At 40.2% G+C, this 62,225-nt stretch overlaps 1 protein-coding gene and 3 pseudogenes across 1 annotated transcript; 1 reads left to right on the top strand and 3 right to left on the bottom strand.

The window, feature by feature from the left end:
- Window positions 1-15,839: 15,839 nt before the first annotated feature.
- LOC143569945 (UDP-glycosyltransferase 91D2 pseudogene) lies at window positions 15,840-16,670 on the bottom strand (annotated as a pseudogene).
- Window positions 16,671-26,320: 9,650 nt separating this feature from the next.
- LOC143569943 (uncharacterized) lies at window positions 26,321-40,102 on the top strand. The gene is made up of 5 exons (XM_077055728.1): window positions 26,321-26,810; window positions 37,518-37,808; window positions 38,025-38,311; window positions 38,378-38,461; window positions 39,374-40,102. The coding sequence occupies exons 1-5, from the start codon at window positions 26,321-26,323 to the stop codon at window positions 40,100-40,102; spliced, it is 1,881 nt and encodes a 626-aa protein (XP_076911843.1).
- Window positions 40,103-41,609: 1,507 nt separating this feature from the next.
- On the bottom strand, window positions 41,610-42,158 carry LOC143569942 (UDP-glycosyltransferase 91D2 pseudogene; annotated as a pseudogene).
- A 12,221-nt stretch (window positions 42,159-54,379) lies between these two features.
- LOC143569941 (UDP-glycosyltransferase 91D2-like) lies at window positions 54,380-56,003 on the bottom strand (annotated as a pseudogene).
- Window positions 56,004-62,225: the final 6,222 nt, after the last annotated feature.

Below are 62,225 nucleotides of genomic sequence, written 5' to 3'. Positions count from 1 at the left end.
TAATCACTGTCATTGATGTAAATCAAACGTCGTTTCGACCCGTTTCGTGCCCTCGGTCTTTCGAAACCTCAACACCCGATTTTTAAACCTGTTATTACGTGGTTGTAATCAACTTGATCGTCTAGATCGTCTTAAAAACATGTTTTACGAGATCCGCAATCTCCAAATTGACCGAAATCACTTCGTATTGAACGTCTAACTGTTGCCGATTCATATTCAGGCGAACTTACAGTTTAGGCGAAGTTATCCTTAACTTCGCCTGAGGTTTAACTTCGCCTGACAATTAATTATGTAACAGTATATGAGGCGAAGTTGTGGTTAGGCGAAGTTATCATTAACTTCGCCTGGCCCTTTTTACTTAACATTTATCAGGCGAAGTTCAAGTTGAGGCGAAGTTGTTCCCAACTTCGCCCCACCTCTAACTTCGCCTATACAGAATAAATCATAACTTCGCTCATGGTAACAGGCAAACTTGTGATTTGCCTTGACGATTCTCTAACTTAGACTGTTTTGGTTGCAGAAATAGCTGCTGTAGCTGGAGCAGGTGGTGCAGGTGGTGATGAAGGTGGAGACAACAACCGACAGTTTTTCCCGGGGCATAACATGTACATCACTTTGGACCCGGATGTGAGCGGTGTAGATGATTTCCGCGAGATCATCACGTTTCTACTCCGCTCGCGTATATTCCACGCGATTACCACAACACTACCGATATCTTTGCCAAACATTGAGGATTTCTGGCAGACAGTGGAATATGACTGTCGAGTCGAGCCCCCGGTTATGCGTGCAACGGTTAACAATCAGATAGTTCAGTTCTCGTCTGAACAGATCAGGGTGGCTTTACAGTTTGGGGATGAAACGCGAGACGATCCTACAGACTTTGTAGCTCCATTCCGAGATGGGGCGTTTCTGAGGATGGGATATTCTGGTCCTTTGGGGGATACTCAGAGACGCAAGGGGTTCTTGCTAGACCAGTGGCGCTTTCTCATGCACGTGATGATCGTGTGTATGTCGGGGAGAAAGGCTGGTACAGATGGAATGGGCGCGACCATGCAGTCGGCGATGACTGCACTGACTTACAATAAGCGTTACAGCTTTAGTCAGATGGTATTCTACGAGATAGATCGTCAGAGACGAGCGGTGGCGCGTGAGAGATTTCTTATGTATCCAAGATTCCAACAAATGATCTTGAATCATGTTGCTCCCACGTTACCTCAGCGCCGCCCAATTAGATATGTGGAAAGTGTAAGCAAGAGGATCTTCGCTCAGTGTAGATCATCGAGTGCAAGAAGCAAACCTGAGCTCCGTCCTCAACATACTCCATTATTCGGGTACTTAATCAACCCAGAGTATGTTCCAGCTCGAGGGGACGAGTTTCGGGATCCTCAACCACAACAGGCTGGAGCACCTCAACCACCTGAGGTACAACAAGCTATACCTGCTACTCCTGTTGTGTCACCGGAGGAAAATGTAGACCTTGATGAAGCGTTTGGCGGTCAAGGATTTTTTGATATGGAGCGTGTTGATCCTGAAGAAAATGTACAGGTCTCGGTAGGCCGGGTTTCTAGTGTGAATGTGGCTAGGGCAGCTCCGACGGTGGCTGATTCTGATTCGTCAGATGATGATGTGGCTGAAGCAAGACGGATTTTAGTAACACAAGAAAGGGTTCAAGGGAAGAGAAAGAGAGACGATGATGACAGTGATTCAGATTTTGAAGAAGATTTACATCAGTTGGTTCGTATATCGAGAAGGGAACGGACAGGTGCAGGTTCGGGAGCTGGTGAGAGCTCAAGGGTGGTACGTTTCACTCCACCCGCACTGTCCGGTATGACCATGGTTCCGACATCATTACCAGTTACAAGGCCAAGCGCCACGGACGTTCCCGTGGTGGCTACCTCATCCTCATTCGGCCTACCACCCACTACATTCCAACTCTCGACTCCGGAGATTGTGTCCTTGCCATCTCCAACTCTTACTCCATTGGAGGTCGTCGCAAGATTTATTGAGTCGACAGTTGTAGCTACTGCAGGGTTGTCAGTTACGATACCACCTGCGGTTACGTTTACGCCTACTTCTGAGGTCCCGGTTACATTGGAAATCCCTCCTCAGTACACTCAAGATATATCACATCTGAGGTTTGATTTCGATGCAACCTTATCCGACTCGGAACGAATAGCAGCGCTTGAAAGGGTCGTGGCAGAACAATCAAAGGTAAATCTTATCCAGACCCATGCTATTCAGCGCCTCGTTGCAGAGAATCAGATACAGTCGTCCCTGCTGATCGAACATGGAAAAATAATTGATGCTTTGAAACAGTTCTTGGCATCTCAGGGGGAGACGAGCTGTAAGGGTGATGAGCTGAGGACTAAGAAGCGTAATGATCGAGACGATGATCCCAATGCATCGAAAGGTGCAGGTGGAGAGTTGCCAAGAACTGAACAAGCTCTTGGGACTTCCACATCTCAGGGGGAGTCAACGAGTGCAGCTGGCGGTTCAGGGGGTGATGATGTGGTGGTTGTGGATGTTGAGGAGGTGTTAGATGATGTTATAGGTGATGAGGATGTGTTACCGATGGAGGAGATAGAGAAGATAGGGGCTGAGATTGTCATTGATAGTGAGATTGAAGAAGGAGAGATTGTAGAGGAGAACGTTGAGCACGAGATTCAGGAAGTTGATAAGGCAGATATGGGTCAAGATATGGGAAGCGATGAGACGGAATGGGAGGAGCAGCCAAGATGGAAAGAAGGCTACGCTCAGTGGTTCGTAAAGACTAAGAAACCGGCGGTCCCTACTATGTTCAAGAAAAGTTACAACATCAGGGGTTATGCTGAATCGAAAAAGGGGATTATATGCTGGTTATATGATGAGCAGTTGAGGCTCTTTGTGATTAAAAGGTATGATGGGGTTCAGTATTTCAAGAGGCTGTTGAGATCGTTGAATACATTGCCTGAGTGTGAAGTGAAGGACTTAGCCAGATTGGGGTTGATAAACAGGAGTGATGATAACATGGCTAGGGTCATTGGAAAGATTGTTTGGAAGGAAAGTATAAAGGAGAAAAAGTTCGAGCTGTTGAAACCACAGAAAGGAAAACTTATTGAAGATAAAGATAGAGGAATGAGAGCAGATGGCAAGCCTTGGATGATCATGAAGTATAAGCTGATCCGGTGTCTAAAAGAAGTACCGATGAAACAAATGCCCAAGGATGTGCTCAAGGATTTGAAGTGGTGGTACGTTGATTGTGAAACAACTGAAGCAGTAATGGAGGATGAGGATGAACAAGAGCTGCTGAGAGTGTATGATCCAATGCACTTGTTGAATTTGTCTCAAGCTGATCTGCAGGTGCTAAACGAGAAAAAGATATTTTATATTCCTGCTTGGAAAGAAGAAGCGAAGAAATATCAAAGAGTTGTTTCGGTTTGTGTACGAGAAGGAGTTCATGCTTGAAGATGAAAGATACAAGATTGTTGAAGATTACAAGACACGTGCTTGAAGATAGAGATATGAAGCTACTGCCAAGGGGGAGTCTGTTGGTACATGATGTCAGTAGTTCAGTGTCAAGTGTCTGTAATCGAGTTAGTTGGATTTGTATTTGGTATTAAGCGAAGTTAGCTCACAAGTTCGCTGATATAGGCGAACTTGTGGAATAAGCGAAGTTAGGGACAACTTCGCCTAAACATGTTAGGCGAAGTTGTCGACTGTTAAATAGTCTAGGTTACGGCAGAATAGTGATATAGTTTTAAGTTTTCAGTTTACGAGTTATTCAGTTTGTGTAATCGGTGATCAGTGAATCACGTGTTTCCAGTTGCAATACAACGTGTCTTTATTTATTGTAACGTATGTTTGATCGTGTTAACGTGTATCGTCTTCTACGCTCGTATCGTCTTACGTAGGGATTCCGCACCTACGTAGAACGAGATATTCCGTGTAGATCCGGCTGGGAACCTACACATTACAAAAGAACGAGACGAAAGTCTCGTTTAGTATTTACTTGTTTATATGTTTTACAAAAAGATTATATTTTAATATTCACACAAAATTATCCGAGCCATCGGATTCTTGAGCCTCTTCGTCTTTTAAGCTCTAATCTTGGTTACCTGCAAAATGTTATTAAAATACGTCAGCAACGAATGCTGGTGAATATGCTGACGCTAAAAATATTTTCTTTACTTAACTACCCCTCGAGACCACGTAAGCCTCGGCCCATCTTGGCTTAGAAATAATTAAGTTAAATAATCATTATAAACTCGAGTCTCTATCGCTAGGTCACCTCAGCAAAACACCGCAACGTTCCAACATACTTAGGTACCATAAATATACACAAGGTCATTCTCACTCGGAAATACTTTGGTCCGGCCCATCGTGGCTGGAGGTCGTGACCAGGCGTGGTGCGATGTGCCCACCGCATACCACATATGTAAGGATCCAGACAAACGTATACCACAGCCTGAGGGCTAGGTTTATACTCTTATTTAAAATGTTTTTAGAGACACGTAGCCTCATGTAAAGTTTTACACATAACACGTTTGTTTGTTTGAAAATAAGTTTATAAAAGTGGGGCGTATTCTCCTTTTCAATAGGATCGGCTTCCAACACCGTCCGTAGATCTCTTCTTGCTATCTCGCACCTATAGTACGAGTATAACCTTTGTTAGTCGGATACACGATCCGGCTTAAGACCTTTAGTCTTATTTATCTCGATGAACCTTTAGTTCATAATCTCTTTTTTACTTTAAAACCTTTAGTTTTAATAGTAATTTATAAACCTTTAGTTTATTCAAAACCCGACGTTTCCTCTTCTTTAAGAAACGTATTCTTTTCTTTTATTATTTAAGTATACACATTAAACTTAAATAATATTTATAACAAAGAGTTATATATATATATATAATCACACATATATATACTTTTATATTCCTTTCTTTTCTTTTCTTTGTTATTTATTTTCCTTTTATAATCATCGAGTATAATTCCGACTTAGGGCATTAAGCCTTCATAATATTTTATTATTATTTTGGTCGGGCATCATGCCTACCTTGCTTGGCTTAGAAATACTCTAGACACTTGGCCAGCACTTCGACGCCGCTTAATCAACACTCCTTCCTTGCAAAACTCTTATTCCTCACTTGGCACGCTTTTCGAGACACCAACACTCTTTGGCACGCATTTCAAGGAAATCGTCGGGATGTTAGGACAGCACCTCCTTCTTGTTTGGAATGTCATCGGAAAGCGGTACGTATAACGAGATGATGGGTACGGAAAACGAGGTAACGGGGCACGGTTTTCGAGATAGATCGATGGCACGCTTTACGAGGTTAGTGAGAGAGTAGTGAGAGAGTAATGTGTGTGTATTGGTATGAGAATGGCTTGAACCCGTAGCTGCTATTTATAGGGCTGAAATTGGGTCCCATCGCGGTACGCGATGGGTTCCCTGGCTGGCCCGTCGCATACCGCGACCTAGGCCTGCCCAGTCATACCCTAGACCTGCCACGTGACAACACGTGGCAGGCGCCGAGCAGTGGTAGTTGGGATGTTACAACTTCTCACTCCCGCTATTTACAATAATATTTATCATTCATAACATTTATGCTTCGAAAAATGTTAATTTAATAAAACTTCAATCATGATACATACATTGGCTGAAATTTTAAGTTTGAACTTCATTATGTTTGTATGTTCATCAAGTTTGTTTTATATAAAAAATAAACATAATATTGTTTGGGTATATCTCATGCCAATTAGTACCTATAATAATTCAATTGAATAAATCTTTAATCCGTAAACAATATATATAATGTGTGTGTTATACAAATTCATTAACTTTCTTTGCTAGTGTCTCACCCCGATCGACGGTGGTTTAACGCATGGGCATAACGCGATTGTTCATTGCACATGTGACACTATTAAATGGTGTCAATATTTATTATCATTAATTTTTTTTAAAGCAAGTACACAACAGTAATTTGAAATAAAATAACAACTAAGACATGCAAGTATTTAATTTAAAATATCCTAATGGTTTACTAATGTTACCAATATCGATTAAGCATGAATATCAACACCTGTAGCATGTATAAAAATAATGTCAACAAAAAATATCTTAAATTTTGAAATATGAAAATGCATATCATAAGTGAAAAATATGTACAATTCACATGCCATAAGTGCACAATCTAAACGTATATGAAAATGCATATAAATAAACGAGGACCCGTTCTCTTGGTGTAAAACCAAATTACATGGGTAAAATGAAAATGTGGACCTGCTCTCTATGGTACAAAGCCAAATTACTTGTGTAAATTGACAGTTGACATTTGCTAATAGACGTATCCAACACAAGAACACATGAGCATAACAAACACATAAAAAGGATAGCATAACATATAGCATGAATATGACACATAAAGACATGACTCAATTATGTTGAAAATTGTTACAAAACATGAAATAAAACTTGGGTTTGATAATAGGTATACATACTACCCTAAGAGTATAAAAGTGAAAAATGGGTATGAACACTCACATGAATTAGATTCGTTTCGAGTAGTTGGTTAAGTGAGTTGATCGGTAACGCGAAAAATCTCAACGGATTATCCTAGAATAAAAGTATGCTTGAAATAAATGATTAAATATATAATATATTTATATTTATATATGGCCATTATAATCATTATATTATAATAGATCAAAATATTAATTATACCTTATTATATATTAGTTTGGTAATTGTTGATGGGCCATATTACCCTTACTAACTAAAGGGTGTAACATCGTGAAAATTTCGAGTTCAAAACATAAACTTTCCAAAGTCTAGGGACTAAAAATGCCAAATTCCAAACCTTAGGGTTTAAAGTGAAAATTCTGTTTTCTTGTCCTCTCGCGATACGCGACGGGACAAAAGACAAGCCCATCGCGTACCGCGATGGGGCTTGGTCAACAGCTTCTGTAAAGGGTCAACAACGATACGCGATCGCTGTTGAATCAACGTCATCGCCGAGATAATTTTAGTTTGGGTATTTTAAGTGGTACTCTGTGTATAAATGATTTATATTAATTAAAAGGATTCAAAATAATAATAATATGCAAGAAACATATCATTATTTGAAATAAATTAATACAATAATAAAAAATGGACAGAATCATGCCTAAAGAGTCTAGAACTCGTGTCCCAGACTGGTTCAACGTCTTAACAAATTTGCACCAGCCACTTACACCGGTGTCTCACTAAATAAAATTATGAATTAGAAAATACATATACCGTTCAAATTGATGTTTAAGAATGAGAAAAAAATAATGAAAACGATGAAGGTGAGACTCGAACCAAATTCTGGGACCGGTTCAAGTCCAACCTCTTTTGTGACAACCAACTGGACCACCTTAAACATTTGTCATGGCCCGGTTCAGAAAATTTATAACAACAATTTATGAAGGACCCTAAATGGTTATAAACTCCAAATCGAAAAATCCTCAAATTGAAGGTCGACTGACATATATCATTCGTAATTGATTGAGGGCATTTGTTATTCGTATTGAAAAGAGTACAAGCCCTTATTCAATTACTTGGAATGAGCTCAAACTGAAGGAGAATGATGATCGAGCGTTTCAGCATGTTGGGCAAAACACGAATTGAGAATTGGGAGCTTCTGGGTACAAATTAACAGGTGAGGTATTTATGGTGTTCATGAGTCCCATAGTCAAAACGGTTTTAAACTCAATTAACCGAGTTATGACCTGATTTTTAGCCGCTTGACTCGTGATTATACGCATAAAGGCTGCGAGAATGATTGGCAAAAAAGTTGGTAAGGATGAGATGATTAACAGCTGCTAATGGAGGTCGATTAACAGCTGATTAACAACAGTTGGGGGGGGGGGGGGTTGGTGACAGGGCGAAGAGAGTGAGAGGGAAAACAATTTGGAATAAGTTGCAATAGAGTTTATAACATATCAACAGTTGAAATAAATGTAAGAGTAAAGTGTTAAAATTGTTCCTGAGGTTTTGACAGTTTCGCGATTTTTGTCCAAAAATGTTTTTTTCTCACAATTGAACCATTCATGTTTTCCTTTTATTGTCATTTTCATCCAAATTACTAACACCGTTAGTTTTAACTTATTAAGTTAGGGACAATTTTGTCCTTTTACTTATTTGTTTATTTTATTACCTTTAAAATTTTGGAATTGAATTTACGATTTGACATAATTTACTATAAAACGATTACAATAAAGTGGCAGGTAAACGGGCAACAAGCTACGCCACAACCCCCTTTTGAATAGCAAAGCCAATCCTGCTATTCAATCTTGCTAGAAGCTGAAGAGGTTCCGTGTACGACGCGCTGAACCCTACTCAAAAATTTCACAGCCTCTGGGGCCAGAAAACCAAATGTATCAAAGGCAAATTGTAGAAAGACATGTTGATTATCTAAACAAGCTTTCTCGTGTTTAACAACTTTGCCCGATTCAGCCTTCAACGCGGCCTGACCCACAACAAACCCACGGTCCCTGAGCCCAACAAGAGGAGACACTCCTGTAAGATCCACACAGGCGTGTTTCCCCCCTGCCCACCCGAACACAAGAATATCAGTTGTCGTAAAGTATACCTCCTTCAAGAGGATCCGTGAGAAAGTTAACAGGGCCCTCCTTTTTAGCAGAAATCCCTGCCCGTTTAAGAACATCACACAAAACATCCCTAACCAAATCATGTCTGTATTTAAAGCCAGACAATTCTTTGCAATGCACCGCATGGTCACCAATACAAGTTCTAAAAACAAATTAAATTATTTAATCCCAAACCAATGTCCCAAATACCCATTCACCAATCTCGATGATCTGAGGTTCAACACATTTTCGTTCCAGATAAGAGGGTTCATGGTTTAATGCCCGATTAACGGCAGTGGTTGATTGAGTTTAAGCCAGCTACTTTGGCAGCCGGTGGTGGAGGCGAGTTTAAGCGGTGGCCGGTTTATGATGGTGGTTTCAGGTGTTTGACGTAAGAGAAGATGAAACAATTCATTCTGCCAATTAGGCCATCTGTCCAAGAGGATTGAGCCTATGATTAAATGAAGTAGTTCGATCCTAACTTGAAGAACACAAATCACACAATTAGAAGCACAAATTAAAGTTCAAAATTAGAGAGTCTTAGGAAAGACTTTTCAAGCACAATGGATTAAGAGCATGTTTGAGATTGAGTTTGAAAAATGCTTATTTTTTGAAAAGTCAGGATTTAAGGCTTTTAAAAAACTGTTTTTTAACCTTTTCTAGAAGCTAAAATAAAAATATTTTTTTTTGTGATTGCCAAACACCATTTAACTTATTGGCTTTTTGAAAAAGCCAATAAGCCAATAAAATGTTTTCAAACTCAATCCCAAACATGCTCTAAAGAAAGTAAAAATAATAAATATACTGAAAAGACGATTTTATCCTCGACTTAACAACGCAAAACTAACAAAGTTAGCAATTTGGACGAAATTGGCAACAAGTGGGAAACCTAAATGGTCCAATTACAAAAAAGAAAAAATTTGGACGAAAGTTGCAAAACTAATTAAACCTCAGGGACGATTTTGGCACTTCACTTTAAGTGTAATTAAGGGTTAAAAGTATACAAGCTCATAACTTTTAGTAATCGTTTACGTGAAAAACTTTAAACATATGGTTCGAAATTTGACGAATGTCACAACTAGCATTTTGTATGTTCAGGCTTTGAAGGTTTAATAAAATCAATGGCAAACAAGCATGTTTTACGGTTTAAGTTATGTTATGATGTATTCAAATAATAAAGTATATTGTTGCGAACTAAAACATTAGTTATTTATATCTTTTTTTAATGCACTGATACAAATTTTAAAGGTATTTTCTTGACTTTCGGTTTATTTAATTAGTGTTAAAAACTAAAACCCTTCATAAAATACAAATGAAATGTTTATTTTAAAATTGTTGTAAACACTAGTGTACAACGACTGTGTATTAACAGTGTTTGATAGGTTTATTGTTTATTTCATATCGATTATCTATTAAATATTGCATTTTCTTGAATTAACTGTATAGTACACAAGTCCCAAACTAGTTTATATTTTATAAAAAGAACGTATTTTATTGTACTGTACTTATAACCAATGGTAAATCTAAAAAATGGCGGGTAGGGGGAAGAGAGAGAGAGATTTTAGAAGTCATTTGTCTATTGTTATATGATAATTTTTTTGGTTTGGTATGGATCGGTTCCCGTTATATAACAAAATATAATCAAACTAAATTTCATAATAGGCCATCGAAATCCAAATGCCACGACGGAGATGGATTTGGCTTGAAATCTCACAGATTTGGCACGAACCAAAATGTCACGGCGGAGATGAATTTGACTTGAAATCTCAAGAGTCAATTGATCATTATGAGAATTTTCAAAATTTTGACATAAATTAGGAATTTCTCTCCTCTCTTGCCATATTTTAGGAATTTTTCCTTATTTTATCTATCTTCTTGTTTTTGACTTTTTTTTGCTTATTCTCACAAAAACAAAGACACAAATGCCAAATGAGGAATTTTAAGGGTATTCTAGGGACACCCACCTTTTTGTTGAAAAAAAAAAGAAAATTCCTTAAATAGTCCATTTATATATATAGAGAAAAAAAAGGCCAAAAAATTCTCAAAATTTTCTAAATGACCCAACTAATTTGTATTAACGTGACACATAGGAAATATAATCGACGAGATTGAAGAACCAAATAAAAGTTAACAAGTGGCAAGATTCTGACAAGTCCGACTGTATTTTTGAAAATCTTGGGGTGTTGTTCCAAATTTTTTCTTTAAATCTTTTGGTAAAAAGCAGCCTCTCCAGATGGTTTTTGTATGTTTCTTACCTGGTCTGTACAATTGTGATTATCCCTAACTTCTGCATCTTCATCTACATCATCTTCCATTGGAACAAACTACAATATTATCAAATTCAATTGTAGGTTTCGGGTCTAATAACTGACCGTAGGGGTTTCTTAGGTTGGTTTGGAGCTATAACCGGGTGATGCATGCGCGGTGGAAAGTGGCGATTCCGAGTGATGGTTCACGTGAGGGAATAAATTCTTGTTCCAGTGGAAAGTGGCTGTTCCGGTGGAAAGTGACGGTTTCGAATTCTTTTTACTTGAGTGGTTGAGTTAATTTGTTGATTATAAAAGAACGAGTAGTATGGCTTCAAGATTTTTATAATATCTTCATCATAGATCCTATCTATTTTGAGTGTAAATATGTATAAAAGAAAACGTGGTGGTCTAAGGGATTAGTGGTGCTAAGGGATTGGTGATGCTAGTTATCAGCCGTCAAGAGAGCATGGACAAGGGTTTATTGTTAGATGGAAGATGGAGATGAAGGTGAAGAAGATGAAGATGAAAAAGTTAAGGATAATCACAATTGTACGGACCGGGTAATAAACATAAAAAAAACCGTTTAGAGAGACTGCTTTTTATAAAAGATTTAAAAACAAATTTGGACGACACCCCTAAGATTTTTAAAAAAATAGTCGGACTTGTCAGAATCTTGCTACTTGTCAACTTTTAAATAGTTCCTCAATCTCATAAGTTATATTTCCTATGTATCGCATTAGTAAAATTAATTGGGTTATTTTGATAAAGAGGAATTCTTTTGCCTTTTTTTTCTCTATTCAAAAGGATCATTTATAGAAAATTTTCTCAAAAAAAAAAACCTACACGTTTAACATCGTATAACTGTTTTTTTACGATTGAATTACTGTTGTACCTTTTATTCGAACTGTCTAGTCCTCTATATATCTATGATTAAAGCAATAAACAGTGACTACACTGTAGTACCTGTCTCTCTCACTGACTACACTGTACTTGGTATTCAGAAATTTGTCCACTAGGTACGAGAAACATGGCTTGTTTTTTTTTTTTTTTTTTTTTTGTCTTTTTTTCAAATGTTCATTAAGTTTGGTTTTTTTAACAGTTAAAATTTTTCATTCCCAAAAATACCCCAAAAGTTCATTAATTTGGCAGGAAATTTTGACAACAATTTCTTCCATTTTCTTATTTTTCTTCCTCGTTCATGGGGCGATTGCAAAATTTAATGAAGGGCAATCAAGGTTTTAACGCGTTATAATACTAAAACTTATTCTAACGTGGGTGACTGCACCCAATAAAGCAACTGTATGTTCGCCCATACCTATAAGAGCTCATCCCCTAAAATTATGTGAGAGATTTGTAAATTATAAGATGAGGTTATAAGTGTAAATTAGAGGATGAAAAGAGAAAATATAGTGATTTTTAATAAACTTGAGGAAACTTGGTTTGCCCATTTTTAGTTTTTAATATTTGTTGATATTGGTTGTGAATAAATGATAGAAAAACTGTGAATCTTTAATAATAAATGGATAAAATAATATTATTTAATTGAACATAAGAGGAAAATATATTGTTTTTTAATGTAATTATAGAGATGGTGATGATGGACGACTGAGAATGCTTAGACTAATAGAGAAAATAATTTGCAAAAAAAACGCGGAAGAGGGGGGGGGGGTTCTCAAAATAGCCCAAATTAGAAAAGAGAAATCCAAATTAATATATTTTATTTTAAAATTCCAAAAAATCCTTCCAAATATTGTGTGATCTAACTGTTATTAAGTTGTTCTCGTCTTTCCCGTCCAAGTTCGCACCAAATCCATCTTCCACTTCCTACTTTTGAAATATTCTCTATTATGCTTTATTTTTAGGGATATTGGTTTTTAATACTCCCAAGTTTCACCAATTGAATGATAACACTCTCAACTTTCACTTTGGTACTTACTACTCCCAACTTTGACCTTATTTGTTATAGGCACTTTCGAACTTAACGGACCGTAACTCCGTTAACTTTCTTGCCGACATGGCATTTTTAACACACGTGGCATGCTTACGTGGAAATTAAATATCTCTTAAAAGAAACTAATTCTATATATATACCACCACCTAATTTCACCACCACTTCATCACCAACACCAGCCCTCCACCACTGATAGCCACCGCCACTATCGGACTCCACCACCGGCCGCCTCCAGCACAGACGGCCTTTTACCTGCCTGTAGGTACACAAATTTCAGATCTTCATTAACCCCATTGTCCACCTCCAGCCTCCCCTATTTCTTCCTTCACTCATACAACCTATCAACTAACGGAGCCAGTATAGGTGTCGAGACGGAGGATGATGAGTTCGAGTTGAGTTTTCTTTGACGATTCTGGTCGATTTGAAAGGTTTGGTGGTGCTGGATTGCAGTGGCGGACAATTATTCGATCACCATGGTGGTTGTTGAGGTTTGAGTGACACAAAGATGATGTCTAGAAATGATGGAGAATGAGTTAAATGGTGGAACTTAATGATGATATGATGGATTTGAGGGTTAGGGTTTTGAATTTTGAAATTGGGGATTTGAAATCATGAACATAACTTGGATTTGATGATGTTTTAAGAAACGACAATCTTATGGCCCCTATATTTGATAACCTAGAATTAGGAAATGAAGAAGAATGAGGAGGTGGGTGGTGGTGGTTGCAAGTGGATGGTTAGGATAGGGGATGAAGAAGAAGGGTGAGGTGGGACCAAATTATGTTATTCTTGGTGGTGAGATGAAATTAGGATTTTTTTTTAAATTTTTAAAGGGTGTATTTTCCATATAGGCATGCCAACTCACCATGAAATGTCCACATCAGCATTTCCACTAACGACGTTAGTCGTCTGTTAACGAGTGAGTGACAGAAACAAATAAGGTGAAAGTTGGGAGTGATGGATAACAAATCGAAAGTTGGGAGTGATATCAACCAACGAGTGAAAGTTGGGAGTATTAAAAACCAATTTCATTTACGTATTATATTAGTATAATCAATTTCATTTACGTTATAAATATAAGTATTATATTAGTATAATCAATTTCATTTACGTTTTGTTTTATTTATAACATTTGAAATATAAAGTTTTATAAAATTTATATTTTTGCGACGTGCATATTTTTATCTACGTATCGACATAAATTTTGTTCAAAATCAAGTTGGGTCAAGCTTTTATAGAACGTTTTGACATATATTTGACTCAACTCGGTTTTGTATAAAGTTTATGTCGGCACGTAGATAAAAATAAGTACGCCTCAACAACATATTCGAAATTTTATAAAACTTTATATTTCAAAAGTTGTAAAAGAAAACATATATATAAATGAAATTAATTATATAATATTATACTTATATAATATTAAAATAACACTTAAAAATAGAATATTTTAGAAGTTGGACGAGGAGGAGAGATTTGGTGCAAACTTGGATGAGGAAGGCAAGTTTGGTGCAAATTTAGACGGGGAAGATAAGAACAATTTAAAAACAGTCAGATCCGACGAGTTTTGATGTTTCCTCAAAAATGGACGGAGCTGACGAGTTCTCTTCATATTTGTTTGGACTTGTCAATTTCTTCATGTGACACCCTTTTAGTGAACAATGGAACTCATCAAAATGCTTTCCAAAATGTTGTCCATTCAAATTTCACATGATATTTATGAAAATTTTAAAATTTAAGGACGTTTTTCTAGTTCTCTTCTTAGAAAAAGACCCCCTCTAACCTTGATAAGTTTTCTCTCTTGTTTAACTTGAACTTACAAGATTTAATGACAGGAATGATTAAATGTATTTTAAATGAGTTATAATAGTTTTTTAATAGTCGGTTTTCATAAAAATATACACTTTAGTTTATAAAAATTATTAATAGGTTTCTAATTATATACTATATATAATTAAAAAGTTTGATGTCACAAATATTTTTTTAGAATATTTTATTAGTTTAGTTTTGCTTTTTTGAAAATCATTTTAACACTTAACCAATTATGATATTTTGGTGTGTTGGTTTTTGTAAAGTTTCTTAATGCTTTGGAATTTAGAAAAGTCATGCAAGTTCAAGCCACACATGAAGCCAAATTTTTTGGTATTTATTGTTAGTTGTCGTGTAGAACTCCATTCTTCATACATATTTTTTTGGTTTCTTTTTCGTGTTTTTAGTTATTTTATGTGTTTTTATTGTTTAAATATATTGATCGATATATATAAGAGTTTTTGGTGCCGCAAATACGTATTTGGGCTTGGGCCTCTTTACGAAACTTTATTGGTGCAACACCTTTTTTATTTGTTTTAGTTTTGGCATGTAACAAACGTAAAAAAATCGATCAAATGCCAATTTTGTTTTGTTTTATATTTTTTTCTGCTTTGTTTTATTTACGATACCTTAAAAAATGTGTCGGAAACTAACCGAATTCGTGTAGTCTCACCGCGTTTGTTTTAGTTCAAATATCGTAATGAACGTAACGAAAACCAACTGAATGTTGTTTTGTATTTTTAGTTCTGATATTGTAACAAAAGTGATATATGGAAACCGGACGAATTTGTGTAGACTGAACGCCTCAACGTTTGGGATCGACAATAGTCGGGTTTTACCAACGCTCAAGTTTTACCAACCGACGTTACCCCATTGGCCCGCCTCAATTTTTCTAATTTTTTTGTTTTATTTTGATTTTAGTTACGGTACAATAACGCACGTAACTGAAACCGACCGAATTTGTGTCAACTTACCGCTTCAATGCTTGGATATAACCACCACTCGGTTTTACTGACTTCCTCGACGCGTTCAAATAATTAATAACAAAGAAAACAGACATAGAATCTAATTGACAAAAGCATGAATCTACAAAACACATAGCGAATCAACTTAACAAACTTGTTATTTCATACACGCAAAATAAAAGACTTGAAGTCATTGAAGACAACATTCGATCATGTAAACAAACCCAACGCCTCCTAAACTTCCTACGCTTAAGTTTCATGTAAACCAACCCAACGGCTCCTAAACTTCAAACTTCTTTTCCAGACAGTTTACGAAATCATCCACATATCTTTTCTGAAGTTTAGTGTCGCCGAATATGTGACTCAACTCCATCGCATTCGCCTTGTAGATCTTCCCTTGGTCATCGACAATAACCGACCTCACTAATCTGGCCACCGAGTCCTTGGTAAAGGACCCGTCTTCCTCATGTCTTGGTACCTCGATTCCCACTTGTTTATCCACCATTATGCGAGCATTTAGACCTTGGGCCAACAAAAACGGTAGCATTATTAGAGGTTGACCGAACATTAGCCCTTCCACAATTGAACTCCAACCATAGTGAGTCAAGAAACCACCCACGGACACATGGCTCAGTATCTTTAGCTGAGGTACCCAACTCGTCCACACCACCTCACGGTCTCTAGTTCGTTCCAAGAACCCGTCTGGCAGCTCCACCGAGTCAGACTCGGTGGAACCTACGGGTTTTCTGAGAGCCCAAAAGAATGGCAAACCGGAGAGCTTGAGACCCAAAGCTAACTCAGCCAGGTCTGTTTTGCTCACGGTAACCTCACTTCCTAAAGCCACGTACACCACATGACCTTTTTGTTGACCATCGAGCCACTTCTTGACTGTCACCCACGTGTCATCTTTCTCATTGTTGGGTGTAACTTGGGGTGGCATTAATCCCACGGGTACCACTGGCAAGTGGTTTAGCTCCTCAAAAAGGGTTAGCCACTGGGGTTCGAATTCATAACAGTGTCTTATAAGTATACAATCTGACCCCTTCAAAATCATCCCCACACGATGTGCATCTGAAACCTTCCCATCAGAATTATGTGACTGTTCGCACATCATCCATTGGACATCATACTTCCGGAAGCATAGTTTGCATGGAAATGGAATCCACTTCGGTGGTTGAAGAAACACCAGTCGAACCCCGACCGATTACTGGTAACCTAGGGGTTGGAGAGCTGTTTCCCACGAGGGGTTAGACCCTTGGAAGATGGTTCTTCTGATTACCTGCAAAACAGACACCGTGAGCTCGTCACTGAGAAGGGGGGGGTTCCTCCTTGTGACCACCCTCCGGCGTGAGAATCAGACTAGATTGCTCTTTAAATATAAAAGTATATTAAGAGATTGCTAGAGCAGATATCAGGTATATATGATAATATGATGAGATGAGATGGTCATACCATTTGGGGTATTTATAGCCGAAGGTAGGTTTCCAAGGGGTTTAGCCGGCCCAACACGCTACCAACTGTAACCTATGCACGTGCCCTGCCTGTGAGTGGTGGATAGGTAGCGGCTGACACAGAGCAGGCGTGTCGTGCACTCTTCCTCTTCTGCCAACAACAGGCTAGGCACGTGGTATGGCAGGAGTTGGTGGGTAGGCGGCGGCTATTGGTCACAGTGCTGTGGCGTGCTGTCTGCCATGCTGCTGTCAGTGAGCTGTCGCATTCTTGGTCAGATCTTTTGTCTGTACCTCGTCAGGTATCACACAAAAGATCCTCCATCATACGGACTGGCTCATTTAGGCGGGAGTTTTCCCCCTCCCGCCTTTGCTCATTCCTTCAGGTGACACTGGGGAGAGTTAAGTGCCTAGTGCGTGTAGCCATGCTGCGCGGGTGGCCTTCACTCATGGCTTGTATCCGAGGCTGCGGGAACAGGCGGAGTCCTTCACCATGGGAGGCATTTCCTGCGGGACCAGCTTGCATACTGCGCGTAAGGACGTCACTTCTCTGAGCATGGTTGGTCCTGCGGATCCAGTTGGTCTCTGCGCAGACGTCCCTGTTTAAGGTGAGTCTTGCGGGTCCAACTGGGCTCTGCTGGGACCTACCTCTTCAAGTCCCCCCAGTCCAATGTTCTTCTCATGCGTGTTTAATAAAGTGAGGTGAACTTTTGGACTTAAAAGGGGTTTTGAAAAGGGTTTTGTAAGGTTTTCCATGGGAAGTCCTTGTCACTTGCAGAAATGCCCGAGTTTCCTGCTTGGTCTTTGGGTATGATGCGGGTAGGTCTGTAACCTCCTCGCAAGTCAGGAGCATTGAGTCCCAGTTGTGGATTCTCCATGAGGTTTTGGTAGTTTTGAACATAGTGATCAATTATGTTAAAACCACCAATTCCATCCTGGAGCTTTAAACAACGTAGTTCTCGACGTTCCCGCTATGCGGGGATGTTATTTCCTTTTCCGCAAGCATTGCCCAGAAGATCCTTCTTGGTTTCAATTCCCAGCGGAGCGCTAGGTATGTGAAGGGTTTTGCCTTAACACTGTACCTGCGCTCGTCTTACGGTTACTTTACTTCCAAGGTATTCCTGGCGTCAATTCCCTGCGGGTGCTAGGTATGTGAAGGGTTTTGCCTTTACACTGTACCCGCACCTGTCTTATAGTTACTTGGTTGCCGAGGTACTTGGCTTCAATTCCCTGCGGGTGCTAGGTATGTGAAGGGTTTTGCCTTAACACTGTACCCGCATCCGTCTTATGGTTACTTGTTCGCCAAGGTTTTCTTGGCTTCAATTCCCTGCGGGTGCTAGGTATGTGAAGGGTTTTGCCTTTACACTGTACCCGCATCCGTCTTATGGTTACTTGTTCGCCAAGGTAAGGGGGTATTTTCCCGCTTCTTTTTAAATTTTGAATTTTGAAATTCGAAAGGTTGGTGGAAAGATAGGAACAGTCCAAACCTCTGAAACGTCGCGCGACGGTTTCTTCTGACTGTCAGGACGTGCAGGAAGTTATGGTGACGTGACATTATATGGTCATTCCAGACGCTTTTTCAGGCGCGTGGGCGCGATTTTTCGGGCGCGTGGCTGCGAAATTACTGGCACACGTCCTGTCAACAGCTGTTGCCAGTCTGCTTTTTGCCACGTGTCATAGTTTCATTGCACCTTCGATTTCTCTCTCCTTCGCATTAAATTCACCGCATTAATTGCGATTAGTATATAAAGGGGGAGAGGGTTATTTGCAATTCACACTTTTCACTTTCATCTCTTAAGTAATTTCCGGTGAATTTTTCTGTTCAGTAAAGCATTACCCTGAAATCTCTTTTCATCTTTCTTCCACTATGCCTTCTCATGATGCTGATGACCAGAAGACTGCTGGCGAATGCCAGTGCTCTCTTCCTGTCGATCTGTACCAGTATATCGTCAGGAAGTTCATGCTCGCGTCTCTCGAGCCTGAGTTTCCTGAACCCCACCATACTGTGTACGATGCCCCTAGTGGCAAGATCGGGGTTTATGCTGCATTCTTTGTCTACGGAAACCTTAGGTTTCCGTTGACAAAGTTTGTGTACCGTGTTCTGGAGAGGCACGGTGTGCACCTGACAGAGGTGCACCCCATGGCCATTGCCAAGGTCCGGCACTTTGAGTGGGTGTGCCGGATACTGGGCCTTGAGCCCCTCGTTGACCGTCTGATGACCTTCTACACTTGGAGGTGCATCCAGGGGTGGTACACTCTTACAACCCGTATCAAGGGTTTAAAGATTTGTACCACCGAGCGGAGTCTTCGCTCGTGGAGAAGAGAGTTCTTCTTCATATCCGCTCGCGCCATCCCCATCGCCATGAAGTTCAAGAATGGCCAGGCGCTTCCGAACCTTCCCGCCCTCAACTACGAGGAGGCGGAATGGTTCTCGAAGATATCCCGGGTCCATTTCCCGGTTTTCCGTTTTCCGGAGTCGGCGATGGTGATGCTGGGGATGAGCCGGGTGTGGAAGGCGGCGAATGCGGATAAGGTTCCGATCGTCCTTGAATATGGTTCGAACTCTGTCCCTTATGGTACGTCTTGTTTCATTTTGCTGACTTCGATTTTTTCTAACTTTCTTGTTGATTTCAGAGGGGAACGATCTTCAGTCGCTCCTGAACCCGCGGGAGGAAGATGGTCCCGCGCGGATGGGTACTCGTGCTCTGGACGAGAACGAGTTGCCCATCTTAGAGCAGACCGCGGGTCGGTTCGTGGAGGTTTACCCGCCAGGCCAAGAGATCCTGAGCCACCGACGGCCAGGTAAGCCTATCTTCTACCCTGAACCTCTCAATGCTGTGCCTGCTGCTGGAGTTGACATTTCTTCTTCTGAGGAATCCGCAGAAGGTCCTCCACTGGTGCGGAAGAAAAAGGCTGCCGTCGGGAAAGGCAAGGAGAAGGTGGCCTCTACGGCCGACCCGGTAGTCCTATCTGACTCGGAGTCAGATAGTGCAGAGGTGGCGGGGGAGCCCGGTGGTGAGGAGACCACCGCTCCGGAGGCTGTAGCGACGACGACGGTTACCGGTGTCAAGAGGCCGGCTCCATCGGGTTCGCCCCCGCTCGTCCGTACGTTCAAGCTCAAGAAACCCCGTAAGTGCCCCCATAATTCTTGTCTAGATTTGTTGTTTCAAATAAATTTTTCTAACACTTTTGCTTGTGCAGGTGTGGATGTTGACGCATTCCAGGGTGGAGTTGGAGCAAGTATTCCTCCGCCAATGAGGGAAGGCTCGGTCAGCCTTCCCGAGGCGTCGACCCAGGCGTCTGCGCCTGCTTCCGTTGGTTCCAGCCTTCCTAAGGCTGTTCCAGCTGAGAAGGTGTCTCCGCCGGCCGTGAGTGCAATTTTTACAGCATCTTTCACGGAGCCGGCGGTTACTGTTGCTGAGGAGGCGACGCCAACAATGGCTACCACAGCGGCTGCCACTATACCTGCGCCACCGGCAGCGACGGCCGGACCATCAGGTACGCGCCGGGCTTCCCGCCGATCTATGCCACCTTCCCGTCTGCCTGACCTGTTGGATGGATTTCCTTTAGGTTCAGGTGATGGGTTTGGCGGCTATCGGCCTGTTATTGACCCTACAGGTACGTAGGGTTCTTTTTCCTTTGTATATTTTTGTCATCTTTTCCTAACTGCCTTTGTTTCTTTTGCAGTGTCGGATTCCAATGAAGTGTATGTTCCAAGATGGAACATACGCCGAGGAACAACCCTTCGCACCCCTGTGGAGTGCGTGGATTGGGCTCGCCACGCTGCTCCTCATGGTGCGTTGGGGGAAGCCATGGCTAGCTACCAGGAGGGTAGGCTAACCAATGAGCTTCGGGTTCTCCAGGCCCGGACGCAGCCCCGCATCGAGCTGCTTTGTCGTGAAAACGACAAGTTAAAAGCAGCTCGCGCCAAAGATGTATCTGAAGCGCGGGCTCTTCGGGAGGAGAACCGGCAGTTGGCCGCTGCCGCAGCCGAGAAGGAGAAGGCATTCAAGGCCCTCGAGGTTGAAGTCCAGGCGCGACTCGAGGCCCGCTCCAAGGCTGCCCAAGCTGTGAATGAACAGCTTCGGCTGGCCAAGGAGACTGCGCGAAACTCAACTGAGAGGGCTGCCAAGGCTGAAGCTGTTGCTGAGCCGCTTCGCGAAGAGAATGAGCAGCTTAAATGCAAATTAAAGGCTCTTCAGCATGCTCATGACGCCTTGGCAATGGAAGATGCCAAGAAGCTGCAGGAGATCCTTGACCAGAGGGGGGTGCTTGACCGCACTGAAAGGAAACTCAAAAGCGTCGAAGAGGCTGCCGCCAAGGAAGTTCAACTTGCCAACCTTGATAAGAGCGGAGCCGAACGTGCTTACAAAGAAAGTCAAGCTACCCTCCAATGGCTGCTTCGAGAAGCGTTGCCTCAGGTATCTTTAACTTTTTCTTTACGCTTTCTGCTCGTAATTAGAAAATGTTCTAACTTGTATTCTCTTGTAGGTTGTGCGTCGGGTCCTTTCGGAGACCTCTTATGACGATGCGATGAGCACAGCCCTCAACGCTTCTCATGAGGATGGGGAGAAGACTGGCTTCCTGCTTGGTCTAGGGTTTGCTGAGAGAGGCTTTCCGCCCTCCAACTTCCCTTTATTCAATGTTAATACTGAAGCTGCTTATGACCAAGCTGTGAACCAGTACGCTGCCTTCCCGCATCCAGTGGTGGAGAAGGTGAACGAAGCTGCTGCTGCTGATGATGGGCTAAACATCCTTAAGGCTTTCCTTGGGCAGCCGCGCTCTGACGGTGCTGGTCCAAGCGGAGGTGGCCCTGAAGCCTGATCCTGAAGATCCCTTCCCACTGCTAGGATAGACTTAGCTTTGTATAGATTTCTTTTAGGCGGGTAGTTACCCGGCCACTGTTGTAATATATCATTGAAATATACGATTGTTATTCCTTTCATTGGATTCTTTGCTTTATAAACTTATGACTTGCATACTTAGTTTAAAATAGCAATTTTCCAAGTGTTTAGAATAAGAACCTTCGAACGTGGTTGATAGTGGGTTAAAGTTTCGCTTCCTCCTTCGTGATTGTGCGGGTAGAACCGTCACTTGCACTTGGTAGGATGGCTAAACTTTAACTTTTATCTAACCTGCGTGTAGGTTTTTCTTACTTTTTGAGGATAAGTTAACCTTTGAACGTGGTTGATAATAGGTGTGAAGTTTTGCTTCCTCTTTCGTGATAGCGCGGGTAGAACCGTCACTTGCACTTGGTAGGATGGCAAAACTTTTACCCATACCTGACCTGCGTGTAGGTTTTTCTTACCTTTTTAAGAATTTTGTTTTGAACCGTTCGACGCGCGGCTGTCGATAGGTTAGTGTTCATCTTCCTTTCATGATTCGTGCGGATAGACCGGCACTTTCATTTAATGGAATAATTGAACTCCTTCAACTGACCTGCGTGAAGGTTTGCCACGTTATTGGGTTCGTGCGGGTAAGACCGCCTTCCCATGCAACGACTTCACGTAATGTGAATGCCGTCACCAGTGTTGGATAGTTTTAACCGTTCGACGCGCGGTTGTTGATAGGTTAGTGTTCATCTTCCTTTCATGATTCGTGCGGATAGACCGGCACTTTCATTTAATGGAATAATTGAACTCCTTCAACTGACCTGCGTGAAGGTTTGCCTGTTGAGGATAAGTTAACCTTTGAACGTGGCTGATAATAGGTGTGAAGTTTTGCTTCCTCTTTCGTGATTGTGCGGGTAGACCCGTCACTTGCACTTAGTAGGATGGCATAACTTTACCCATATCTGACCTGCGTATAGGTTTACCTTTTCCTCTTAAGAACTTTGAACTGTCCCACGCGCGGTTGTTGATAGGTTGGTGCAGTTCCCTCGAATGATTCATGCGGATAGGCCAGCACTTTCATATGGTAACTTTTTTCTCCTTCAACTGACCTGCGTGAAGGTTTATCATGCTTTTTGGGTTCGTGCGGGTAGGACCGCCTTCCCATGCAATGACGTTTTTTGTAATTATGCGGTGAAAACCGGCATATTAGTGTGTACAAAAGTATAAATGTAAATCATCAGCTTCGACGTTTGAAAGAGAATCATTTCCATTAGAAGTGGCTCTTGGCCTTTTCTGTACAAATTGGAATTGATTACATGCAAACTGTGTAATTGAACTCCCTTCCATGTTGGGACAGGAGTGCCATCGAGCCGACACGCACCTGTTTCGGGATCTCGTTCTTTATGCAGCATGTAGTCTCCATATTGAAGCTGATTTTTTATTCATGTTTACCCCAGCCATGGTTCCACACGCACCTGCCTGCTTAGCTTTTATTTCGCCACGAGGTGTGCGAGCGTCCCATCTCTGACGAATGTTTCGACCATGTCTTTTACGTCTATGCATTCTTCAGTGTTGTGGCCTTTTGTTCTGTGATAGTCACAGTACTTGCTCCGATCAGCATCGTGACGATGTCGGATTACTGGAGGCTTTGGCCATGGGAGCTCTTCAGTAGCAAATATGTCAGTGACGCTTTTGGTAAGTGGCGTCCATCTGGAGTTCCGGTGCAGCTTTACATTATCCCTTTCACCCAATCGATGCTGTAAGCCGGATGAGGTGTCAAAGTTTACCCTTGACTGCCAAATGCCTTGCTTCCGTTTTTTGTTCAATCGGGCGGTGAGGATGTTGTCCTCTCTCGTCCTCTGGGTGTACAGGTTTGTGCTCTGCGGAAGGTCTCTACCCAGTTGCTTCTCCGTTTCCGCATAGCGTTTAGCTGCTGTCATGATGCCATCCCATGTGGATGGCATTCCATCTTTACCCGTTAGGGTGCGGATAAGCTCTGGGTCCTGCGCGCCCTGGATGAAGGCTGCGCGAACAAGATCCTCGCTGATATTGCCCAAACTTAACTTCTTTGAGTTGAAGCGAGTGATGAAGTTTGGTAGAGATTCATCTTCTTCCCGTATGCATTTGAGGATTGTCCATTGCTCCTCGGTATACTTTCGCTGCTGGCTGAAGTGTTGGCTAAACTTCTGCTGGAAGTCTGCCCAGTCGTAAATGTGGTTAACCGGTAAACGATCAAACCAAACCCTAGCAGCCCCCACCAGCGTCATTTGAAACATGTAACACCACGTGGGTTCCGTCCAGTTGCTGACGGTTGCCCCTGCTATGAACCTGTTCAAATGGTCGTCTGGGTCGGACATACCATCATAAGTGCCTATGTTGGGCATTTGTTTGGCACTTTTTGGGGCAATTGCTTCCGCAATGTCCCTTGCAAATTTGGACGTTCCCGCATTTGCAACGTTCGGTCTGTACGTTTTGGAGAAGTCTCGTGGACTTCCACCTGTGCTTTTTGGTTTGAAGGCTTGTCCAAAATGCCTTCTCGGTTGGGAATCCGTTTCCTTACGCTTCCCTTTTGCCCTATGGCGAGGGTTCGCGTCGGAGTCGGATTCCTCCGAGTCATTGTCCAAGTATTCTTCGAATTCGTCGGCCTGTTGGACGGAACGCAAGCGTTCGTCCAACTCAGCTTGGAATTCCTTTTGTCGTGCCTCCGCCCATGCCTTAACTTCCTCGAGAGTTTGGCGGGGGAGTCTTGTTCGTTTTTTAAACTGGGTATCGGTGAATCCCAGTGGGCGATTATTTACTGCACTTGCCCCAGCTTGGGTAACTGGGGTAGTGTTCGTAAAATTTACTTCACTTGCCCCGGCTTGGGTAACCGGGGTAGTGTTTGTAAAAACTGTGTTGCCGGTATTCCCTCCAGTAGCTGGGGTTGTGGTTACCGGAGTCTCTTTAACCATCTTTCTAGAAGTTTGAAAAAACTGGAGAAAAATGAAGTTCTAGCTTTATGCACGGATGGCGCCAATGAAGAAACACCAGTCGAACCCCGACCGATTACTGGTAACCTAGGGGTTGGAGAGCTGTTTCCCACGAGGGGTTAGACCCTTGGAAGATGGTTCTTCTGATTACCTGCAAAACAGACACCGTGAGCTCGTCACTGAGAAGGGGGGGTTCCTCCTTGTGACCACCCTCCGGCGTGAGAATCAGACTAGATTGCTCTTTAAATATAAAAGTATATTAAGAGATTGCTAGAGCAGATATCAGGTATATATGATAATATGATGAGATGAGATGGTCATACCATTTGGGGTATTTATAGCCGAAGGTAGGTTTCCAAGGGGTTTAGCCGGCCCAACACGCTACCAACTGTAACCTATGCACGTGCCCTGTTTGTGAGTGGTGGATAGGTAGCGGCTGACACAGAGCAGGCGTGTCGTGCACTCTTCCTCTTCTGCCAACAACAGGCTAGGCACGTGGTATGGCAGGAGTTGGTGGGTAGGCGGCGGCTATTGGTCACAGTGCTGTGGCGTGCTGTCTGCCATGCTGCTGTCAGTGAGCTGTCGCATTCTTGGTCAGATCTTTTGTCTGTACCTCGTCAGGTATCACACAAAAGATCCTCCATCATACGGACTGGCTCATTTAGGCGGGAGTTTTCCCCCTCCCGCCTTTGCTCATTCCTTCAGGTGACACTGGGGAGAGTTAAGTGCCTAGTGCGTGTAGCCATGCTGCGCGGGTGGCCTTCACTCATGGCTTGTATCCGAGGCTGCGGGAACAGGCGGAGTCCTTCACCATGGGAGGCATTTCCTGCGGGACCAGCTTGCATACTGCGCGTAAGGACGTCACTTCTCTGAGCATGGTTGGTCCTGCGGATCCAGTTGGTCTCTGCGCAGACGTCCCTGTTTAAGGTGAGTCTTGCGGGTCCAACTGGGCTCTGCTGGGACCTACCTCTTCAGTGGTGTTTGTTAGAAAATAGAAGATTATAAGATCAATATGACATCATCTCTTATTTTGGAAGATTATAACAACAAAGAAATCAAGACCGTTGCAATCTCATAAAGAAATGATTTCCAACTTTTTATTATTTTATTGTATTTCCTTATTCATGCTTAAAGGAGCATCTATTATATTGTACTTTTTCCTATGTAAAATATACATCAAAATATATCAAAAACTATTATTCTCTGTGTATCCTTTTGTCTTCAAACTCCAAGATGATATCAAAGCAGAGTGAATGATCTTTGGGTCAACTCATTTGTTCATCTTCTAACCTTCAACATTCAAAAAACCAAATTCCAGAACCCAAATCCAGTTTATTTCTCAAAGCCATGTCTGAAAACAACAGTTTATCCGATAATGATTTGTCATTACAGATTGCAAATCTCCTCAAAAACAGTCTCAATTCTCAAAACCATAACCAAAAACAAAACCTTTCTGATAGTTTGAAAATTAATCTCAAACTTGACAGCCAAAATTATGCTCTTTAGGCTCGAATGATTCGAGTTGCCATTGGAGGAAAATCCAAATGCCTCTTGAATCATTTAACCGAAAAACCACCAGATCCAATGGATGACCAGTGGGAGCAAGATGACCTAGTGGTCTTCTCTTGGCTCATTCAAAATATCGAGCCTTCCCTTGCTAGCAACCTAACCGAGTTTCCTACATCAAAAGCGTTGTGGGATGCTCTGGTGATTACGTATAGTAGTGGGAAGGATAAACTACAAACTTTTGATCTACATGTCAAAGCCAACGAAATCAAACAAAACGGTGCACCTCTAGAGGATATCTGGATCATCATGCAAGGGATTTGGGGCGAAATCGAACGAAGGGACCCGAACCCTATGACATGTGCAACCGATATCACAACTTACAACAACATCAGGGCTGAACAGAAACTCTTCCAGTTTCTGAATGCTTTAGATCGTCAATACGATCCGATAAAAAGAGAAATCCTACGGTGGGAACCCTTACCCTCCGCTGAAGGTGCTTACGCTGCCGTACGCAAAGAGATGGCTCACCAAAAAAGGGACGTCTGCGCAGTTCAACCCGCAAGACTCCTTAAACGGACGTCTGCGCGGTTGAACCCGCAAGACTAAACTAAAGGAACGTCTGCGTAGAAACCAACTGGATCAGCAGGACCCACCACGCTCAGAGACGTGACGTCCTCACGTGCGGTACGCAAGCTGTCCCCGCAGGAAACGCCTCCCAATGGTTTCCAGGTACTCCGCCTGTTCCCGCAGTTACGGATACCGGCCATCAGGGAAGGCCACCCGCGCAGCATGGCTACACGCACAAGGCTTAACTCTCATAATAATTCAGCAGTCACCTGAAGAAGGAATGAGCAAGCCGGGAACATTCCCGCACAAAGGCGGGAGGGGGAATACTCCCGCCCAAATGAGCCAGTCCGTACGATACTGAGGATCTTTTACTGTACCTGACGAGGTATGGGCAAAAGATCTGTCCAAAGATACGACAGCTCATTGACAACAGTATGGCGAGCAGCATGCTCTTGTACTGTATGTCACTATTAGCCGCTGCCTACTCACCAACTCCTGTCATACCACGTGCCTAGCCTGTAGTTGGTGAAAAAGGAATAGTGCACAGCAGGCCTGGTCACTATCAGCCGCTGCCTACTCATCAACTACCAGCATGGCACGTGCGTAGGCCACTGTTGGTTGAACAGGAATACTATTCAGCAGGCCACACCTCCTTGGAAACCTACCTTCGGCTATAAATACCACAAATGGTATGATCATCTCATCTTAACATATCTTATCATATTATACCTGATATCTGCTCTAGCAATCTCTTAATATACATTTATATTTAAAGAGCAATCTAGTCTGATTCTCACGCCGGAGGGTGGTCACAAGGAGGAACCCCCCCCCCCCCTTCTCAGTGACAAGCTCACGGTGTCTGTTTTGCAGGTTATCAGAAGAACCATCTTTTCTGGATCTAACCCCTCGTGGGAAACAGCTATCTAACCCCCAGGTTACCCGTAATCTGCCCGGGGTCCGGTTAGTGTTTCTTCATTGGCGCCATCCGTGCATAAAGCTAGAACTTCATTTCTTTTCAGTTTTTTCAAACTTTTGGAAAGATGGTTAAAGAAATTCCGGTAACCACAACCCCAGCTACTGGGGGGAATACCGGCTACACAGTCTTTACAAAGACTACCCCGGTTACCCAAGCCGGGGCAAGTGAAGTAAATTTTACGAACACTACCCCAGCTACCCAAGCTGGGGCAAGTGCAGTAAATAATCGCTCACTGGGATTCACCGATACCCAGTTAGAGAAACGAACAAGACTCCCCCGCCAAACACTCGATGAAGTTAAGGCATGGGCGGAGGCACGTCAGAAAGAATTCCAAGCTGAGTTGGACGAACGCTTGCGTTCCGTCCAACAGGCTGACGAATTCGAAGAATACTTGGACGATGACTCGGAGGAGTCCGACTCCGACGCGAACCCTCGCCATAGGGCAAAAGGGAAGCGTAAGGAAACGGACTCCCAACCGAGAAGGCATTTTGGAGAAGCCTTCAAACCAAAAAACACAGGTGGAAGTCCACGTGACTTCTCCAAAACATTCAGACCAAATGTTGCAAATGCAGGAACGTCCAAATTTGCAAGGGACATTGCAGAAGCAATTGCCCCAAAAAGTGCCAAACAAATGTCCAGCATAGGCACATATGATGGTATATCCGACCCAGATGATCATTTGAACATATTCATAGCGGGGGCAACCGTCAGTAGTTGGACGGAACCCACGTGGTGTTACATGTTCCAAATGACGCTTGTCGGGGCTGCTAGAGCGTGGTTCGATCGTCTACCGGTCAACCACATCTACGACTGGGCTGACTTCCAACAGAAGTTTAGCCAACATTTCAGCCAACAACGAAAGTATACCGAGGAGCAATGGACAATCCTCAAGTGCATTCGAGAAAAAGATGAATCTTTGCTAGACTTCATCACTCGCTTCAATTCGAAGAAGCTAAGTCTGGGTAACATTAGCGAAGATCTTGTTCGCGCTGCCTTTATTCAGGGCGCGAACGACCCAGAGCTCATCCGCACCTTAACGGGTAAAGATGGCATGCCATCCACATGGGATGCCATCAAGACAGCAGCTAAACGCTTTGCGGAAACGGAGAAGCAACTGGGTAGAGATCTCCCACAGAGCACAAACCTCTACACCCAGAAAACAAGAGAAGACAACGTCCTTACCGCCCGATTAAACAAAAAGCGAAAGCTAGGCATTTGGCAGTCAAGGGTAAACTTTGACACCTCATCCGGCTTGCAGCATCGGTTAGGCGGAAGGGATAACGTACAGTCAAACAAGAACTCCAGATGGACGCCGCTCACCAAAAGCGTCACCGAGATATTCGCTACTGAGGAGCTCCCATGGCCAAAGCCTCAAATAATCCGACATCGTCACAATGCTGATCGGAGCAAATACTGTGACTTTCACAGGACAAAAGGCCACAACACCTAAGAATGCATAGACGTAAAGGACATGGTCGAAGCATTTTTCAGAGATGGGACGCTCGCGCACCTCGTGGCGCAATGAACGCTGAGCAGGCTGATGCGTGTAGAACCCCAGCTGGGGAAAACACGAATAAAATTCCAGCTTCAATGTGGAGACTACATGCTGCATAAAGAACGAAATCCCGAACCAGGTGCGTATCGGCTCGATGGCACTCCCATCCCAACAACATGGAAGGGAGCTCAATTACACAGTTTGCATGTAAATCAATTCCAAATTTGTAAAGAAAAGGCCAAGAGCCACTTCTAATGGAAATGATTCTCCTTAGAACATCGACGCTGATGATTTTACATTTATACTTTTAACTATCAACACTGATGCCGGTTTTCACCGCATACATAAGTGTGAAAGTCGTTGCATGGGGAAGGCGGCAAAACCCGCATAAACCCAAAAAACGGCAGACCTTCACGCAGGTCAGTTAAAGGGGAAAAGTTCAGTCATCCTACTAAATGAAAGTGCCGGTCTATCCGCATGAATCATGAGAGGAAACTGAACACTAACCTATTAACAACCGCGCGTCGAACGGTTAATTTATTCAACACGGATATGCCGGTTTTCACCGCATAAATACGTGGAAAGTCGTTGCGTGGGGAAGGCGGCAAAACCCGCAAAAACCCAAAAAACGGCAGACCTTCACGCAGGTCAGTTAAAGGGGAAAAGTTCAGTCATCCTACTAAATGAAAGTGCCGGTCTATCCGCATGAATCATGAGAGGAAACTGAACACTAACCTATTAACAACCGCGCGTCAAACGGTTAATTTATTCAACACGGATATGCCGGTTTTCACCGCATAAATACGTGGAAAGTCGTTGCGTGGGGAAGGCGGCAAAATCCGCATAAACCCAAAAAACGGCAAACCTTCACGCAGGTCAGTTGAAGGGGAAAAGTTCAGTCCCACTAAATGAAAGTGCCGGTCTATCCGCATGAATCATGAGAGGAAACTGAACACTAACCTATTAACAACCGCGCGTCGAACGGTTACTCAAAACAGAATTTCTAACAAAAGGATGAGGAAAACCTACACGCAGGTCAGATATGGGTAAAGTTTAGCCATCCTACTAAGTGCAAGTGACGGTCCTACCCGCACAATCACGAAAGAGGAAGCAAAACTTCACACCTATTATCTACCACGTTCAAAGGTTAACTTATCCTCAAAAAGGATGAGGAAAACCTACACGCAGGTCAGATATAGGTAAAGTTTAGCCATCCTACTAAGTGCAAGTGACGGTCCTACCCGCAAAATCACGAAAGAGGAAGCAAAACTTCACACCTATTATCTACCACGTTCAAAGGTTAACTTATTCTACACTTGGAAAATTGCTAATTTAAACTAAAGTATGCAAGTCATATAACGTTTATAAAGCAAGGAATCCAGAGAAAGTAGCGGTCTTACCCGCAAAAAGATTTATATTTCACAATGATTCATTACAAGAATGGCCGGGTAACTACCCGCCTACAAGAAAATAAATCTATACAAGATAAATCTATCCTAGCAGTGGGAAGGGATCTTCAGGATCAAGCTTCAGGGCCACTTCCACTTGGACCAGCACCGTCAGTAGAGCGTGGCAGTTCAAGGAAAGCTTTAAGGATAGCTAGCCCATCATCAGCAGCAGCAACTTGGTTCACCTTCTCCACCACCGGATGCGGGAAGGCGGCATACTGATTCACTGCTTGGTCGTAAACAGCTTCAGTATCAACATTGTACAAAGGGAAGTTGGAAGGCGGGATGCCTTTCTCAACGAACCCTAGACCAAGCAGGAAGCCGGCCTTTTCCCCATCCTCGTGAGAAGCGTTGAGGGCTGCGCTCATAGCATCATCATAAGAGGTCTCTGAGAAGACCCGATGCACAACCTACAAGAAAATATACAAGTGTCTAAACCTTTTCTATTTATAGAGAAAAGCGTAAAGACATGAAAAACATACCTGAGACAACGCTTCTCGAAGAAGCCATTCCTTGGCAACCAGAGCTTCTTGGAGGGCAGCTTGAGCTTCGTTACGGGCGCGTTCGGCTTCACTCTTGTTGAGGTTGGCAAGCAACACTTCTTTAGCCGCAGCCTCTTCGACGCCCTTTAGCTTCCGCTCAGTATGGTCAAGCACCCCCCTCTGGTCCAAGATCTCCTGGAGCTTTTTGGCGTCTTCCATCGCCAAGGCATCATGAGCCTGCTGGAGAGCCTCTAATTTGGCTTTAAGCTCTTCATTCTCCACGCGTAGAGGCTCAGCAACAGCTTCAGCCTTGGTGGCCCTCTCGGTTGAGTTCCTTGCAGTTTCCTTAGCCAGCCGAAGCTGTTCATTAACAGCTTGGGCAGCCTTGGAACGGACCTCGAGCCGGGCCTGAACTTCAACCTCGAGGGCCTTGAAGGCCTTCTCCTTTTCCGCAGCAGCTGCGGTAAGCTTTACGTTCTCCTCCCGGACAGCCCGTGCCCGAGCTACTTCTTGAAGACGAGCTGCTTTTAACTTGTCGTTTTCACGACAAAGCAGCTCGACGCGCGGCTGCATCCGGGCCTTTATCCGGGTTATCAACGTATACCACCCCTGGATGCACCTCCAAGAGTAGAAGGTCATCAGGCGGTCAACATAGGGCTCAATGCCCAGAATCCGGCAGACCCACTCGAAGTGGCGAATCTTGGCAATCGCCATCGGATGCACCTCGGTCAGGTGCACACCGTGCCTCTCAAGGACACGGTAAACAAACTTTGTCAATGGGAACCTAAGATTCCCATAAACAAAGAATGCAGCATATACCCCGATCTTGCCTCTGGGGGCATCGTACACCGTCTGATGAGGTTCAGGAAACTCAGGATCGAGAGACTCGAGCATGAACTTCCTGACGATGTACTGATACAGATCGACAGGCAGAGCACACTGGCACTCGCCAGCAGTACTCTTGTCATCGGCTGTAGACTCGAGATCACGTGAAGACATCTTGCAGAAGAAAGAAGAAAACGATTTCAAGGGAATGCTCGACTGAAAAGATGAGTATTCGCCGAAAATCGTTTTGAAGATGAAGAGAAGAGTGAAAGTGTGGATTACAAAGAACCCTCTCCCCCTTTATATACTAATCGCAATTAATGCGATGAATTTAATGCGGAAGAGAGAGAAATTGAAGGTGCAATAAAACTATGACACGTGGCAAAAAGCAAGCTGGCAACAGCTGTTGACAGGACGCGTACCATTAATTTCGCGGCCACGCGCTCGAAAAATCGTGCCCACGCGCCTAAAAAAGCGTCTGGAATGACCATGTACTGTCACGTCACCATAACTTCCTGCACGTCCTGACACAGTCAGAAGAAACCGTCGCACGACGTTACAGAGGTTTTGGACTGTTCTTATCCTTTCACCAACTCTTCGAATTTCAAAAAAAAAAAAAAAAAAAAAAAATTCAAAAAGATTCAAAAGTAAGCGGGAAAATACCCCTTACCTTGGCAACCAAGTAACTATAAGACGGGTGCGGGTACAGTGTCAAGGCAAAACCCTTCACATACTTAGCACCCGCAGGGAATTGAAGCCAAAAATACCTCGGCAACCAAGTAACTATAAGACGGGTGCGGGTACAGTGTCAAGGCAAAACCCTTCACATACTTAGCACCCGCAGGGAATTGACGCCAGGAATACCTCGGCAACCAAGTAACTATAAGACGGGTGCGGGTACAGTGTTAAGGCAAAACCCTTCACATACTTAGCACCTGTAGGGAATTGACGCCAGGAATACCTTGGGAGTAAAGTAACTATAAGACGGGTGCGGGTACAGTGTCAAGGCGAAACCCTTCACATACTTAGCACTCCGCAGGGAAATGAAACCAAGAAGGATCTTCTGGGCCATGCTTGCGCAAACGGGAATAACATCCCCGCATAGCGGGAATGTCGAGAACTAGATTGTTTGAAACTTCAAGATGGAATTGGTGGTTTTAACATAATTGATCACTATGTTCAAAACTACCAAAACCTCATGGAGAATCGACACAAGAGGTACTCAACGCTCCTGACTTGCGAGGAGGTTACAGACCTACCCGCATCATACCTTAAGATCAAGCAGAACAGTGGGAAATTCTGCGTGACATTAGGACTTCCGTGGGAAGAATCCCCATGGAAAACCTTAAAACTAAACCCTTTTCAAAAACCCATTGCTTAAGTCCAAAAGTTCACCTCACTTTATTAAACATTCATGAGAAGAACATTGGACTGGGGGGACTTGAAGAGGTAGGTCCCAGCAGAGCCCAGTTGGACCCACAGACTCACCTTGAAAAGGGACGTCTGCGCAGTTCAACCCGCAAGACTCCTTAAATGGACGTCTGCGCGGTTGAACCCGCAAGACTAAACTAAAGGAACGTCTGCGTAGAAACCAACTGGATCAGCAGGACCCACCACGCTCAGAGACGTGACGTCCTCACGTGCGGTACGCAAGCTGTCCCCGCAGGAAACGCCTCCCAATGGTTTCCAGGTACTCCGCATGTTCCCGCAGTTACGGATACCGGCCATCAGGGAAGGCCACCCGCGCAGCATGGCTACACGCACAAGGCTTAACTCTCATAATAATTCAGCAGTCACCTGAAGAAGGAATGAGCAAGCCGGGAACATTCCCGCACAAAGGCGGGAGGGGGAATACTCTCGCCCAAATGAGCCAGTCCGTACGATACTGAGGATCTTTTACTGTACCTGACGAGGTATGGGCAAAAGATCTGTCCAAAGATACGACAGCTCATTGACAACAGTATGGCGAGCAGCATGCTCCTGTACTGTATGTCACTATTAGCCGCTGCCTACTCACCAACTCCTGTCATACCACGTGCCTAGCCTGTAGTTGGTGAAAAAGGAATAGTGCACAGCAGGCCTGGTCACTATCAGCCGCTGCCTACTCATCAACTACCAGCATGGCACGTGCGTAGGCCACTGTTGGTTGAACAGGAATACTATTCAGCAGGCCACACCTCCTTGGAAACCTACCTTCGGCTATAAATACCACAAATGGTATGATCATCTCATCTTAACATATCTTATCATATTATACCTGATATCTGCTCTAGCAATCTCTTAATATACATTTATATTTAAAGAGCAATCTAGTCTGATTCTCACGCCGGAGGGTGGTCACAAGGAGGAACCCCCCCCCCCCTTCTCAGTGACAAGCTCACGGTGTCTGTTTTGCAGGTTATCAGAAGAACCATCTTTTCTGGGTCTAATGTAAGGCCCCGTCACCGGTAACCCTACTTTAGAGTCGGATTTACTCATAAACACAGTTCTGCAAATCAGAGTTTATTAAAACTTTTCGCGGAATGTAAAACATCAATCATTTGTTACAAAACATTAAATCTTTTCTTTGATACCATAACACAAAACTTCATATTTAAAACATCTTTTCTTCTTTCTTCAGATGCCAGCCGTTCAATCCATGCCATGTGTCATCCTCATGCTAACTCTGTAATCAGCTCACTTGCGTGCATACTAAAAGTCAGCTACGCTGAGTGAGTTCTAGTTAATCGAACGCCATACAATACATACACATACATACATATCCGTAGATACATATCCATACTTCACTAGTTACCCTTCTGTTCTACTTACATACTCGCTACCATACATACATACATATCTACAATCACTAACCTCAGTCTACCGAGAGTACGTTCATAGTTCACCGTCTATACCTGTACTCAAGGTCGTGAACACGTACAAAGGTCCGCAGTCCTTACCTATGTTCACCCTTTATGGTACGTGCAAGGTCCGCAGTCCTTCCCTATACCATCCTACATCCACAACACGTACAAGGTCCACAGTCCTCCCCTATGTTGCAGCCTAAACCATAGCACGTACGAGGTCCGCAGTCCTCCCCTATGCTACCACAATACAACTACAGCACGTATAAGGTCCACAGTCCTTTCCTATGCTGATGCCTATCTATAATACGTATAAGGTCCGCAGTCCTTAACTACGTTGTCGTCTATTATCTGTAACACGTATAAGGCCCACCGTCCCTATCTACGTTTACATCTATCATCTACTTTACGTATAAGGCCCGCAGTCCTTAACTACGTTTACATCTATCATCTACTTTACGTATAAGGCCCGCAGTCCTTAACTACGCCATCACCAGCCGAGTCTATGTCCGACAAAAGCTAGAGGGATTTGCCATCCTAACTTACTATGTCGAACGTAGAACTCACATACCATTCGTGTACCTGTATACACATACTTCACATATACAATAATTACATTATAGCATAAGAACACTCTAGGCGTTCTTTACATCATTCATTTAACAACCATACCCCTTGTCGATACGTGCAATATCCGAAGATCGTTCATGCCCCGACAAGTATTCATTTGTAACGTTCATACATCTTCGATATATAATATTCGTACCTTTATTTTTAACCTGACAGTACGCGCAATATCCGAAGATCGTTCGCGTACCAACAAGCAATCATTCATATCCATCACATATATCACATATGGCATACACTTATCACTTAGGATAAATGTATTAACAACACATCGAGTATGCACACAGCCCCGAAAACATAACAAGGAATGGGGATAGAAACTCACCTGAATACTGTTACGCTCTCCGTTAATAGTTATTCCCCTATTGAGCTGTGCACGGCTAACTGTATAATATTTACACGTATCAATTAGCTACTACTACTTATGTTGCGTTTCTATCTTTATATGACCCACAACGAACGGGGGTCCGGGGGCAGCGCCCCTGGTAGCGGGGTTCTAGGGGCGGCAGCCCCTAGCGGGGTCCAAGGGGCAGAGCCCCTGGCTGGGGTTAAGCTGCCAGGTCAGCTTGGAAAAATTTTATTTTCGATAACTGCCTTAACACATTTTCCATTAGGTTTTTAATTTATTTTCTAAACGAACCTCACTTCAGGCGAAGTTAAACCTTAGGCGAACTTGGCTTCAGGCGAAGTTATACCTTAGGCGAACTTGGCTTCAGGCGAAGTTGTACCTTAGGCGAACTTGGCTTCAGGCGAAGTTATACCTTAGGCGAACTTGGCTTCAGGCGAAGTTGTACCTTAGGCGAACTTGGCTTCAGGCGAAGTTAAACCTTAGGCGAACTTGGCTTCAGGCGAAGTTATACCTTAGGCGAACTTGGCTTCAGGCGAAGTTGTACCTTAGGCGAACTTGGCTTCAGGCGAAGTTATACCTTAGGCGAACTTGGCTTCAGGCGAAGTTGTACCTTAGGCGAACTTGGCTTCAGGCGAAGTTATACCTTAGGCGAACTTGGCTTCAGGCGAAGTTATACCTTAGGCGAACTTGGCTTCAGGCGAAGTTATACCTTAGGCGAACTTGGCTTCAGGCGAAGTTAAACCTTAGGCGAAGTTACGCTTGAAGGCGAAGTTCATCAGGCGAACTTAATCTTGCAGGCGAAGTTATCGCGCTGCAGATCTGTTTGCCCATAACTCCTTCGTTTCTTAGCCAAATCACTCGATTTTGGTACCCACGGAACCGTATGATCGGCGCCTACAAACCCCAACCATCAAATCGGCCTAAAATCGACGTTTTAGGGGTCCAATTTGGGCAGTTGGGTTTCGGGTCCGGTTAACCCATCCAATCCTAACCATTTCAGTAATAATAGCTTTGTTAGATTAGTTCTTACCTTACCAACTCAGATCTATCAACAAATCTCGGGTCTCGGCTTCGAATCTAGATCGGTTAGAATGTGTGTGTTTTGAAGGTGTAAGGAGTGTGTGTTAGGGAGTTTGGTGAGAAATGAGATATTTTGGGATTTTGGGGGTATTTATATCCCTGAAATCCCATTCTCATTTAACCTATCTCAATTAACCCAAGTCCATAACCCACTTCCATTACCCGACACTAGCCCGACCCATACCAACTCCTATTCTTTTATTTATTTCCTGATAACCCGAGTAAACTTCCCATCTATTAATAAGTAATATAATTAATATTACCTTTGAAATTTCGGGATGTTACATCTAACCCCTCGTGGGAAACAGCTATCTAACCCCCAGGTTACCCGTAATCTGCCCGGGGTCCGGTTAGTGTTTCTTCAGTATTCTTGGAGCCATCTCAAGTAATACCACATTGCAACAAGGTGTAGCATCTGGTCTAGCAACTACCGGTACATATGAGACCGAGGGTACTGGCCTCGTCTCGCGAGGTCAACGTCGGTCAGACTTGGGTTCAAAATTAACAGGTTCATCACTCCGGGTTGACAAGAATTCGTTAAAGTGCAGCCACTGTGGTATGTCAAAGCACACAAAAGAACAATGTTTCAAGCTCGTCGGCTTCCCGGAATGGTGGAATGACGGTCATAAGAAGGGAAATAAGGATGAGGGGAAAACTGTTGCCACTGCGAGCGGCTCTAAAACTACCGGCAGCGGCGGTGGCAACCAATCCAATAGCAGTGACCGGAGCAACGGTTTTGGAGGCATGGCATCGGCTGATGTGAGCGGCGATTGTGATTTAGGGCACACCAGTGATGGAGGTAACGGGTTTGGGAAAGTTTTCTCAAACCCCTCTCTTGTTAATCCTAATTTTTTTTGTCCCCTAGTTCTAGATTTATTAAACAAGCCCCTGCAAGAATCAGATATTCAAAAAGGGAATGAAAAGGTGTTCAACAATTTCAAAAATAACCAAGTTTTGACAAATACCAACCTTAAAGAATCTGTTATTTGTTTAAATAACCAAAATAAAAATGTAGGGGAATCTAGAACCAATAAGCAAACTTTAGAGCCAATTGGACAAGTAAATATGGCTAAAATTTGTGATAATCTTGATAAACAATGGATATTTGATTGTGGTGCTACCGACACCATAACTTTTAAATTATCTGACATTGTTTCGATATCGCAACCTAAAATTAATCATATTAAAACTGCCAATGGGGGAATAGTTCCAGTGAAAGGAGGAGGAACTATTGAAATCTCCCCGACATTAAAACTTTCAAATTGTCTTTATGTCCCGTCATTGTCACATAAACTATTGTCTGTTAGTCATGTGACAAAAGAATTGAATTGTTCAGTATTAATGCATCCCACATTCTGTATCCTACAGGACATCAAGACGGGAGTGATTATTGGGCGTGGCACTGAACGTCAAGGATTGTACTATGTGGAAGAAGTGACTCAACATGGTACTGTGATGTTGGCGCACGGAACTACAAATAGAGAAGCTTGGTTGTGGCATAGAAGATTGGGACATCCCTCCATCGGTTATTTACACCTTTTATTTCCAAAATTATTTTCTTTCAGTGAACCATTAAATTGTGAAACTTGCGTTTTGGCTAAAAGTCATAGACATATCTTTAAACCAAATAACACTAGAGTTAAGTTAGCTTTTTCACTTATCCATTCGGATGTATGGGGTCCGGCGGAAATTATTGGGGGGCAAAACTTTCGTTTCTTCGTCCTCTTTGTTGATGATTGCACCCGTATGGTATGGATTTACTTTTTAAAGAACAAATCTGAGGTTTTTGATAAATTTAATATGTTTTATACTATGATACAAACACAATTTAAAATCAACATACAAACTCTTCGATCCGATAATGGGGGCGAGTTTATAAACGACTCCATGAAAAAATTTTGTCAAGAAAAAGGGATAATTCATCAAACGTCGTGCTCTCATACGCCAGAACAAAATGGCGCCATCGAAAGGAAAAATCGCATTCTTTTAGAATTAACTCGAGCCCTTCTAATTGATTCCCAAGTACCTAAGTCTTTTTGGCCTGAAGACTTGGCTACTGCTACTTATCTTATTAATTGGCTACCAACAAAAGCGCTTGACCTAAAAACCCCCTTACAAGCTCTTTCAGAATTTACAAAACTGTCGTCTGCTCTCACATTGCAACCACGAATATTTGGGTGCTCAGTCTTTGTCCACATACCCAAAATAAATCGACCCAAACTCGGCCCATGTGCCGAAAATGCGTGTTTTTAGGTTACGGGATCAACCAAAAAGGATATCGGTGCTATAGCCCAAAAAGACGTCATATGTAACCATGAACTATGATTTTCTTGAAACCGAATTCTTTTATATATCCCAACACAGTGGCCGGGGGAGAAAGTGAACAATGACACACTGAGTTGGTTAAAATATGTTCCAAAATGGGCTTCATCATCAGAAGAAGTCAATCACAGTATCCAAGATGAGTCACAAGCTTCCCAACAATCTAGTGGACCAACACTCAGTGTACCAAACCAAAATCGTCCCGACTTGACGTTTGAGGTAAGTAATTCTCATGAAGATAATAATGATATATTTAATAACCATGAGACAACAATAGAACAAGCAGTGCAAGAAGAACAGGGTGATCCTATGCAAAAGACAACAGTGCAAGAAGAGCAGGATGAGCTGATACAAGAAGCAACAATAGAAGAAGAAACAACTGAGAGATATGTCCTTCCACCAAGAGTCAATAGAGGAATCCCACCTAAACGATACTCTCCCATTGCAAACATAGCCGAAGGAAACTTATCCAAAGAAGCTCAAGCATTTAATTCTTCTCTATACGCTGAACAAATTCCAACTTCCTTGGAACAAGCCCTAAAATCAAAGAACTGGAAGGATGCAATGGATGCAGAGATGAAGGCATTAATGAAGAATGACACATGGGAAAAGTGTGACCTGCCTTCAGGAAAGAAACCAGTAGGATGTCGTTGGGTCTTTACAATTAAACATAAACCAGATGGAACCATTGAAAGATATACAGCACGGCTAGTAGCTAAGGGCTACCCCAAACGTATGGGATTGACTACTTTGAGACGTTCTCTCCGGTAGCCAAAATTAATACAATCCGAGTACTTATTTCGATCGCTGCAAATGAAGGATGGCCTCTTCATCAATTAGATGTTAAGAACGCCTTCCTACATGGAGAGTTAAAAGAAGTGTATATGGAAGCTCCACCAGGATTCACGAAAACCTTCAAGACAAAGGAAGTATGCCGGTTGAAGAAATCCATCTACGGGCTTAAACAATCTCCTCGAGCATGGTTTGGAAGATTCACTATAGCAATGAGAAAATATGGATTTCGACAAAGCAACGCTGATCATACGCTATTCCTTAAACAAAGAGGTAAACTTGTTACTTGTTTAATTATATATGTTGATGACATAATCATTACAGGAAACGATGAGGAAGAAATGAAGAACTTGAAGACAAATTTGTTCATGGAGTTCGAGATGAAGGACTTAGGAAGACTTAAGTATTTTCTTGGTATTGAGGTACTAAAGTCTAAGCAAGGAATTTTTATATGCCAGAAAAATACGTTCTTGACCTTCTAGCCGAGACAGGGATGATCGATTGCAAGCCTGTTGACACTCCGATGATGGTAAACCACAAACTCCGCATGGAAGAAGAATCTGAGTTGGCAAACAAAGAAATTTACCAACGGCTGGTGCGTAAACTGATATACCTCTCACATACTCGTCCAGATATTGCGTATGCGGTTGGGGTGGTCAGTAAATTTATGCATCAACCTCAAGTAACTCACATGGAAGCAGATGGAAAATTATCAGATACCTCAAAAGAACAGTGGGACATGGGGTCCTTTTTCAACCAAATAAGCATTTGAAGATCCAGTTATACACTGATGCAGACTGGGCAGGAGACGAATATGATCGAAGATCAACATCAGGTTACTTTACATTAGTTGGTGGAAATCTGGTTACATGGAGAAGCAAGAAACAAAAGGTGGTAGCGTTATCCAGTGCCGAAGCTGAATTTCGAGGGATTGCACGAGGCATCGCAGAGGTATTGTGGATACGTAGACTTATGACTGAGATCGGCTTTCCCCAAACTGAATCTAGTATGAATCTAGTAAGATCATGTGTGATAACAAAGCTGCAATACAAATTTCACATAATCCTGTTCAACATGATCGCACAAAGCATGTGGAGGTCGATAGAAACATTATCAAAGAAAAACTCGAAGCTGGAATTATAGAGCCGCCCTTTGTTCGATCAGAAGACCAATTAGCGGATATCTTAACAAAAGCTGTCAACGGAAGAATCTTCAACAATTGTTTAGACAAGTTGAGCATCGGAGATCCCACTACTCAATTTGAGGGGGAGTGTTAGAAAATTGAAGATTATAAGATCAATATGACATCATCTCTTATTTTGGAAGATTACGACAACAAAGAAATCAAGACCGTTGCAATCTCATAAAGAAATGATTTCCAACTTTTTATTATTTTATTGTATTTCCTTATTCATGCTTAAAGGAGCATCTATTTATATTGTACCTTTTCCTATGTAAAATATACATCAAAATATATCAAAAACTATTATTCTCTGTGTATCCTTTTGTCTTCAAACTCCAAGAGTGTTAAGAAATCCTCCCGATGATTGGAACTATATATTATCAAGTCATCGGGTGGCGGTCCCAGAAAAACATTGAACCATGTGGTGGAAGTCGAGAAGAAGGCTCGAGAGATTCCAAGGCCAGCCGCAATGGACGGCAACCAGTAGGGAGCAAATTCATAAATAATCCAATCCGGAGACTCTTCTTCTAGAAACCGAGTGACCTCGGGCTGAAGACCATCGAAAGCTCTCTTGAGGTGATGAACGTCATCAGTGCGGACGTCCATGGTCGACTCTGCGTTCTCGGGAAGCTCTTGAACACGCGGAAGTGTGAGCTTAACAAGATTTATGAGCGGTGGGAGGTGGGAATTAGCAGGGAGACGTTGTATGTTTCTGGATGTGGAGAGAAAAGAGACTTTGTGACCCTTTTGGGCGACAAATTTGGAGAGTTCAAGGAAAGGGTTCATGTGGCCGAAAGCGAGCCATGGTAACATTGCTACATGAAGCTGTTTACGGTCGTTCGAGGGAGCCATTGTTGTAAATGATAGATTGGCTTTGCTTTGGATCATATATAAATATATTATTGGAGTAGTACTGTTCCATTTTGTTTTCAAGGTAAGGTTATAAACGTGTGGCAGAGATAATCACGTTATACACCTGTACTTTAGTTTAAAAATCATTTTAACATGTATAAAAGGATTGATCATGCACTAATTAATATTAGAGCAAGAAATAAATCTTAACAATTGAATTCACAAATCAATGCTTAAAAATACAAGATAATTTTTTTGTAAATAGTTTGAATATTTGATCAAATATTTTATGATTAAAAGGGCAAAGTTGTCAATAAGGTGTAGACTTATAATAAGTAATTCTTTCACTTTGGAAACTGCTTGACATAAGCGAAATGACACTATGTATGTATGAAATTGATACAAGAAATCTATGACTTTAAACCAGATTGATTCTATTTGTTGGTGTATAAGAAGCAACCGTTCGTTCGTTGTTAGTGATCGATATTATTGTTAAGCACAATAGGGGTTTTTCTAGATCTTGAGTGACCGAACCCTAGCTAGGCACAAAATCAAGGTATGTAGGATAATTTATGGGTTTATTTTAATCAAAGTAACATATAACTAATGCATACATTTTGATTTGTATTTAGTTATAGTTAAACCAATAAGATTATTTTATGGGGTTTTTTAGTTCATTAGAGTGCCCTACACCTAATAATTATGTTAATTCATTGTGTTTGTTAAACGAAGAGTTAATGACACAATGCGTGTTATTGAAGACCTTTTTTCTAGTAATGACTACAAGATGATATTTTTATAAATAATTTGAATATCTGATCAGATGTTTTATGACTAAAAGGGCAAAGTCGTCAATTTATAGGGTAAAGACTTATAATAAGAAACGTTTGAATCCCTTCTTTCACTCTCGAAACCGCTTGACATAAGCGAAACTGACACTCCGTGTGTATGAAACTGATACAAGAAATCGATGAATTTAAACCAGATTGATTCTATTTGCTAGTGTATACGAAGCAACCGCCCGTTCATTGTTAGTGATCGGTATTGTTATTAAATACAATCGGGGTTTTTCTAAAGCAACAGTGACTGGACCCTAGGCACAAAATCAAGATAATTTATGGGGTTTTTTTTAAACAAAGTATCATATAAGCTAACTAATGCATACATTTTGATTTGTATTCAGTTGTAGTTCTTTAGAGTGCCCTACACCTAATAATTAGGTTGATTCTTTGTGTTTGTTAAACCAAGAGTTAATTTTGTTAAAATATAAAGTGATAAAATTCTCAGAATTAGGAATATTTCTTTTGTGTACAAAGATTGAGTAATGTAATTGTGTTTTGTATAAATATATCTTGCGGATACTTAATTATTCAAGAACATGCATGTTGTGTAAGGTCACTATTTGGTGTTATAGTGTTAGTTGGAGATCATGTTTATGTGTAGCAGAAAAGTTGTCAACCATCCATGTCACACCCCGATCAAAGGCGGTGGAGCATGCCGGGATGCGACGGATTTCCCATAAGCGCATGACACTATTTAAAGCGACAATATTTAACAAACTCATTTAAGTTCCACAACATCAAAATGTCACATAACATACTTGTTCATAAGATAATCATAACAAAATATAGCAAATCAAGTATTGTTCATTTTCCTAATATCCTAGAGGTCTTGACGACGTTTTCTTCACAATCTCGAATCAACCTAAATGCATACCTGTAACATTGCATAAAATAAAGTTTATCAACACAAAGGTTGGTGAGCAATTCATAGTTTTGAACAATATGTATATAATATGAAATTTCCACAACTTGTATACGAAACAATAAATAATAACAATAATCTGGATAAAAATGAGGTCGCTAATAAGAATACATTAGCGGCATCGTCTATAAGAGAATACCAAATAAATTCGGATTTCCAATGAGATCGTTAATAAGAATACATTAACGACACCTTGCTATAAGAGAATACCGGATAGTTCACGGATTTATGAATCAACCATTCAAAAGTGATAAACACATTAGCATATAAGCATGTAAGCATAGAACACCAAATCGAGCATTTATTTAAGTAAAGTATACAATAAAGTTTGTGGTTTAAGACTCAAGTATAAAACATTTAATTTGAATAAGTATGCAATATCACCCCCAAAGCGAAAGATGAAAAACAGGGTATGAAAGTACTCACGTTCAAGTAACAAACTTGAAATATTGATGATTTGGAGTTTTACCGGAACGACGGGTTTAACGAACAAAGCCTAAAGGAAAAAGTCTTATATTAGAAAAGTTGTCTTGGAAGTCTTTAAATAAATATAAATGATGAGAAATGTAAACAATTAAAGTTTAAGGTTTAAAATGTAAATAATTAAGAATTTATAACAATAGTCCTTTAAAAATATAAGTTTTCTCGAAACCGGGTTAAAGTATCTGACCTTAATATTTACTCAACTTATGTTAAGTAATAAGGTGAGTAAAAATGCAAAAATGCAAATCCCTTTATGATATAGATACTAAAACGGGTTTTAACGAGTGTTCGGGTTGTTGGTTTGGGTCTTGATAATTGGTCAAACCCAAAGTAAATTTTACAAAATATTAAATGTTATGAGAGAACTCATAAAAATTGAGAAAGACTTAACCAAGTATATAGTTCTATTGTTTTAGAACTAACAACATCCGTTAAGCGAGTGTTCGGTTTTGTTGGTCCAAACTTTGTTATGAGATCAAGTTGGACCCAACATTTTCAAGTACTTAAGAAATAATTAAAATTAGTTTATAAAGTATTTTTGAAGATTTATACAAGTCTTGATAGCTAAAAACACACTTATGTGTCTTAAGCGAGTGAAAATCGGTTTAGTTTGGTTTCCATCTCACAATGAGTTCATAGATGGTTGTCACATGCTCAAATATCAAAGAACTTGTATAATAATTTATAAATGATCATACTTAAGTTTTACAACCAAAAGGTTAACAATAAAGTCTTTAAACGAAAGTTCAGTTTTCGGTTCGGATCTTGGTTCGGGTTAAGACCGAGGTAAGATTCTATAAACCCATAACCGTAGAACTTATAAAAATGATTTTAGAAACTTAAATCCAACATAAAGCATGTTTAAACAATTATTTAACAAAACTAGTAAACAAGTTTGGTTTACGGTTTGGAGCTATTTACGGTTAAACCGAGGCTAGTCTCTTCAAACCCATAACCATGGAACTTCATAAATATGATATAAAAACTAAAATGAGCAGAAGTTAAACATGTTTATTATGTATAAACAAGTTATATAAGTGTGTGTGTATATATATATATATATATATCAAGGACTACGAAAGTCCTCCATGTAGCCTTGCCTTACGAGGTCCGACACTACACCGACCGAGACCGGGGAAGTGACTACCAAAGGTAACAAGGGGTGTATATTATATATATGTTGTACCACCATATTCAAGTATTAATAAGACTATATAAGCTAATTAGAATGAAAGATTTAACTCAGTTTGAGTTTTGGAAGTCAAACCTTCAAGAACAACTAAGAAAATAACCTTGAGATCTTTGAATTTGAGAGAGATTTAGGAGTTGTAGCAGGGGAAAAATGAAAGGATTGGTGGTGTTTATATAGGGTAATGGTCATGGTCAGGTATGGGTGTAAATAACAAGAGATTGCATTCAAAATGGATCAAGACAAGACACAAAACTACAAAATTCGGATTGCTGATCCGATGGGGGTCACGCCACGAGACGGGGAGGGCCATCACCCATCGCGTAGTGCGATGGGGGTGGGCAGCCTTCCAACTTTTGTTATTTGGAAGTTTTAGCACTTGCAGTTGCAGTTCGTTTTAAGTGATTTTAACGCGTTTTAAGGATCGAAAAGGATGTTTTCAAGACCCAACAAGTGTAAAACAATATTTTAACATAAAATAAATCATTTTGATTATATCATAAGTTTCGGTTTACAAAACGGGTCGGTTTACATGATAAACGAACATAAAACGAATACAAATCGATACCCGAATTTGATGAATGTCACAATCCAACTGTCGTCATGTTTCCGGTAGCATAGTTTTCTCGGAAAGGGAACCCACTTCGGAGGTGTCAAGAAATCCTTAGCAGTTTTTCGATCATTGGAACTATGTATCAAGTCGTTTGGCAACGGTCCTTGAAAAGCATGGAACCACACATTTATATTCGAAAAATAGGCGCACAAGAATCCAAGGCCAGTTGTGACAGACAACAACCAGTAGGGTTCAAAAACATTAATAATCCAATCCGAGGACTCTTCTTCTTAAAACCTAGTGACCTCAGGCTCAAGACCGCCGAAACAACAAAATTCGGATTGCTGATCCGATGGGGGTCGCGCCACGCGACGGGGAGGGCCATCACCCATCACGTAGCGTGATGAGGTGGGTGGCCAGCCTTCCAACTTTTGTTATTTGGCAGTTTTAGCCCCTGTAGTTTGTTGTAAGTGATTTTAACACGTTTTAAGGACTGAAAAGGATGTTTTCAAGACCCAACAAGTATAAAACAATATTTTAACATAAAATCCATTATTTTGATTATATCATAAGTTTCGGTTTACAAAACAGATCGGTTTACATGATAAATGAACATAAAACGAATACAAATCGATACCCAAATTTGATGAATGTCACAATCCAACTGGCGTCATGCTTCCCGTAGCATAGTTTTCTCGGAAAGGGAACCCACTTCTGAGGTGTCAAGAAATCCTCAACAGTTGTTCGATCGTTGGAACTATTTATCAAGTCGTTTGGCAACGGTCCTTGAAAAGCATGGAACCACACATTTATATTCGAAAAGAATCCAAGGCCAGCTGCGACAGACAACAACCAGTAGGGTTCAAAAACATTAATAATCCAATCCGAGGACTCTTCTTCTTAAAACCTAGTGACCTCGGGCTCAAGACCGCCGAAAGCTCTCTTGAGGTAGGGAATATCATCAGTGCAGATGTCAATGGTGGCCTTTGCGTTCTCAGGCAGCTTTTGAACACGCATAAGTGTGAGTTTTAAAAGATTTATGAGCGACGGGAGGTGGGAAGCAGGAAGGTGTTGTATGTTTCTGGTGGTGGAAAGAAAAGAGACTTTGTGCAAACTATAAATAAAAATATTTTAACACATGGTAACCAAACGTAGGTGGTTAGTGTTTTTAAGGGTGATCAACATAATAGAGAGTTTAAGGATAGTGATGTTGGCCCAGTCGGATTAAACGAACAAACAAACAAACACGCGATATTAGGGTGACAACCCTCGACTCTTTTTATATAATCAAACGAACATAACTTCACCAACATACAAAGAGAAAAGACCTCTCTTGAGTCTCTCAAATAAAACTAATAATCTAGACCCTATTTATAGACCTACTTAACTTGTTTTTCAAGACAAACCTAACTTGAAAAACAAGACAAGCTTATTCTAGAATAATCCCTAATATTCTTACCATACTAAAAAAATATTAATATAAAACTTAACAAAACAAACCTCGAACTTTAATCACTTAACAAATCAAAATTAAATCTTCAAGGGATGATGTGACCAAAAGCAAAACATGGAAACATCGCAACATGAAGCTGTTACAGTCGTCCTAGGAGTCCACGGTAGCCAATGTTGATTTGTTTGGAATGATAATGGCGGTTTAGCTTGCTGGCCTTTGCTTTTGACCATGTATAAAATACTATCGGAGTAGCATATTTCATTTTCTTCTTAAGATTAAATCAAATTAGACATCTATAGGAAACCATTTTGCTTTGGATCAAATTATACTACTATAGAGACCAAAAAAATTTTCTCCATAAGATTAAATCAAATTAGACATCTATAGGAAACCATTTTGCTTTGGATCAAATTAGACTCGTATAGAGACCAAAAACTATATGAATGAATATCGGTACCGGGATGTTCAGTCGATGCCGGTTAAAAAAGTATTAATATAAAACTTAACAAAACAAACCTTGAACTTTGATCACTTAACAAATCAAGATTAAATCTTCAAGGGATGATGTGACCAAAAGCAAAACATGGAAACATCGCAACATGAAGCTGTTACAGTCGTCGAGGAGTCCACGGTAGCCAATGTTGATTTGTTTGGAATGATAATGGCGGTTTAGCTTGCTGGCCTTTGCTTTTGACCATGTATAAAATACTATCGGAGTAGCATATTTCATTTTCTTCTTAAGATTAAATCAAATTAGACATCTATAGGAAACCATTTTGCTTTGGATCAAATTATACTACTATAGAGACCAAAAAAATTTTCTCCATAAGATTAAATCAAATTAGACATCTATAGGAAACCATTTTGCTTTGGATCAAATTAGACTCGTATAGAGACCAAAAACTATATGAATGAATATCGGTACCGGGATGTTCAGTCGATGCCGGTTAAAAAAGTATTAATATAAAACTTAACAAAACAAACCTTGAACTTTGATCACTTAACAAATCAAGATTAAATCTTCAAGGGATGATGTGACCAAAAGCAAAACATGGAAACATCGCAACATGAAGCTGTTACAGTCGTCGAGGAGTCCACGGTAGCCAATGTTGATTTGTTTGGAATGATAATGGCGGTTTAGCTTGCTGGCCTTTGCTTTTGACCACGTATAAAATATTATCGGAGTAGCATTTTTCATTTTCTTCTTAAGATTAAATCAAATTAGACATTTATAGAAAACCATTTTGGTTTGGATCAAATTAGACTCGTATAGAGACCAAAAACTGTATGAATGAATATCGGTGCCGGGATGTTCAGTCGATGCCGGTTTCGGTACAATACGGTATAAAATGTTAATCTGTAGCTTGCAACACTAGAAAATACTATTTTAAATGCAACATCATTTTTAAATAAAAATTATATAGGAATGTTGATAGAAAAAAAACTAAATATAACTGTAAATTTATAATTGTTAAAAAAGTAAGGACTTTAGAAGAAATAAGTAAGGGTGATGATAAGGATCATCAAAATACCCTCATATATATTCAAGGCACATGGCATGTTTTTAGGTTAAAAATAAACAAAAGTTGCGTTGGTACCCATAACTATAAGAGTCTCAACTGATGAAACCACCAATCTTGAACTGTTAGATCCATAGATGTTACTTTTGGCAAACTATATGGGCAATTTGCATAATTAACTCTTTTAGAAAACCTGGGTATGAGTTTCTGCTGCATCTTTCAATAAATAAAAATGTTTTAACACGAGGGTAACCAAACATAGATGGTCAGTGTTTTCAAGGGTGATCAACATATTGGTTAGTGTTGGAAATGCATACAATCTGGATCTTAGAAAGTTAAGAATAAACTTCCAAAACGCTGTCAAGAAGGGCTCAAGCTCGAGCCCTTTCGAGCTCAGGCACGCCTTGTTTCCACCCCTACGGTTAGTAGTATAAGGATTTGAATTTAGTCAAATACTTAAACAAGTACTATACACTTCATCCAACTTAACTTGAATTCTCTTTAATCCTAATTCCCAAACTCAAGTACACTTAAAATGAGTTAATAGCAGCACTAGTATCACCGAAGACCTAACAATCACTAGTCTCAATGACTCGGCTATAGATTCAGTAGTAAAAAACGGTGTATTCTTCAATATTAAGAACATAAACCTGTTTTCTTCTAACAATCTAGCTGTCATTATACATATTCTATTTTGTAATTAGATTTTCATGTCATCCTTAAAAAATCAATAAAAACGAGTTCCATAAAACACATCCAGATTAAGTTATCATATATACGGAACTGTTAACATATGGGTACGATTATACAGTGCAATAAAGAAAAATCAAACATTAACTAAATGTCATCTAGTTATCAAGACATCAAGTACCAGAATTGACAAACCAAAGCTATACTTAAACAAGGATTAGAATTGGACATGAACCATGTTATATTACTACATAAGTACATATGATCAGTTTTAGAAAAATGAAACATCTATACAGTAACTCAGTATTTGATGACAGAAAAGCGTAACCACACTTCATACATGACCATATGAAAAGCGTCATATGAAATGGGAAGCGTGTTTATTTGGAAGTACTTCTGAATTGTAAGGTCCTGGACACGGGCACCCACTTGACATTGGATTTACTCATAAACATAGTTTTAGAAATCAGAGTTAATTAAAATCTTTTGCGGAATAATAAACCTACAACCATTCATCATTACAAAAGATTCAATCTCTTTGAAACAAACGTTTAATCTTGCCTTTAATCTTAAACATAATCATATACATGACAAAACTCTCCTTTCTTTTGATGCCAGTCTTTATTCTTCAATGTCATGTGTGCTCCTCAAGCAAGATGCCTCATTCTATTTGTCTGCGTGCATACTAAAAGTCAGCTACGTTGAGTGAGTTCTAATTTAACATGCAATAAGTCATCCGTTCACATACATTTACATACACATACTTACATACATATTTTCTTACCATACTTAACATAATTAGTACATACTCATTCACAGAAATTATAATGGTTAGTAACCCAAACATTCACAGATATTATAAGGGTATATAACCTTAATATTCACATATATAATAAGGGTCTTTAACCCTAACATTCACAGATATTATAAGGATATGTAACCATACCTTCATAAAATATTATAATGGCCTGTAACCCTACATTCACAGATATTATAATGGTTTATAACTCTACATTCACATATATTATAAGGGTATCTAATCCTAGATTCACGTATATTATAAAGGTCTATAACCCTACATTCACTTACATACCTTCAATACATATAAAATTCACATACGATACCCATTAGTAATTCAAACAAAGCATATTGCTTTCTTACTTACGAGTATGCACGCAACCCCCAAAATGTTTAAAAGGAAAGGGGACTAGAAACTCACTTGGTTCCTAAAACATAATGAATTAACAGTAATTTCCTTCCTTAAATGGGCACAATTGTTTAACATACACAAGCATTACTTAACCACATAATTGACTACACATAACTAGATCCTCACAAATATAATACGATACGCATTGCTAATTCAAACAAAGCATATTACTTTCCTACTTACGAGTATGCACATAGTCCCAAACCGTTTAAAATGAAAGGGGACTGGAAACTCACCCGGATCCTGAAGCGTCGAGTTAATAGTAATTCTCTTCCTTAACTGCGCATCGCTAACTATCTAACATACACAAGCGTTACTTAACCACATAATTGACTAAACATAACTAGAGCTTCGCAAATATGGATTCGCCAATCTGGATTCACAAATCCAAACTCGTAAATCTGGACTTGCAAATTTGGATTCGCAAATCAGGGTTTCGATTCGCAATCACAATTGCAAACACTTATGATCGAAATCATATTTTCTTCCGCATCCGATCCATATTTTCCTAAACTCGTTTAACATAAAGCTTGAGACTTTATTGAGCGTTTCATCCCAATTTAGTGCCATACTATATTTTATGTAAAACCGACTTCATTTAACATAAATCAAACCAATTTGCTCGTTTATTATCAACTTTGCAACCTAATACTTATTATATCCTTATCTAACATCCTATCAATTTTTATTGCAATCAGACATCAAATTCAGAACCTTTATAGCTAAAACATACCTTTTCGAGGTAGGTTCATATTTGGTTTGAGGTTGGTTCACATCTAGATCTTGACACGTGTTTGATCTTGATTCTTCTTATAAATTTACAATACAAAAAATACCAAACGATTCTTAATCCTTGCTCTTTGTTTTTAGATCCAGAATTGTATTGTATGTAGAAAGTGTATGTGTGTGTGTGTGTTTTGAGTGTGTATAAGCAAAAGATGGTTGAACATGTATGGTTTTAGGGAGGTTTAAGGTGCTTTTAAGTGCAAAGCTCATGTACCTTAAGCTCATAAGCACTCCTAAGTTCATGTTTTTATTTTTAAGTCCATCACTCACCTTATTATTGTTTTTTAAAATAAATAAATAACAATTATAATAAAACTCTATTTCGATAAAAGTCAGATGCTACATGAATCTACAGAAAAAAGAGATTTGTTTATTCATTTATACCATCTGTTTATAAGCAAAACTAGAGTTATATTTATATGTATATGACATGAAAGAAGAATAGGAGATTGTTACCTTCACTAAATTTTTCATAGGATGTCACTGAGGATTTGCTTTAAACCATACACGTATAAGTATGACTGAAAACTTACTCCAGTCAAGTATCACTGAATGGCATATCATAGTAATTAGACAGAATTAATGCAAGCAAATAAAACGTGCAACACACGATTCAAACTTCTAACTTGTTGCATACAGAAAGAAGATGCAAATATGAAATACCTACCTCAAACACAACCATAATGAAACGTATCTGCTATGTGTGCACCATTCAACTGTGAGCCATCGGGGCATATGTAGAATTTGGTTCTATAAAATCGCTTTTGATATAAAGTGGCCCAATAGCCATGTTTATTCTATTGCTTGAAAAAAAAAATTCAATGCTCGGATCGATCAATCTGAGCACACGCGACGTGATTTTATAAGTGAAAAAAATCATTGGCTAACATAACGATCTAGTTGGTTCAACGAATTTCTGGGGTGTTGAAAAGATTAAAAAAAGAAAATATTTGTGGAATCAATTAGTAATCATCTACCAATAATTAAGAAGCAATCACATGGATGACCAGCTCGTTTCCATCTAATGAATCGTGTATTTTTACCTTTTATGATCCATGTAACTTGTTATAAATTGTAGCTTTCTGATCATTCGTAATTATCACAAAATATCAATAAAATTATCATGTTCAAACCCTATTCAAGCTCTCTGATTTCCAAAATGGTATCATAGCAGTGAGACGATTCGAGACTGAATCCTTTGTAGCTCATCATCTACTCGATTCTGAATAAAAACAGCCATGTCGGAGGACGGTAGCTTAAACCAACATGTCAGTAACAATGATCTCACAATCCAACTTGCAAAAATCCTTCAAACCAACAATACCCAAAAACAAAACCCATAACTCATTCATTTTTTGAAAAATCTTGACCGACACTTACATTCCATAAAGGGAGAAGTCTCATGTGGAACATGCCCCTCTTGGGAGAGGGAGCCTATGTGGTGGTCAGGAAGGAGATGGTCCACCAAGTATCCATCCCTGAAACATCACAATCCGGCATAGTGACACTCGTTTCCGACGATACAGTTTAAACCGATGGTTACAAGAAAACCATAATACATACCAGAAATAAAGGGGGTAAGGTGGTGACCACCTCAAATGATATCAATCGGAACAAATAAGGAGGATTTGAAGAAATTGCATCATCTCCCTCTTTGGTGCATGATGGCTTTGAAACAGATATACTAGGTAACGGGTTTGAGTGTTTACTCTCAAACCCTAGTTCATTTATTCCATATTTTGACCAATTACAAATAAAACCCCAAAGTACTGGGAAAGCAAATATGGCCAAAAACAAACATAATCAACGACATAATACTTGGAACTTTGACTGTGGGGCCGATGACACTATGACATTTAATATGTTCGATATTTTTTACTTCCTGTGCACCCAAATCGCTCGTGGACAGAATATCGAGCCGGGGGACTCACCGGAAGCAGCCTCTCTATTCCTAAAGGGTAGAGGTAAGGTTGTCTACATCTTACCCTTCTGAGACTCTACCATGGCTTTGCTATTGGTGGGATATGATGATGATGATGATGATGATGATGATGATGATGATGAAGATGATGATGATGATGATGATGATGATGATGAAGTCATTCCGGCACTAATATCACATGAGCACGCTTAACTGTGGAACTCTCCTCTCGTCCACTAACATTAAGCCCAAAACGTGTTAGTGATTTAAGAGGCATGACATTTACTTATGAGCCAATAATCTCTCATGTCCACGACCGATATGGAATTCCCCTAGGATGTTACACTTCCTGAAGTATTAGATCAGACCTAAACGCCGTTTACTAAAGCATATCGTACAAGAATTTAGAGACTAGGAACAATCACTAGGTGAAATCAGCCTCATGGAGGGTGCCACTTGTTGCTACAAGGCAAACAGGAGTAGGAGTCTGATGGTGGTACTCAAATGGAGGGGGCTCTATTTGAAGAGGATAAACATGTCTACTAATAAACAAAACCCGATAGTCTTACCTCAGGAGGGGCTCATGAGATCAGCCTTCAGCGTGAGAATCAGTGGGTGTTTCTCTAGTGATAAGTTATAAGCAAGAGGTGATAAGTTATAAGCAAGAGAGAAAGTAAGAGTGATAGTGAATCAACAGAACACATACTTGAATCAATATAACAAACTTATTTCTTCTTACATGCAAACCAAAATACTTTTTTGAAGTAGCATTTGATCATATAAACAAACCAAAAACCTCCAAACTTCATTTGCTTAAGTTTCGTAGTTGACAGCAACCACACGCCTCTTCTTTTTCAGATAGTTTATGAAATCGTCTATATATGTTTGCTGAAGTTTGGTGTCCCGGAATATTTTACTCAACTCCATCGCGTTTTCCTTGTAGATCTTCCCTTGGTCGTCGACAACAACCGATCTCAATGATCTGGCCACGGACTCCTTAGTGAAGGAGCCATCTTCCTCATTTCTTGGTACCTCGATTCCCACATGTTTGTCCTCCATTATTCGAGCATTTAGACCTTGGTCTGACAAAAACGGTAGCATTATTAGAGGGTGACCGAACATTAGCCCTTCCACAATTGAACTCCAACCACAATGAGTCAAGAAACCACCCACCGACTCATGGCTAAGTATCTGTGACTGAGGCATCCAACTCGTCCACACCACCCCACGGTCTCTAGTTCGTTCCAAGAACCCGTATGGCAACTCAATTGAATCTGAGCTAGTAGAACCTGTAGGTTTCCTGAGAGCCCAGAAGAATGGCAACCCGGAGAGCTCGAGACCAAAGCTAACTCAGCTAACTCGCATTTGCTCACGGTAACCTCACTTCCTAACGCCACGTACACCACATGGCCTTTTTGTTGACCATTGAGCCACTTCTTGATTGTCACCCACGCGTCATCTTTCTCATCGTCGACGTTGGTGGTTGTTTCGGGTGGCATTAATCCCATGGGTACCACCGGTAGGTTGTGTAGCTTTTTTAAAAGGGTTAGCCATTGGGGTTCAAATTCATAGCAATGTCTTATAAATAAACAATCAGATCCTTTCATTATCATTCCCAAACGATATGCATTTGTAACCCCAGAAGCATCAACAGAAAGGTTGTCCACCATCCAATTGGCCTCATGCTTCCGGTAGCATAGTTTGCTCGGAAACGGAACCTACTTTGGAGGTGTCAAGAAATCCTCAGCCGTTTTGTGATCATTGGAACTATTTATCAAGTCTTCTGTTGACTGTCCCTGAAATGCGATGAACCATGCGTTCTTGGTCGTAAAGAAGGCACGCGAGATCCCAAGGCCAGCAGCGACCGAGGGCAACCAGTAGGGAGCAAAATCATAAATGATCCAGTCCGGAGACTCTTCTTCTAGAAACTGTGTGACCTCGGGTTGAAGACCATCGTAAGCTTTCTTGAGGTAATGAACATCACCAGTGCACACATCCATGGTGGACTCTGCATTCTCGGGCAGCTCTTGAACACGCGGAAGCGTGAGTTTAACAAGATTTATGAGTGGCGGGAGGTGTGAAGGGAGGCGTTGTATGTTTCTGGTGGTGGAAAGAAAAGAGACTTTGTGACCCTTTTGGGCAATAAATTTGGAGAGTTCGAGGAAAGGGAGGACGTGACCGAAAGCAAGCCATGGAAACACGGCCACATGCAGCTGTGTACGTTCGTCGGAGGAGTTGTTGGTAGCCATTGCTGTAACTGATACAGGTGGTTTGGACTTAGAACTGCCTTTGGTTGAGATATATATAATTTCAGATAATAAGTCATGCTACGGGTCAGATCCGATTCCAATTTCCAATAGAATATTTCAAGCAATTAGTTATAGAAGTCATTTTATATGTATTTATCATTTACCAATAATATTAGTCTATGTAAACAATTCATGACGTTATTCACGCTTACTATACTTTAGTATAGAAGTCATTTTATATGTATTTATCATTTACCAATAATATTCATATTTGAGAAAGAGATGAATGATGATCTTATTAATGTAATAATAAAAAGTTATTTACTTGTAAATTTTTGTAGAAAATATTACATCTAGTAACTTGAGACAGATAATTATATATGAACTACTAGATACAAAATTTATAATTTGTGTTATGCTAATGTTGAAAGGTCGGTCAAGTTGACTTAGTTTTCTAGTTGTAATAGGACTTTTATGCTATTGTTTTGGTTATAAAGTTATAGTTGTAATAGGGCTTTTATGCTATTGTTTTGGTTATAAAGTTAAGGTTAGATAAGGGTGTGCATAAAACCGAAAAGGCCGAACCAAAACCCAAAAAACCAAAAAAACCTAACCGAATTAGAAATCGGCGGTTCGGTTTTGAACTTTAGAAAAAACCAAAATATTGGTTTTGATTCGGTTTTGTATTTTGTAAAGAACCGAAAAAACCGAACTGAACCGAAATAACAAAAATCGAAATAACCATAATATCTTAATCGTAACCATTTAAACAAAATTTGCCAATGACTATTTGTTTAGTTTTAACATAAGGTTAATAACAAATATATTTAGTTTCTGCATATGGTTAATAACAAATAATATTTGTACCTTTTGTTTCGATTTTAAATTTTGATTTTAAATGTATCTTTTATTAGTTTTTAATTTTTGAGATTCAAATATTCAATATTCTATTAATTATTAATTTAAAGAAAAAAAAATGTTATGCCCAATTTCAATATCTTGGGTCAAGTTTTTTTTTTTTGCCCAAAATGTTTTGCCTTGGTTAGCAAAACTGAAAAACCACATCCAAAACCGAACCGAACCCAAAAACCAAAAATCAAAATCGAACGGTTTAAAAGAATCATAAAATCGAAAGTTTGGTTTTCGGTTCGGTTTTAGTTAAAAACTGCACCACACACACCCCTATGGTTAGATCTATTAATATAAGGCTTGTGTAGAGGCTTTGGATGTGCGATCAATAGAGTCATTGAGAATTATTTTTACGAGTTTTGAGTCAGTTTTCTTTAAAATAATAAAGTGTTATCAGTCATGAGCCTTGAATCGATACTTAAAATATAGTATATTTTATATGAAAGATTAAGAGACAGAATTACAAATTATGTCCTTTAAACATACTCAATTTATGGACTAGGTCCCTTAAAAAAGTTACTTTCGCTTTATGTCCTTTGTATTGAAAATGTCTTTCTTTTAGTCCTTTACAGTAACGATCATCTAAATAATCTATTAAATCCTAGCATGTGCCAAGCATGCGAGGGTACAATGGTAATTTGACCTATAATTATATTACTTTTTAATAAATTCAATAAGAAAAGAAAAGAAAATATTAATAACACTTTTTTCTAAACAAAGTCCCGCCACCACCCCTGCAAATATTTGTCGAAAACCGCACTGCACCACCGATTCCGTCACGAAACCCCTCAGATCCAATTAAGGTCTTCACAAACCCCTCTCCTGTTTAACCGTCGGAAACCTACAATTTCGATACCTCCTCTTGGGTCTAACCTTAATTTAACGGAATCTGTTGTGCAAGAGCTTGGAACAGAGGAGGACATACATACATGCTAGGGGTAGCCTCCGCTACGGCTCAATTTTTTACCGGTAGTGTAAAAAAATAAAATTTGGCCAATTTTCGTGTTTTGTTACGGCTGAAAAAAAAACGTTACCGCTAAGATTTTAAGCCCAACCAATGTATGTTTTAAACCCAATCAAAAGCCAAAGCCCAAACAAAAAACCCATTAACCCAACCCAACCAAACCACCTTTCACCACTTAACCCAACCCAACCATTAACCAAACAAAAAATGATAATACAGTAATACAATAGCAGGCAACAGCGCACACCAACCTCCACGGCTCCACACCTCTAGTCCACACAACTGTCGACTCCAGTCCACACCACCGCCGGCGCAAGAGAAAAGATATGATGTTGGAGTTAAAAAGAGAGAGGGTGAGAAATGAAATTCTCCTTGGTGAGATTAAAACAGGAAAATGATTAAATCAAGAGGTTTCCCTAGCATGAGCCGGAGACACGCGGTGGGGTTCTCATCATAAAACAATCACAAGTTTGTTAAAATTATTCCCGAAAGTTGTTGAGGTACTTCAATTTATTAAATTAGATGGAGATAGTGTGCAACAAAAATACAATACGAAAGGTATTCTATCATATTTTAAGATTCTTGAATTTGCGTTTTATTATATACACTTGTTGGACGGAATTTTAGGCCTCACAAATGTTTTATCAAAACATCTTTAAAAAAAGAGTCAAGATTTGTTGGGAGCGTCTAAGTTGATAAGCGGGACAAATCGAGCAATAAATAATCAAGACAAACCAGATTTGACAAGATGTTGGCAAAAGTTACATCTTTTTGTGAAATAAACAAGATTAAGATGTTAGATATGGAGGAAAGTTATGGTAATCAAAGAAACCGGAAGTATGTCATTACTAATCGACATCATTTTGATGTTGAAGTTTTTAACACGGTCTTGGATATGCAAGTTCAAGAACTTGGAAATAGATTTAGTGAGGTCTCAACTAGTTTGTTAGAAAATATGTCAGGTTTAAATCCTTGTTTCGTTTTCCAAGTTTGACATATCTAAGATAGTGGCTTTTTTCATAGATGCATCCGAATGATTTTACTAACAAAGAAAGAGGGTGTATTCCGGGTGATCTTACGACCTTTTATTACACTTTAAAGAAAGATGCTAAATTTGCAAAACTTGGTGGAATGAGTGATCTTGCTTGTGTAATGGTGGAAACCGGAAAACACACAACTTTTCCTTTGGTTTATCGAATATTGAAGCTAGCACTGGTTTTACCGGTTGCAGCTGCAACCGTTCCAAGATGTTTCTCTAAAGTGAAGCTTATCAAGATGGTTTGCCTAATCGAAAGGGTAATGAGTATTTTAACAATGATTTAGTTTGTGTGGTCGAAAGAGAAACGTTTGATAAAGTAAATGAAGAAGATATAATGGCTCGGTCTCAAGCTATCAAAAACCGAAGAGGGGATATTTACAGCCAACCTAGATCTGCCAATGTTGGTTCGTTAACCCGGTTAGTTTAAATTTATTTGTTGTCGTGTTGTTTATATTTGTTTCATTAACATTGTATTAAATATGTGGGGAAAAAATTTGAGCGCTACGACTCGGTTTCGAGTCTAGATCCTCCACTGCTTGGGAAATGGTTCTGAAAATGATCTTGACGGATTTACACAAAATATCATCTACACAGAAAACCCACCACCACTGTTAACTTCTATGGCCGGCGTTGATTAAAATAAAGGGTGATAGATCGCCGATTGTTTTATTCACTTCATAGATATGTACATTCTTGTGTTCAGTTGAATATGTTTGGAAGAAGAAACAATGGTGGGTTGCATAGTGGTGGTGGCGGTTGTGGCTTGCGGTATTAGTTGGTTCAGGTGACAGTGGTGGTCGTCAGAAGTCGCGCGATGGTGGAGGACTGGAGGCAGTTGTTTCCTTGGTTAGGATTGTGAGGAAGAATTGCAAAGAAGAGGAATATGGATTAGGTGGGTGGGTTCTATATTAATTATATATTAGTTTTTTTTAATAATTTAATTTAATGATATATAATTATAGGTAAAATTATCTTAGTGCCCTCACATGTCTGGTACATGCTTGGATTTAACGGACCTTTTGGATGGTCGTTAGTATAAATGACTAAAAGTGAAACAATTTACGATATAAAGGACAGAATGTGAAAGTAAAAATATTTAAATGACCTGACTAATAGATTATGTATGTTTAAAGAACAAAATTTGTAATTTTGTCTTAGTTTAAAAGAGAAAGTGTTTATAACATATATCACAATGGCGGATGAACAAATTCTTAAATGTTTTAGAAAGAGACAACATGTTTCATAAACTTTATAGTTATATATTTTTATTCGAGTAACGTGAACACTAGCACTGCATTCTCGGGTTTAAAATACAAGGAAAATAAATGATAAGATTGGATAGAGGAAGAAAGGAAAAGAAATTATATACTTAAAAGACATTCTCGAGTTAAAATAAAAGAAAATAAAGATAGTGTTTATTACATTCTTGAGTTAGATTGGAAGGAAAAGATAGGAAAAAAATTTGTAACTTTACAATTATGTCCTTATTGTAATATGAAAAATAGAATTAAGATAGGGTAAATTGATAATATGGTAATGAGATATAAACTTTTCTTCACAATCCGGCCATATTTGGCAGGAAAGTTTTGAAGGAAAAAAGGCTTAACTTTACCTTCTATTCTCTTTATTTTCTTTTAATGAAAAAACTCAATAATAAAAAACTAAAAATTTCCTTATCTTTTCTTTTCTAATCCCTTAAATAAAAAACTAAAAAATGCAGTGTAGGTTGCAAAGTTTAGTTTGAGTGGCCTAAAAACTTTGTATGGGTGTATTGGTACCAGGCTGATGAGTACTCAGTATCCACCACACAGGTGTTTTTAAACGGTCACATTAATTATTATATCATATAACAAATTTTAAAAAAAATATATATTTCTTCTACAACACCAAGCATTTACAAATCATCACATTGAAGTCATAGCATGTCGTTGATTTCGAACCTCACCCACAAATCTACTCCATAAACCTCAGCTACATTACATGAAGTCTGCCTTATAAGAGTCTGTACATTATGGACGTCAAATAGACCTAGCATTGGAGGTACTCTATGGAATTTGAGTCGGTCTTTAAATAATTTTAGTTTTTTTTTATTATTTATATGGAAACGGTTAAAATAAAAAAGAAGATAAAAATGAGAAGTGTAAGGAATATTTATGGCCTAAAAAAAACTTCTAAAAAAATAAAGAAATTTTATTTTAAAAAAAATCATAACTCAAAATATACTTTAAAAAAAACAAAACAAACAAAATGTTTCCCCCGTCTTTCTCATTCAAAAAAGAAAAAGGATACAATGTCGAGGAAATAAGACATAATGACGAAAATAAACAAAATGATAAATAAAAAAAATGCACAATAGATCGCAAAATATAACATTGTGTTTAGTAATACACAATATCAATGAATATAAATAAAATAAAAGAATACAAATAAATAAAAAACACAATTATAAAAAACACACTAATCTTTTTTCCTTAGCATTATGTCTTTTTTCAATAAGGAAGGCAGGTCATTTTAGTTTTTATTTTTCTTTTTTTTAACTAATTCGAGTCCGGTTCCAATTTTTATTCAAGTCCGGTTTTGAGTACGAGTTATTTGTGCACCTCGAGGTATAAGTCACTGTCATCTTTCTTTTTTATTAATTTGTTGATAATAGTGTTTGTTAGTGTGGCCTAAGAAAAGTCTATCCCCAATATTTTACAGCCCTAATTACATATATAAGTGCACTATGATTTAAATAAAAAGATGGTGTAAAATAGGAATCTTTTTAAGATATACCTAAACTTCTTTTTTTTTTAAGAACGACCAAAAAGAGAATACATATCTATAATATAAACTAGCAAGATGCTAGTTTTATACCTAAACTTCTGATTACAAAAGAATATATATATATATAAAACGACCAACAAAAGAACATACCTAAACTTTTGATTACTTAAATACATAGTAAGACGATACATTTTAACCTAACATAATTGACTTTTTATATGTAAGGTGTTGTTTGTTTTTTTAAAAGATTTGCATCGGCTTTTTTGTCTGCGTCGCGCAGATATTCCGATCTACAGAATGTTTGTTTTCCGTTCACTAAAAAACGTATGTGTGAACTCTTCTTGGTGCAGAAGGTTAAACACCACCACCTACCAACACCCACTGTCCACCACCACCATCCACCACTCACCACCATCACCGTTTGTCTACCACCACTGTCCACGACCACGACCCACCACCGTCCACCGTCTACCACCACCGGCCATCACCACCATCCACCTTCTGCCACCACCATCCACCACCACACCCCACTATCATCCACCACCACCACATACTACCACAGTTCATACAC

The sequence above is a fragment of the Bidens hawaiensis genome, unplaced genomic scaffold, assembly GCF_021521415.1.
Source record: "Bidens hawaiensis isolate Kalapana, Puna unplaced genomic scaffold, B.hawaiensis_p1.1 tig00024806_1, whole genome shotgun sequence".
NCBI lineage: Eukaryota > Viridiplantae > Streptophyta > Magnoliopsida > Asterales > Asteraceae > Bidens > Bidens hawaiensis.
This window is presented reverse-complemented; position numbering and strand designations above follow the sequence as displayed.

Bases quoted from the DNA above. Each gene is read 5' to 3' on its own strand.
- LOC143569943 (XM_077055728.1), top strand. From the start codon at position 26,321: ATGATTCGAGTTGCCATTGGAGGAAAATCCAAATGCCTCTTGAATCAT. The intron at 37,809-38,024 runs GTAACGGGTTTG...ATAAAAATGTAG, and splicing joins AGGGCACACCAGTGATGGAG to GGGAATCTAGAACCAATAAG. The intron at 38,462-39,373 runs GTGATGTTGGCG...ATCCCAACACAG, and splicing joins AAGTGACTCAACATGGTACT to TGGCCGGGGGAGAAAGTGAA.